The 72,089-nt window shown below is 42.5% G+C and overlaps 1 long non-coding RNA gene and 1 pseudogene across 1 annotated transcript; both read left to right on the top strand.

Moving 5' to 3' along the window:
- Positions 1-27,761: 27,761 nt before the first annotated feature.
- LOC132664827 (large ribosomal subunit protein eL32 pseudogene) lies at positions 27,762-28,184 on the top strand (annotated as a pseudogene).
- Positions 28,185-34,404: 6,220 nt separating this feature from the next.
- Positions 34,405-54,516, top strand: LOC132664826 (uncharacterized). The gene is made up of 4 exons (XR_009603864.2): positions 34,405-34,872; positions 47,353-47,510; positions 50,263-50,411; positions 54,398-54,516. It is a non-coding gene; the product is annotated as an uncharacterized LOC132664826 (long non-coding RNA).
- Positions 54,517-72,089: the final 17,573 nt, after the last annotated feature.

Raw genomic sequence — 72,089 nt, 5'->3', positions numbered from 1 at the left:
CCTGGAGGCAATCGAAACAAATCATTGGAGACATTAAAAATAGAGTTCTCTTTCTTACTGCCAATATTCCCTTTCTTCCTCTCTACTTCAATTTTTTTTTGGTAGTGTTTTCTGAAATGCTTTTTTTTTTTTTTTTTAAGAAGCATATAGAAATTTAGATTTAATTTGTTACAGCTTGCATTTAAAACTCTGGAAAAATGAGAAATAATTGGAAGATAACAGTAGCAGCTGCCTAACCAGTTGTTTCAAAATATGGCAATAAAATATTAAACTTGAGACTTGCTATTTTTGTGCATGGATGTCTGTCATTGGTTATGATAGATTTCTAACCTCCCTACCAAGTTAATATTTTAGGAGGGGCTAGGGGAGGATGCTTATGACAAGTGGTGGACTTAAATATTATTCCTGGAGAAAATTTGTAATAAATGAGGCCCTGACTGTAAACTTTACATATACTAGCAATTATTCTCTTTAAAGGGGGGGGGGGGGAGGGGGGCGGTGCAGGGAGGGAAAACAGCCAAGCACATTGCTTAATTGACCTGGACTTAAAAAAAAAAGCCAGTCTCAGATTTTGGATACTACTATTGGAAAAGAGCCTGCGACTGATTCGGCACATAAATCCTAAGAACTTTGACTTAGAGGGAGAGTGAGCAGTTCTGATGGGAGACGCAGTTTATTTGCATTACAAATGGGAGGTATGGGATGGTTAACGTGTATTAAATGAACATCCAGTGCCATGTAAGGATGGAGTTTCATTATTCCTGTAAATGGAATTAGCCTGCAGCAGCAGCATGGACTATTCAGGTTATTTTAGCGAAAATGGAGTTTCATTTGCCCGTGGAGCAAGGTACAGTGAGTCTCAAATTGGGCATGCCCAGAGCAGTTGTGTGGCCGTTTGGAGGGGACAGGAGATGGTGGCAGTCAGGGAAACGGGGGACTGCAGTGCCTGTGAAGTGTTGCAACCTCTCAGGTGGGGATGGAGGGACTGAAGTGTTTCCCAAATGGGTCCCAAGGAAGACTAGTTTTGTGGGATATTTATAGGTGCTACTTGGGGTGGGGAAGAACCCCAAAAACTTTCCTGACCACATAACCTCGGGAAAAGTTTGCTTTAACAGCATTAGATTGGGTTCCTCAAGATTTGCACAACCTTTAATACCTAAAGCGAAGTATAAAGTTTTAAGCAGCAGTGGCTGCCCTACAGCTACAGCTGGGTAGCATCTGAGTACCTTCACTTAACTATGTCGATGTTTTCATATCTTTAAAATAGAAATTTCTAGGATTTGACCTACAATAAATGGCAATTTTATATGGTTCAGCCTAATTCCATTAGCACACCATGTGTGTATAATAATGTCCACCTTATATGATTGTGGGGAGAATTTAATAAGGTGACGTGTGTAAAACTTTCTGCACTCAAAGTAGCAAGCTGGTGGTTGTGTAGACTATGTGACCCAAACAATGACCAACAAGCCCTTGTCTCTAGCAGTAGCTCCTGGACGGTTATGGGATTCCAGGGAGTGTGGCTAAAGAGCTGGGGTCAGCAAGCTTTTTTCTACAAAGAGCCACATAGTAAATACTTACGGCTTTGTGGACCATAAGGTCTCTAGCAACTATTCCGCTCTGCTGTTCCAGTGGAAAAACAGCCACAGACAGTATGTAAGTAAATGGGTGTGGCTTGTGTTCCACTAAAACTTTATTTATAAGACTCTGGCGAAGGTCTGTATTTGGCCCATGGGCTGTAGTTTTCTGACTTACTTTAGACGAAGGAAAACAGTGAGTTGTAAAGATAAGACTGACTTGGGTATTTGGAGACCTAGGTTTTGTTTCCAGATCTGCTACTGCCTGTGAAGTTGACTTTTTTGAGTCTTACCTGGTTTATCAAGTGGCTTTGTATTTTGTGCTCTGATAGAGTTATAAACTAAGAATAGCATGGAAGGAGATGCCATAAAGGCAGTTTGAAACTTACGCAACCATATAGCATTTTTCTAAGGCTATTATCTGTTCATTTATTCATCTGTTCAATAAGCTCTTTTTTAGTATCCTCTGTGGATCAGTACTTACATGTTTGTGAATAAGACAGATATTGCCCGTGTCCATGTGAAGCATATATTCTTCTCGGGTATTTATTTTTGGAACATTGTTAGGATTTAAGTGCTATAAGAATTGTTGATTATTCACCTTTTACGGAAAACCCTTTGCCCTGAGAAGAATAGAGCAAGGTAAATGAGAAGGTGGGTTCTTCAAATATAATGTTAGTCCGAGAAGAGATTGACTTTTCCCAAGATACTAACTGAATAGGACTTAGGATGAATTCAGGCTTAGTTGGTATTTGAGCTTTAGCTACAGTCTTGTGTATACGAATACTATATTCTGTTTATACAGCAGACTCTGCCTCTAGCCACAGATGTTTCCGGCACCTGGTTAATTTATCCAGGAAAGGCCAATGCTCATTAAGGCTCCCAAGTCCCAGAGCTAAGTTTTATGGGTGGGGAAACTGAGGTACTGAAATTGGTTATGGGATTGGCTCAGATCACAACTAGCTGGATGTAGGACTCTGGCCAACACAACTGGCAGGTCCTAGGAATGAGACCAAGGTCTCCCTCCCTGGGACTCCCTGACTTTCAAGAATGGCTGAGGCTTCTCAGACCCCCATCTCCAATTAGGCTTATGAAATATTAGAGGGGCTCAAGTGGAGACCCTGCCGGGAGAGAACCTGTTTTGACAAAGGAGAGGCTTGAATCAGGAAACCAGATGTGGCTTCAGGGCCAGAGAGCTCTGGCAGCATCCAAGCTGTGAGTCCTAGGCTGCAGTCTGTCAGGGACGTGCAGGACATGTGCAAACTGGGGCTCTCTTCTTCCTTTCGCTAGCTGCTTTCTAATGTCCCCTGAGTGGCCCATATCGAGGTTGCCTCTCGGTGGAGACCTATCCTGGAAGCAAAGTGGATTCCTGCCTAGATGGTTGTGATGTCATCTGCCACTTTCAGTTTTACTGAGCACGTGCAGAGGTGGAGCAAGATGTCTCACTCTTTCACCCAGTCGTGGTGGTGGTCAAGCCTGAGGGCGAACTAGAACCTCCCAAAGTGGCCCTGGGGGTTGGGAGGTTGGGAGTGTTAGGCATCGTTTGAATGAGCTTATTTAATACTAGAGTTTACTTTTATACCTTGGATGTGATAAAAAGAGAATCTGTTGGTTTTGTAGTTTGCCCATCTTGGCATTTGTCTAAGTGAACTACCAAAAGGGAAGCTCGTTCACATTTTCTTGGCCACTTGGGGTAAGCAGTCATTCTAAAAATTGTTGGGAAGACTGGGAGATTTTAATGTTTATTAAGGAAAAAGAAGGAGACAAAAATAGACTCTTTTCTAGTTGCCTGGCTGAGACGACCAGCCCAGAGCTGGGGATTCTGGACACAGTCACAGCAATAATGTGAAGACTGAAAATAATAAAGTGCTGTGTCTTTGAAAGGGGACCGTCCCAGCTTTCATCAGTGACAAGACTGGTTAGTGAGTAGGCTTTGCATTGTGCTTGGAAAGCCAACTGACTTGGGTTGGCCAGACCTGGTGAGAGCTGGAAATGTCAGAGCAGACCTGCTGCTGGGACCTAAGGTCCCTGAAGCTTAACTCCAGCAAGTAAATAAGTCATAGATGTTCCTGGGTGGTGTGAGGTCCAAGAGGCAGGGCCTCACCAGCTCTACATGTCAAGGTCACACTTAGCATCTGGCGCTGTTCAAAGGTTGTTTTGACTTTCTTTGAAAGGTTAGAAGGAGGTGCAAAACTCCTATTTACATACAATAGTTTTAAGCCACCAAGACTTAGGGTTTTTTGTCACCACAGCAAAACTTAAACTGTCCTGACTTACTAAGCTTCAATATCCTCATCTTAGAGTGGAGTAAGATTAACCTCATACAGCTATTGTGAGAATTCAATAAATTAATGCTTATAAATTATATAGCCAATGCCTTACATGTACAAGGTACTCCATAAAAAGTAGCCATGTTGATACTGATGTTGCAGTGTTGAGAACAGTTTTTCCTTCAGCCATTGGCATGGTTACTTAAAATACAAAGGCTCTGAGGAATGGCACATTGATACTGATTCTGTAGGGTATGTTCTCGGAGTTGATTTTCCAGAAGTTGAGTTAGATTTGCTCTGCCTCATCCACACTCTCTTGCATGTCTGCAAGCATATATTCATTTTATGCATATTAATTGAGTACCTCTTACACACCAGGCCTTGTGACAGGCCCAGGAGAAGCAGTGGGGAATAAGTGGGAATTACTGCCCACATCAGCCTGAGTCCTCTGGGTCCTCAGGGAAGCAGATGCCCTTTGGGAGAAAAAGCGGAGGGACCTGGGGCGGAGGGAGGCGGAGAGAACCTTCAGATGGCCCCGCGAAGGAGAGAGAGTAGGGAGGAACATAGGTAGCGAGAGTCTCAGACAGCAGCCCTGTTCTAAGAAAGTTTTGGCCTTTCTTAGATGTGGGAGGAGCCCCACATCTGGCAGGAATGATCTGCATTCAGTGCTTATCCTAGGTTAGTGGCTGGGAATAGCCTATGGGAAGCAAGGACTTAGCACATCACTTTGGTGGGTTAAGGGCACAGGAGCTGGCACCAGTTGTCACTTACACCCAGGCCCCGCCCTGGGCAGCAGGAGACCTGAGTGGCAAATTTTTAGGGCCACCACACTGCCTTCACGGAGTTTACAGTTTGGAGCGGGAGATAGGTATTAAATAATCACGTAAACAATGAATGACTTGCAGTTGTGATTAGAGCCATGGAAGGGAACTACAGGAGGCCACAGGATGGTATCACATAGAGCCTGCCATTATGAAAGGTTGGGAAGCCATCCTGGAGGAAGGGATTTCTTGGGGCTGATGTTAGAAAGACAAGCAGGGTTGGGCCAGGTGAAGAGAGGCTGGAGGCATATTCCAGACAGAATGAGAGGCAGGAGCATTCCAGGGAGAAACAGAGAGATCGTAGAGTTGATGTCTAGCAAATTGTCATAGAAATTCTGGGGGATTGGGACACCTGGGTGGCTCAGTTGGTTAAGCATCCAACTCTTGATCTTGGCTCGGGTCATGATCACACGGTTCGTGAGATCAAGCCCCACTTTGGCCTCTGTGCTTACAGTACAGAGCCCTGCTTGGGATTCTCTGTCTTCCTCTCTATTCTTCCCCTGCTCGTTCTCTCTCTCTCTCTCTCTCTCTCTCTCTTTTTCTATCTAAAATAAACATTAAAAAAATCTGGGGCCTTAAAAAAGGATCATTTATATTCTTTCCTGATGTTCTTTCCTTTGGGATTCAATGGTTGTATTTTTTTCTGGGACGAAGAACTGGCCCCTTCCCCACCATGCATACGTTCTTAAGAAGACCCAACTGAGACTTTTTACATCAAGTTTCAAAGAAGTCAGGGTTTATCTACTTCTTGGAGGATTGGGAATACTGGCTTTATTGATAAAGAATTTATCAGGCCACTGATACCAAGGACATCTCAATGTTGAGGAGAGGTCCCAGTCATCTCCACTGTATTGGAAAATGGTGAAATGCTAAAACAGGTTATAAAATTAGTCCTGTGAGTGCATCTCAAGTGCACAATATGTCACTTGAATGTTTGGAGATGGACAGCAAGAGTCTAAACATGAGGTTGATGGGACACCCCACACTGCCTCCTAGCCATAGGCTCTACTGAAATTTCTGTGTGTGGGTGGCTCTGTGCAGGTCATGGAGATGACAGAGGATGGCTTGTGTGCACCAACACAGATTCATGCAGGTCGATGTTGAGTGAGAGGGGCCAGGAGAGATCTAGATCTCCTGACTTTTCTATGAGCCTTTCCCTGAAATCCATCACTTTTCTTAAACACTAGAAACCTTAACTGACTTCTAAAATAGGCTAGTGTCCTTAAAACCTGTTTCCCTTCACCTGACTGCCCCAGCTGGACCCTCTGACCTGGATAATCAAGGACACCTGTCATAAGAGTGTCTCTGATGATTCCAGGCTTTTCAGGACAGGAGACGTATCTTGAGTGCTGACATTGTTTCCATTTAGCTTCCGTGCCCCTGTTGGAGACTTTGTCTTTTCCACCTCTGCCTTAAATATATTACCACCATGTATAACTCTCAGCACCCTTCTCATGGGAGAATAACATTTTTAATATTACTTAAATCGGCTCTGTGTGATGAAGCGTTCAATTCGGTTTTCTGCCAGTCTGCACCTGAAGAATGATTCTTATTAGATTACAATCTGTCTTAGGCTGTATTAACGTCTAGTGTTTTATCTGCTCTCTCTCATGAGAGGAATACTCCCTCCCACACTCCCTCCATAGCTTGTTTCCAAGTCTGTGCATTTCACTGTGCATCTGCTCTTGCTTTACCCAGGCCTGAGTAGCCGCTGACAGTGATTGGCAGAAAAGGGTTTCCAAGAATATTTTAAAAAGAAAAAAGAATGAAAGGGAAGAGGGAAGAAAGGAAGAAAAGCAAACCAAGTAAGAGAGAGAGGGAGAGAAAGAGAGAGAGAAGTTTGCTGAAGAATGACAAAGAACAAATAGGCCTCCTCTTGCTGTATATGATTGATTGTGCAGACCAAGATGCTGGCCTTTTGAGTTACAGCTACCAGCTGGCACTCGCTGCATCACCCATATGACACCCTTATTTGGAACAGATAAATTCTGTATTTAAAGTGCTGACTGGGGTGTTTCTGGCTTGCATTTTCTCAGCGCCTACTTGGCTTAGAAGAACAAAAGTCCGGGGTTTGTAAGGGGAAGGAGGGTGAGTGTGGGGCCATCGTGGTTTCTGTGGCTCACCCCACCATGTAAATGGTGGTTTAGATAGAGTCTCGATCCAGAGAGGATAGGTGGGCCAGCTCTTACCTCCGTTCACTTTGTTGTCTCTTTTCCCCTTCCTACTACCATTCCTTCTGGAAGACAAGTCTTAGGTAGTGTCTCTGAACCAATAGAGAAACCATATGGAAAATGTAAGCCCCACAGAATAATTCTCTAGGTGGTGCAGGTAGATGCCTTTTATGACATGATCTTTCTGAAATGGAGCCCTCAAAATAACCCTCCCACTGCTGAAGATGTTCTGTCAACTCCCTACTGCCCTCTGGATATGCCCCACTTTGAGCTCTGACTTTGCCCCCCTGCAATTTGGTAGGCAAGGAACTTTGAGAACTGGCCCCTGAGATACCCTTCAACATCTTGTGCTGCTTCCCTCAGGCACACCTTCTGCACCATATGAGGTAGCAAGCAGGGTCCAATCAGGAAAATAGTAACTCTGTGAGTGCTCACAACAGAAGGGATTGAATGCAGGGAATTAGCCAGGTAAAGGGGGGCTGAGAAGACAACAGGTGTTGATGTGGCTGTCAGATTAGCAAACAGAAAGGCATAGGTGTAGAGACAAAGGCCACAAATGGGGCCTTGGTCACCTGGCAGAGGCAGGGATCATGTAGGCCTTCCCTGCAGAAGTCATTGATGAGACAGAGCTGCCTAAGTCAGAGAATGAGAGAGAGAAATATTCTGGATTTTTCTTTCTCCTTCTTTCCTGTTTTGGTTAGCTCAGGCTGCCATAACAATACCACAGACTGGGTAGCTTAAACAACAGACATTTATTTCTCACAGTCCCGGAGGCTGGATGTCCAAGATCACCTGGCCTTTCCCCTGTGCATGGAGAGAGAGAGAGAGAGAGAGAGAGAGAGAGAGAGAGAGAGAGAGAGAGCGAGCGCTCTTGGTGTCTCTTCCTCCTATGAGATCACCAGTTCTTTCAAATTAAGGTCCTGCCCTTTTGATCTCAGTTAACCTTAATTACCTTTTAAAGGCTCTGTCTCCGGATACAGTCACACTGGGGGTTAGGGCTTCAATATCTGAATTTTGATGGGAAACACTTCAGTCCATAACACTTCCTATCCCCTACCAGGACCTCCCATTGGTCAAAGCGGTGGTTGACGTGGGAACCTGGGAAATGCAGCCTCCAGGGGTCAGGGCCTGTGTGATAAAGACAAAGCATAGGGTCAGTGTTGGGTTGAGTTGCATTGGGGGTGTGTGTACGTGAGTGGTGTTCATGTGCTCAAAATTGGGCTTCGAGTAGAAGGGGAGTGGAGAAATGGATGGTGGTTGGGCAACCAAAAGTGTCCAACCTCAGAGTGATACTGAATCTCAGTTTCTGGAACTGTGTTTCTTGCATGTTCATGTTTTCTCTGCCTGGAACCCTCCCCATCCCCTTTTTTGCTTTACAACCACTTTGCCCAGCTGACTTCTCACCAATGCCATTACATCTGTAGGTTATGTTCCTAAATGCCAGGCACTGTTCTAGGCTCTGGTAACATAAAGCCAGTCCAGTGTCCACCTTCATGGAACTTACAATCTGGTTGGGGGGAAGTGAGGGGCGAAAATAAAGAAATGAGCAAATAATAGTACTTCAGATGGGGATATAAGAGTGGAGAAAAATAAATCAAGGTGGGGAAGACTGGGAATGCCAGACAAATTGGTGGTGTACCTGTATTTTATGCTACATTGGCCAAGAAGTCCTGAGAAATAAGTAGTGTCTAAGCAAAGAATTTAAGGACAGGAGTCCTGAGGGTTGCTATATACCTAATAATGCCCCGCCCCCCAGATATGTCTACATCCTAATTTCTGCAATCTGTGACTATTTCCTTACATGATAAAGGGACTTTGCAGGTGTGATTATATTAAAGATTTGCAATGGGCAAATTACTTTGGATTCTCTTAGTGGGCCCAAGGCATCACAAGGATGCTTATAAGAGGGAGATAAAAAGGTCAGAGTCAGTAGTAGGAGATATTATGACCAAAGTAAGACGTTGCAGTGATGTGAGGATGGGCATATAGGTGGCCCTTCTAGGAGTTGGTAAAGCAACAGTGGGAAGCCCATACACAGGTATGGGAAGAATGTTCCAGACAGAGGGGCAGCAGGTACAAGTGTCCTCTGGTAGGAGGTTCCTGGTATGTTGATTCTATCTTATGATCAGCACTTTTTGCCTCTCCACTCTCCCAACACCCAGGCCTTACCTCACTATTAAAATTGCTGGTTGCTTTGTGTTTCTCCCCCTCTGACTATAAACCCCTTGAAAACAGGGACCTAGAGTTTTTCATTGCTTTGTCCCCAGTGCTGGCACAAAGTGAATACTTAAAAAAAAAATGCTTTATTTTAGAAGTTGAAGACTCTTCAGGAAATTCTATCTGTGTGTACAAACGCATGGGACCACATGATGGCCTGTAGAGTGGTTTCTTGGGTATTTATGTACCCACTGTCATCTGGATTGTGGACTGGGCAAAGAAAGATACATGATGGGGTACAAAGACTGACTGTCCTCATGGGTTTGAGAGTACTGAGCCGAGGTAATGACATGGCTTCCCTCGTCATCGATGACGTGGTCACAGGCCTGTTCTTTGTATGAGGGTATTTATTAGTGAGGGTCGCCCATTAACAGTGATGGGGGTCAAGAGATCACTGTTGTGGCTGGGGGACACCTAGGCCTTAAGGTCACCACCTCATTAAAGATTTTGCTGCTTAGTTCCTGTGTAATCCTTTCTGAGCCCAGCTGCCATGGTAACTGGGACGTTATCAAAATCTGCAGGGCTGAGGATGTACTCTCCTGCTGCGCGTCTCTCCCGGGTGGTTTCTGGCTCTCGCCTGCCTCCCAGCTCAAGCACAAGCCTTACCAGCTGGGGAGAGGCGTTTTCATCAGAGCCCTTGGAAGTTGTTCAGGGGGGGGTCATACGCTGATTTTCAGGCCGTCTGCTCACCAGCGTCTTCATTATTTCACACTCCAAATACTTGAAACTGCCGTTGGGTCACCCTCAGCTCCCTGCAATTAACCATTGGCTTTGAAAATCCAGCTGTGCTCAGCATTTCACTGATGATTACAGATGCAGGGAAGGAGGTCGAGGCTCTCAAGTAAGACAGTTGTTGCCGGAGGAGGGAGAAAGGGAAGGTGTCAGAAGGAAGATGAGTGTCTGGGTGTGCGTGCAGGGGTCTGCGAAGTGCTAGGAAAGAGAGAGTCTACCCGAGAGAAAGCATACAGGGGAGAGGAAGATGGGGATGGTCTGTGCACTGGTCATTAGGATATGCCGGGGAGTAAGTGCTCACCAGGATGGGGAGGTGCTGTGAGAACCAGGGCGTGCACACACATGTTTGTGTGTTGGGGTTGCACTTAGAGATGGAGCAAGGTTGAAGGGATGTTTATGGAGTACCAGAGACAGAGCAAGGGCCTCTACCTCTGTTATCTCACTTAGACTTCACCTCAAATATACACGTGGCAGGCTTTATTACTCTCATTTATATGACATGGGCGAATGAAGGCTAAGAAAGGCTACACCGCTTGCCAAAATGGCGCAGGGCAAGGATGGCAAGGTCAGGATTCCAACCCAACTCAACCCGAATGCAGACGTTTGGCCCGCTCTAGGATTTATCAGACATTTAAAAACATCACAAATGTCAGTGATACTGTCCCATGTCAGGCGATGGATCTGCCCACTGGAGTTTCAGAGGCCTGAATAGGCTAGGTCATGCCATAGTGACGAGTGACCCCAGCTTGGTGACCTATGAGCTAGCGTTTTATCTTGCAGTCATGCTGCATGTTCATTGTGGTTGGCATCACTCCATGACCCAGGCTGATGGCACAGCCTCGACCTTGAGAGTTGTGTTGTTTGCAATGTAAGAGAAGCAGAGCATGGTGAACTCTAAGCTGACTTTTCTGCTTGGAAGTGTCACACATCTCTTCTGCTCATGTTTGTCTGGCAAAAATCAATTCCCATGGCCAAGTCTGCTGCCAGTGGGGCAAGGAAATAAATAGTCCTCCAAGAAGAGCATCAGATGCTTTTGAGTATCAGCATGGTTGACCACAGGCAGCTAGCAGGTATCCATGAGGCTTACCACCCCGAGGACAGTTGTGGTCTGGGACATGGCACGTGCATGGCTGGTGCCTTGTGGTCTGTACTGGGGCAGGAGTATGCAGTAGTGAGATTAGGAGCTGTGTCACTGTGGGGTTACCTAGCCTCCATGACCTTGACTCCTCATTGGTAAAATGAAGGCAATAGTATCTTACTCTCACAGTTGTTGAGGATCAAGGGAGATTATAGACATATGGCTGTACATATCTAGCAGTCAGTACATGTTATATCGTTTCCCTTCCTCCTGAGTCAGAGTTATACTTTCCTCGATCTTCAGATCATATATTAAATTTGGATAAAACCTTTGAGAGAAATGATACAATAATGAACCTGAGCTGTGTTCCATTAATTTTTTTTTTAAATAAGCACAATGTGAAAATAAGCTCTTATGTTTCTTCACTGCATCTTCCCTTAGTTATACGTCTGCTTATTTGGAATGCTATCAGCCAGACCAAAATGTTTTCCAACAGAAAAGAATTGAGGATTATGTATTTCTTTTGTGCACAGGGTTATTTCACATGTGTTTTAGAGCAGATAGGGTGGAAGAATATTTAAGCTGTTATTGGGTGTGGTTGAAAACTACTGGCCCCAAGCAGAATAGTTATATATCAAAACTTCATTTGAAAATGAGTTAGATGAGGGTTTCCCAATATGGGTTCCACAAAATGTCAAGACCTGTCTACACATATGGTGTGATATAGTAGAGGGTAAACACGGCCATAATTCTTTACTCCTCCCTGTATCATGTCCTTTGCAATGTGACTTTGCAGCTTCTGCCATCAAGAGATGAAAATGCATTTTTCCCTGCTTTGAACTTGCACCGACCAGCCTTCTGCTTCGCTTTGTGGTCCCTAGAATGCAGAAGAAGTGATACTGTCCCAGTCTTGAGCTTATGTCTCAAGAGGCCTGTCACGCTTCCACGTGCTCTATGGAACCCTGTCCAGTCACTGGCACTAGCTTCCTAGGAGATGAGAGATCACATGGAGGAGAGAAAAGTTGTTCCCACTGAGGCCATCCTAGATCAACCAGCCACCTGCCCACCTGGCAGGTAACCACAGTCCCATGAACAAGCTCAAGTGAGATGGGAACCATCCATGTAGGCCTAGCCCAAATTATTGATGTGCAGAATCACCAACCAAATCAATGGTTATTATTTAAAAATGATGCTTTAGGGGATGTCTGGATGGGTCTGACTCTTGATTTTGGCTCAGGTCATGATCTTGCAGTTGGTTAGATCAAGCCCTGCATCTGGCCCTGTGCTGACAAGGCAGGGCTGCTTGGGATTCTCTCTCTCCCTCTCTCTCCCTGCCCCCATCTCCCTCTTTCTTTCTCTCAAAATAAATAAATATTTGTCTAAAATGTCACTTTGGTGGGGCGCCTGGGTGGCTCAGTCAGTTAAGCGTCCGACTTCAGCTCAGGTCATGATCTCACAGTTCGTGGGTTTAAGCCCTGCATCAGGCTCTGTGCTGAACTCTTGCTCAGAGCCTGGAGCCTGCTTTAGATTCTGTGTCTCTTTCTCTCTCTGCCCCTGCCCACCTTGCACTCTGTCTCTCACTGTCTCTCAAAAATAAGTAAACATTAAAAAAATATTTTTTTTAATGTCACTTCGGGGCACTAGGATGTCTCAGTCGGTTGAACATCTGACTCTTGATTTTGGCTCAGGTCATGGTCCCAGGGTCATGGAATTGAGCCCCTCTTTGGGCTCTGTGCTGAGCACAGAGCTTGCTTAAGATTCTCTTTCTCTCCCTCTGCCCCTCTCCCCTGCTCACTCTCTCTCTCTAAAATAAATAAAATTAAAAAAGAATTCTTAAAAAAATATACTAAAATTAAAATTAAGAAAATAAAATGTCACTTCAGGGATGATTTGATATGCATCAAAAATTAACTGGCATTCAAGGGAAGAAGAGTTCCTTGGAGAAGTAAATGGGAAATATTGGATTAAACAAAGCAAAACCTATTTTGTTTCTATAACCCTTTTCGTGGGTTTTTATGCTACCCTATCGCAAGAAGCTCCAGGATGTTTATGATTATATCTTCCATGGAAAAATCTATCTTCCCACCTTTTTCATGTATTAGGATTTCAGGAAATATTTTTGAGATTGTAGATTTGAACAAATATATTGGGTTCATAGAGTGCTTTTAATCTTTTTTATTGAGTTATCAACATTTAAAAATCAGGAATTAGACACTAATATTTGGAAGTGTAAGCTCTCTGAGGGAAGAGATCATCTGTCATGTACAGTGCTACATCCCTAGTTTCTAAAATCTAGGACATAGTAGTTGCTCAGTAAATACTTAGCAAAATAAAGAGTGAGAGAAAAATGGGGCTGTGAACAAAGGTAAATAAAATCATTGGGGTTTTCTGGGAGGGGCTATATGCCACAGAACAGAATAAGCACCTTGAGTGCAGAACCAAGCTATTTTCAGAACTAGCTTATCAAACTGTTATCTCTGGACCTGAGGTCGGGTCCTGTGCTAGGAAGTAGGTGCTGTGGACTCAGATTGTACCTAGGGCTGGTTGGTAGCTACTGCCATTAAATCATAAATTGCTAACTGGTGCAGATGTGTGTTATTTTTTTCCAACTTTACTGAAGTATAATTGACAAATATAATTGTAAGACATTTAAAGCATACATTGTGGTGATTTGATATACATATATATGGTAAAAGGATTCCCTCCATCTGGTTAATGAACACATCTATCATCTCACATATTTATATATTTTTTTCTAGATGTGTGTTATTTGATCTCCAAAATACTTTTAAACCTTTGGACCTTGTCACAAGTATTTAAACATCAGGAGATGGCCCGTAAGCATGTGGCTTCTCTTGAAACCTCAGAGGATGTGGCACCATCAGACCAGGAGACATTTCTGGCAGTGATGAGCTGGAGGTGAGCAGGAGCTACCTTCTTCGGTCAGGCACACATTTGCTTGCTTGCCACTGTCCTCATCTGTCCTGGTGCACTCTAATGTGTTTTGTTCCTGGCCTCTGCAGGACCACGGCAAGCGTGATCCACCCAGGAGCTGCTAAAGTAGCAGGGTGATGATTTGTCTCCAGAAGGGAAGACTGTGCCTGGGTGGGTTAGCTGTCATCAGATCAGCATGGTCTGTCATACCTCAAAGGGGTCTGACATGTTCTGTTTCCCCAGGAGGCTGGTGGAGCCAGCCCAAGTGTGGGGCAGCGGGAGAGGCTGAGTGAGGCTCAAAACAACTAGCAGACGTGAGATATTTCCCAGAAACCTACTCCGTACCAAGCAAGGAGCTAGGGATATGAAGATGAGTAAGACACACAGAATCCCTCCCTCTAGGACTTCATTCAAGTCTATCTGGAAAGACAGAGCTAATTAGGACAGTTTTTAGAAGCTAAGGTAACTGCACATAATAGCACACATTTCAGTGACACTCACCACTCACCAACTCTGTTCTGAGCTCTCCACAGAGGGTAGCACATTTATTTCTTAAAACAACCCTGTGAGGTAGGCATTGTTACGTTATTGGGTCCAGAGGGCTGTGATGTTCTTTGGCTTAGTCGTCAGTATTTAAACTGAATCAAGCAGATGAGGAAACTGAGCCACAGAGGAGTGAAGTGACTCGCCTATGGCCACACAGCTGGTCAGTCTCAAGGCTGGGACTCAGCCTAGGAGCTTGAGTGCTACAGTGTTTACAGTCAACCATCCATTCAGCCCAGCTCAGCCAAGACTTCTCAAGAGAGGCGGGGGTTGCACTTTGAAGGCGAAGGAGTTTGGCAGATGTACTAGCGACTGGAAGCCTTTGCAGGCAAGGATGTGAAACCGAAAGGAATTGAGGATTGGCGCTATCCAACAGTGGAGTCCGCAGCACCGTAGATAATGTGGTGATCGTTGTAAGTGGCCATTTCTCATGCTGCAGAGCTGATGGTGCGTGGAAAGCATGTGATGGGGGGGTTCAAGGTGGAGGCCTCTTTTCAACTGTCACTTCGGTGAGGACAATTTGAAGCAGAAATAAAGTCACGGGAGACAATGGGAACTTATATATAAATTCCTGACTCGGAGGAGAGCCCCAGGATTCGCTTTCTTTTGCACTGTGGTGGAGAGTCCCAGCATGCCAAGAGGCTCATCCTGGCAGTTCAGTGGAGCTTCTTTCACAGAACCCATGGTTTCTGGATCTATCTGAGATCATCTGTAAGCTCTCAGCACAGTGTCTAATACAGAGTAAACCCTCAGTCATTGCTCCTTCCTCCTTCTCCTCCATTATTTCTCTTCTTCCTCTTCTTTTCCTTTCCCTCCTCCTCCCTTTTTCTTTGTTCCTCCTGCTTCTCTTCTTCCTCCCTCCCACCCTTCTTTTTCTCCTTATTATTATTTATTCTTAGAATTTGGTAGACATGACCCTGTATCAGACCTCTTTGTGGTTTCTTCTCAGCTCTAAAGAGGGCATGTATCAGTCAGGGTCTCAGCAAGAAACAGATGACATAATCATATTGGGTAAATTGAGGAGTCTTTAAGAAAGGAGGTATTTATAAAGGCTTAGGAAAGGCTGGGGATACCACAAGGGCTATAGCAATGTCCAAACCTAGTAGCAGCAGGTGCCAGTAATGCCTCGAGACTCCAAAGGCCAGCAAGAGCGTATCAGTTGATTTTTTGCTGTGATAACGGACAACCTCAATATCTTAGTGGCTTATGGCAACAAATATGCCTTTCTTGTGCTTATTACCTGAGGGCTGTGAGCTGGCTGTGTTTCTGCTTGACTCTCCTGGGCTCAGCTGCGCTCAGTTGCACTCAAGTGGGCTTAGCTACACATTCGCTCTCATTGGAGAACCCAGGCCTATGTTAGTCTCTTACTGAGACATGCTGTTCTCATGATGGAGGGCAGAATAAGAAGGGCAGAACCAAACCAGGCAAGAGTGCACAAAATGCTTCTGCTCTGAAGAGAGGGTCACAGCTGCTTACGTGCCATTGACCAAAGCAAGCCAAATGACCAAGTCCAAAATCAGTGGGGTGGGGGTTATAATCTGCCTTGAGAGAGAAAATGGAAATCTGTGAACAAATGATACAAGAGGGAGGAAGTGGTTACTGGAGCTTGGAGACAGAGTTGTGAGGAGAGGTCTCCCTGGCAGGAGCTGCAACTTTGCGTCCAGAGTACAGCCAGCCATGGAGCACAGAGGAGGGATTTGGGAGGAATAAATGCCTCAGTGCCAAGTCCTCCCTCTCTTCAACATCTGGCCAGTTCTCCCTGTGTCTATCCCCACCTGGAAGCCAAAGGCAAGAGAGCTTTTTCTGTGACTTTATAGGTCAGTTTCCTGGGACAGAGAGCAGGCTGAAAAATGTTACAGAGTGAAACTGGAGAGGGAAATGGAGGACGGTTTGCTTCCTACTCAAGGGCATTATAAGCTGATTCGTAATAGGGATACTAACATCGCAGAAAATGTACCACAAGCATTTCTTAAAAAAAAACAGTGACTCCTCATTCTTAAATAACTTAGAAGGAATTCCAGGCTGACGGTTCACAAAGTTAAAATGGGGGAAAAATTAAGATGGCAATAAATCTTCCTCGAGACCATGTTATAAATCTAGGGGAAAACCCTTTTGGATGACATAAGGCATAACCTTTAACAGCTAATAGTCTAGAAACTGTTTGCAACTGACCATTCTGAGGCCCTAAGTGGTTTCCATTCCAACATTGTCATTTATCTTGTGATATTTACTTTACTGTGGTAAGTTGCAATGTTTTTTTTCCCCCCTCAGAGAGTCTGTGATAAAATAAACTCACAAGAGCAAGATGAATGCCAACTTATTAACAAGCATCACTTAGAAGGGAATAAAGCTAAACTGGCCCAGCAAGAGATGTAAGAGTTTTACATCCCTTAACATCAATCTGGAGGAGATGCTCATCTATGCATTTGTGTGTTACAGCCATGTTGATGTAAGGGCTCCAAATTCTGAAATACTCTTGAGCAGGGTAGTGAATGAGGGCAAAGGATCTGTACAGTGCGCTGCATCTTTCTGTTAACTTTTTTCCCCTCAAATTCTTTCCCACTTCTCCCAGGACATAGTACCATCATGCCCGCCACCCCACCCCTGCCCCCCGCCCCGGTGTCCATATACCCTGGACTCTAGGACCTGGACTCCCCCATCAGTCCTATTTTGTGTGTGTGAGAACAAAACCTAGAGTGTTGAAGCCACTGTTAATTTGGGCTTTCTTCTCACAGGTGGCCATACTAGTCCTAAATGATATAACCTTTTGTTGGTACACTGATGATTTTAACTTATAGCTGGCCTACCCCAAGGTCTTTGTGAGGTCCGTGTGCTAAGTGTTTGGAGAAAGGTCTGACACAAGGTCCTAGGGGCTCAGAAAGGGGCAGATCTTATCTCTTCCTGAGGGGAGTAGAATCTCCTCAAGTTGGGTAGCATACCGATGCTCTAGTTTCAAGGTGAGCTAGTCACTCAGCAATTTGGACTACAAAATGTATGTTGCAGTCAGTTGGCTCTCTAGGAGGGCCCAGCCCAAAGACACCCCCAACACTACTTGCTGAGGGCTTGGCCACCTCCTGGTTCTCTCTTGGTCAAGGGCAGTGTATGGAAATGTGACTCATCTGAGATGAATGTCATCCATCTGAGATATCACCATGCTGGGATGCTAGGAACCCCTGTGGTCATAAATGGCTGGACAGGAGCTATGGAATCCAAGATGTTGAAGTCATCAATTGAGATATCCAGCAAATTCATTTGGCAAATGAGGAAATGACACAACTAGGAAAAGACAGAGCTAGGACAATGATCTGGGTCTCCTACTTTCCAGTTTGGTGCTCTTTCATGAATATGGTATCTGATGTTGCCTGGTATGTTAGTCCAGATTCCCCAAGAAGCTGATGCCAAGACAGGATTAAATGTGTAGGAATTCTCTTAGGAGAGATGCCTGTTAGAGAAAATGGGGAGGGAGCTGGAAAACCTTGGGAGACTTAGCAGACCATGTTGCAAGTCAGACTCCAAGTGAAGGAGAGAGGGAGGGAAGGTTGGGTTAAAATGGGTTAAAATTTTACAAACTTCTGTGCAGCCTTAGGAGAGCCTAGCAAGGCTGTTGGTGAGTCTTTGACAGTCAGCCCCCAGAAATATGTTGGCTTTGATGTCCTTGATGGGAAGCAGCCCATGGGAAGTGTGGCCTGAGCACAGATGCAACAATGGATTTCAGAGCTGTATCCCTTGGTCAGTTATGGTTCCTGTAGTTAGAGGTCTTAGTCTCATCGCTGCCATAGCTGGCATTGCTCCTCTGCCCACACTTTTACACCTGTAATATAATTTATGTTTTTGTGTATCCCATTCAGTGTTTTTATGGACAATGGACAAGTACAGATAGGTATATTATTTTTGTGAGGACTGACATGGCTGAGTCTTCTCTTTCTTATAGACCTGACAGTGGATTCTGAGACATGCAGTTCAATCAGCTGAGCTGCCCTTTGGTGGGGAGAGGTCCAGTCACTCAACCTGATAAATACAGCCCTAAATATAAATGATTGGATCAAAGCAATTGCCCTATCTTTCTTTTCCACATTTGTCTGGAAGCAACTCAACAGGATTGCTGGTGAAGTTCATTGATGTTCTCTAAAAAATTGTATGAGGTGAGACCTTATGCAAATTCCAGCTATAGACATGTAGCCAATTCTTCATCATTGGATTTCCATGTTTCTCTTCTTGTTCCTTTAAGCCAGGGCTGCAAGGCAAATGGAGGACATAAATATGTGTTGTATACTGAGGACTCTGACCCTCACATGTAATCCAGAGAACACAACAGTGCATCTGGAAAGACCTGGAGACTCAAGCTTCTAAGGGGCTGCAAGCATTTATTCTGCTTAGTGACTACTTAGCACTCTCCAAAATCAGAAATCCTGAAGGTTGGGCAGAGTGGTAAGGGTCTTTGGGACTGGTCCGGGTGGAAGCAAAGTGTATAATAGGTGCTATGCACCTAACTCCCTGTTTTCTCTTCTCTGATGCTGGTGCTCATATTGCCAGAGGAAGGCATTCATTTACTTTAAAATTCAATAAACATTTATAGCATACTATTTATATGGGGCCACAGAGATGGATAGAACATGGTTTTCATCCTCAGGTAGCTCACAGTGTGGAGGGTTGAACGACTCCTAGACAGAGATTTAAATCCAGTGTGACAGGGCACTGTGAGTGTGGTGAGAATAAGAGCCAGTGTGAGAAAAAAAAAGTGCTACCAGAAACCAGAGGAAGAACATATAACTTAACCTGGAAGAAGCATTATTTGGGTCCTATGAGAAAAGGTATAGTCTACCAGTGAAGGATGGGGTGGGAATGGAACTCTCAGCCTTGTGAACAAAAGCACTGTATGTGTAATAAATTATAGGCAGTTTGTGTTGCTAGAGCAATAGCTCTCAAAGTATGGTCCCAAGACCACTCAAGAGTTCCTGAGATCTTTTCAAGGGGGTCAGGATGTCTCATTCTCTCATGGTTTTAATGTCTCATGTCTCATTCTCTCATGCTGTATTAAGTGTGATATTACAACAGATTAAATGCAGAAGCAGATATGAAAATGTAGATGTCTGTTTTTTAGTCAGACAGGTAAGAGATTTGTAAATATGTAAAACAATGTCACTCTTATCACTAATGTTTTTGTTTGTTTTGAAAAACATAGTTGTTTTTCATAAAATATATCTTATATATTTAACATGTAATGGCCTCATTACTGTTAGTTTAAATCATTAATAAAATGTTTTAAAATTTTCTTAAAGTTCTAATACATAGATATAAGTAGATAAATATAGTAGATATAATCCTCAACATTTTTTTAAAGACGATAAAGTGGTTACATTACATTGCAAAAGGGAAAGACAGAAAGGAGACCAAGACAGAGGCTAGGGCTAGTGAGAAAGCAGGCAAGTGGCTGGGACAGAGTAGTTGACAACTGGTCAGTGTAGGAGCTTAGATAGACACAGAGGCAGAACGAGAAGCTTGAACTGTATTTTAAGTGCAGGGAAGCCACTGGGATTTTTCACACAAGGGAGTGAGATGATCTGAGTTTTGTTTTAAAATATTACTCTGGCTGCTTTGTGGAGAGTGGATCATGGGAAGGCAAGAATGGGAGCAGGGAGACCCATTCTGCTATTTTATTGTAGTCCAGGGAAAAGATAATGGTGGTCTGGATAGAAGAGTAACCAGAGAGGTGGATATAAATTATCCAACTCCTGGCATTTTGGAGAATGTGCCTATGGGTCTACGTGACAAATTGGATGTGTATATGGAAAGGGCAGGGAGGGGAAGAGAAAGGGAGTGATTGGGGATGTCTCTTGGGTTTTTGGATGGATGATACTTCCTTTTACTGAGATGGAGGAGGGGCAGATTTTGGAAGCAGAGCAGGAAATCATGAGCTTTCTTTTGGAAATGCAGAGGTTGGGGTTGCCTGCAAGAGATACAAGCCAAGATCTCATCAGGTAGGCAGTTCTATATATGACTCCATAGCTCAGAGGGGAGGTCAGGGCTAGACTGTAAATTTGGGAGGTGTGGAGATATTGGGGTCATTTAGAGCCCAGAACTGGATGAGATCACCAATGAAGAGACAGTGTAGACAAAGAGGTGAGGCTATGACAGAGTTGGGTGTGCTGACACTTAGAGTACAGGCAGGCATGTTGAAAACATGCCAGGCCATGTGCTGGTGGTTGGCCATGCATCATTTTATTCGACCACTTAGTCTCAATTTGTTCCATAGTATTTTTGGTCATCTGTATGCTTTGCTTCTCAAATCTGACCAAAATTGGATAATCTAGTCCACAAGACTCAAGCAGTAATAACTATTGGCTGAATTGAACAAAGGATGAATGTCTTACGACTGTGAGTCCTCACATAAGAAAGCTGCTTCCTGGCACTTACTGTGAGAAGAAGGACACAAGAGAGGCAGCTGGAGGAGGGAGGGAGGCATCTGACTAAGAAGAAGTCTCCTCACCCTATCTGATAGAAGTGCTTGGCAATGAACCCAGCTCTATGAAGAAAGGAAAGCCAGGGACATTGTTGCTGCCAGGAATATTAGGGACAGGCTGCCTTGTTCTGAAATTTTGGCCGATCTAGTCACTGATCTTATACCAGTGTAGAGAGAAAAGATCACAACAGCATGGTGGCATCCTTTTGGTACAGCCCTAATTGTCATGTGCTGACATCAGTAAGATGTTAGAGAATGGACATTGACACTCAGTTTCTATCTTTTTTAAGAACATACTTCAATGTAGATGGAGAGCTGCTGGTAACAAATACTGGACTTCCCTTCTTCCCTTTCTTATATAGAAACTTCTAAATATTTATGTTTTATATATTTAGCCATTATAACAGAAAGATACATGTGTCCTATATTTTAGATCAAGGGCTCTCTGAATTCTGTATATTTCCCATTTTAAAAATCCCAACAAATTCTAGACATGTAAGTAGATGACATGGGTTCTAGCCTTTTCTCTCTTGCTATCTGATGATCTTGGGCAAGTCATTTAGCCTTATTGAGTCTCAGTTTCTTTTTTTCTTTTTTTTAAGTTTCTTTATTTTGGAGTGGGGAGGGGCAGAGAGAGATGGAGAGAGAGAATTCCAAGCAGGCTCTGCGCTGTCAGAGCAGAGCCCGATCCAGGACTCAATCTCATGACCATGAGATCATGACCTGAGCTGAAATTAAGAGTCAGATGCTTAACTGACTGAGCCACCCAGGCACTCCGGGTTTCAGTTTCTTAGTCAGAAAAAAAAAAAAAAAAAAGTAGGGGACTGAGGAAGCTTGATATAAAGGTTAGTGAATATTCTAGAAGCAGACACCCTGGGAGTGTTCTGTGAAATTTGTATACACAAATGAATAAATAGGGAATATTTATAAAGGATGCAGAAAACCACCTGGAATATTCAGAGATCAGGCTGTTCTGGATCATCAGACAAAATATTCCATCAGTGATTCGGCTTAGGTTGCAAGCTATATATTGTCTTTATAAACAACAAAGTTAGATGCCCCCAAATCAATTCTTTTAATTGGAATAACAGAGAAATAGCAAATTTTGCAGAAGGGCAGGAGTATGAGTTATTTCTGCAGCCAAATCTTGAATTAGCTAATATTATATTTTCATGTATTCTTTGGGATGCCATATAGTAGGACACATTTGGAACACATATTCAGCAAACATCTACTGAGCACTTACAATGTGCCACTGTGCTAGGCACTAGAGATAAGAAAGCAGATATAAGAAATGGACAATGTCCCTTCCCTCTTAGAGAAAATAGTCTAATGGGAGATACAGACAAGGGAAGATAGTCACAATGCATGTGGGAAGTGCTTTCAGGGAGGAAATACAGAGGAGAGAGCTGAGTACAGATGTGGAGGTGAGCATGTCAAGAAGGTGTCTTAGTCAGTTTGGGCTGCCTAATAAAATACTAGAGCTGGGTGGATTAGACAAAGGGATGTATTTTCTCATAGTTCTGGAAGCAGGAAGTCCCAGATAAAGGTGCTGGCCAACTAGGTTTCTGGTGAGAGCCTTCTATCTGGCTTGTAGAGGGCTGCCTTTTCACTGTGTCCTCACATGGCAGAGAGAGAGGGATCGAGAGAGAGAGAGAGAGAGAGAGAGAGAGAGAGAGAGAGAAGCTCTCTGGTGTCTCTTCTTATACGGGCACTAAACCCAACATGAAGGCCCCATCCTCATGATCTCATCTAAACCTTACTAGCTCCTGAAAGCCCTATCTCAAAATGCCATCACGTTTCAGCTTAGGGCTTCAACATAGACATTTGGGGGGGCATAGAATTCAGTCCATAGCAGAGGCTTCCTGGAAGAAGTGAGGTCTAAACTCATACCTCCTGAAGCAGTTTACTGGGGGAGGGAAGATTGACTTAAGGAGAGACGGAGGCTGGAATCGAGAAATGTTCAAGCTGAGCATCCCAGATTACTTACTATTTTCCCACTTCCTGGGTTTTTAAACAGGATTTTCTCACCACCTGGAGGCTCTCATTCCCCCTGATGACCTTGTACCTGTGTCTCTACACTCTGATCCCAGGCTCTCCCCTCCCCCAAGCAAAGTTCATCTTATTGTCCTGCACACTGTCAAAGCAGACATTGGTGCCTCTCTGGAGAGCTCATTTGTGTCCATCCCATCTCATATTTATATATGTATATATGTTCCTATAAGGAAACGGCTGTAAATATGTGACTGTAAGATGGACCCAGGTAAGCAAAGGCAAGGTCTTCTCTTTTTTTTCGTGCCTCCCCAAAAGTGTCTAGCACTGTACCACCATATACTGATCATTTAGCTTTTACTTAGCAACAAACCATCCCCAAAACTTAGTGGCTTAAAACAACAAACCTTTTATTTATAAATTAACCTTTATTCCCAGAGGAATCTGGGTGGTTCCTCTGGTTTAGGCAAGGGCAGATGATCTTTGCTGGGCTCTTTCAAGTATCTGTGGGCAGCAGGCAGGCAGACTGATGGCTGGTGATCTCAGATGGCATCACTCACATGTTGTAAACCATTTGTAAACAGGGGCACCTTGGTTTTCCTCAGTGTGCCGTCCATGATCTGGCCTCTGATTCCTTGTCAACATTTTGTCCATGAACCCTTTAGGCTAACCATCCTCATTTATCCACTTCTCTCAGAAGGCAGGGACCATGTTGTTTCGCTCAGTGCCATTCGAGTCCTATTGAATGAATGAATGAAGAAACTTTGCGTGCTGCCCAGAATAAGCCACACTTAGTGATGGGGGTAAGATGAAGGATTCTACCGTGCCATTTTGCACCTCTGCAGCCCCACTCCTCCTTCAAAGTTCTGTTCAGATGTCATCTCTTTGGAAGTTTTTCATTATTCCCTAGCCAAATTAATCAGACTGTCTTCTGTGTTTTCACAGCACTTTCGATGGACCTTTATTGCAGCATGAGCCATATGATGCTACTTACTATGTATGTGTCTCTTTTGCGACTAAACTGGGAGGTTCTTGAGGTGATGTGATAGGATGGATCTGCTCATAACATGTCATCGGTGTGTCTGCACTTTGAATCCTCAGTTCAGCCATTTACCATTGTGTGACTGTATAAAATGGGGTCCACTCAATAACATTTGTTCTACAAATATTTGTAGATTTTCTTCTGTCTGCCAGGCACTGAGCTGACATGGGGGATGAAGTAGAATTTCCATTCTAGGGGATGAAAAAACAGGGAAACACACAACCACATTCTTGCATAATTCTTATGTACTTACACATCTGTGATACGTGATGTGAGAGGGAATAACAGGGACCCACTTAATAGGGTAGCCAGAAAGTCTTCTCCAAGCAGGTAGTTTCTAACTAGAGACTAAGGACAAAGGGAGGCCAACCACGTGATCATTGGATGACGTGTTCTAAGCAGCAGGAATGGTAAATATGGAGTCCAAGTGAAGGAAAGACCTGAAGGACAGCTAATATGGCTAAAGGCAGGGAGTGAGAGGGAGCATGGAGGGATGTGTCTGGAGACATGGCTGTTTTGTAAATAGCTGTGCCCTCATTATCTGTGTCAGATATAATAGGTGCTTAGTAAAAACTTGCTGGATGAATGAGTGAATGAATGAATGAATAATTGAAAGATTGGAATGGGCTATGACAGGGTGAGAATTTCCCGTGGTTCTTTTCTTTGTCTTCCTACTTGTGTCCAGCAGACTGTGGCACACAGATCTCTTCTAATGGGCCGGGCAATGTAGAGAACACCATACAAGTGGGTTTTGTTGGCTCTAGTTACTCTACTCCACCCCATTTCACTGTGCTGGGTGCTTCCTCAGGACAGGGTCCCCACGTCATGGGATGCCATCACTGTCACCTCACTAACTGCCAATCTGGGTAGCCTCTCTTGCCCAATAATAGAACCGATGAACTGAAGTCTCTGGGGATCAATTGCCATGTTCCATGAGCAGCAAACCAGTTCCTGTTGTCTGACCGCCACTTAAATAAGGCTGTTCCTAATATCTCTCCACAAGCACCCCTCTCTAAGATACAGAATGGAGACAAATATGACAGAATCACCAGAGCTTCACTCAGAACTACATCTGTTTCCCTATGACTAAGGCTTTGTCACTGATCCAAGCTTCTTTGCTGACCCTCTTCCCAGTTAGGGTGAGAGCTCTCCCAGGAGGCTTCTCAGTCCCTTATGCAAATGTCCTGCTGGCAGCCCAGCCCTCCCCCCTACTCCACCGCCCCTGCTGTAGCTCATTAAGTATGTTTATATACCTGTGAATCCCAGAGGTGGACATAGATTAGCCTCAGGCTGGGGCACCCGGTAGGTCTGAAGCTACCTTCTTTTCTTCTCCCTCCTCAAAAGCCTTACTTTTCTCTTCCCTCTCTGAGGAAAAGTCTGGTAAAGGCATTTGAGATACAGATTATTGATGGAGCATAAAGTTTTACATCTGCCAGAGACGGAGCTGAAATTCGAGAGGATGACTCCTTAAGTGTAGGGAGGGGTTTGAAATCATATAACGGGCATCTCTGCATTGCACCCTCGCTTAAAGCTGTTCTTTCCTGGACTGGTGCTCGGTACTACTGGCAGGGTAGGTGGGGCTGAGGCGAAGAGCAGCTGCTGTGCCAGCGAGCAAAACCCAGCGAGTCACTCGCCAGCTAACAGGAAGTTGGGTTGCTCTGTCAATTTGTCAGTCACAACAAGACTCGGGCTCTGGAGCCAGGCATACTTGGTGCTGAATCCCATTTGATCATTGACCCGGTCTGGGAACATAGGTCACATTGTCTCCCTGTGCCTTACTTTCCTCATCTGTGAAATGGGTAGAATAATAGTTAAGAGCCCTGATGTCAGAATCAGACTCCATCACTTGCTATCTATATGAACTTTGGCAAGTTATTTTAGCTCCCTGTGCCTCAATTTCCTCATCAAATGGTGAAAACTATTAGTATACCTCCCTTGCCAGGTTGTTGTAAGTATTACATTGGTTGATTCACAAGGGGCACTTAGAATAGTGCCTGGCACATAGTAAACACTGCATGGCTATTTGTTATTATCGTGGATATTATTATTGTTAGTGCCTACCGCATAGGTTGTGTAAGAATCAACGAGACAGAGAGCGTGTAGGACCTTGCCTGGCACGGGATGCATTTCAGCTAGTGCTTTTCTTAGGGTAACAACAACACAGTGCTGTGAGCATGCGAGGTGCCTGCACTCAACTCTGTGTGAACTTCTCGAGGTGAAGTTTACAAGTTTAGGAGAGGGAGGGCTCTCAAGCTTGTTTTGCACGTTCACACACTTACTCTAACGACCCAGTTTTCTCCAGCATCTTCTGTGAGGAATGTCAAAAGCTTTCAAGCATGTAGGAGCTGCCCTTAATCACTGATAAGGGGAATAAACGAGAGGAATACAGCCGCGCGATATTAGAGCATGGTGGGTTTATGGTGTCACGTTAGGGGTGTTCTGATTTCTCTGCTCTATAAAACACCCCATATAAACTATAAAATAAAATATTTACATTTTTACATACCTAGAAGTACTGGGTGGGTAGAGTGAAGTGACTTGGTAGATTTCCAAATCCATGAGGCTTGGGGGATTCTGGTTTTGCTTCACCTGATGCAAACTGATACTCCATGGATTCTATGGAAAGCACATTTTTCTGCTTAAGTTATTCTTTTTTGGGGGGCTGGAGACCATAGTGGCTGTGGAAGAGCCTGAATAGAGGCTGCTGTGGCATTTTGAATGAATGGTCACCCAAGTTTTTGATAACTGGAGCAAGGGGATATACATATACACACACACATATATATATATATATATATATATATATATATATATATACACACATATATATATATACACACACACACATATATATGTATATATATACACACACACATACACACACATACACACATATACATATATATATATATAATTAATTTTTGTTTATATGAAAAGGAATTTTAAAGGCATGCAATCTAAAAATTTCTACTTGCAGCTGGTTAGTTTTCTGAGCCACCACAGAGACAGAGCTAACACCCTGCCAAAGTTTAATCATAAACTGATAGCTGTAACTTGCGGCAAGAAGTGTGGGGGGGAACCTGATTTAATAAGCGGACAGATAAGTCAAACACCCACAAATGGTAATTTATGGCTGCAAAGGGCAGTGTTTTAAAATCACCCTAGTGAGTTATATGTTTCTGAAAAAGTAACTATGTATCTGAAAAATTATGTTCTTTGGTAATACTTTAGACAATATTTTTTTGGCCGTGTTGCCTCACTAAGGTTATAAATAACATGGTCCCTTCTACTTTTATTTTCCTAGATTAGCTAGTTGCCACCAGCTCCAGTTTCCTGGCTGTAATAGAATTGCATTCTGTTCAGCTGCAAATGCTTCGTCACTCCTCCTCACTGTCACCTCAAGGCACGGATTTCAGCTGCCCATCGGGAGCTGAGTGCCTTTGGGGATCCTTTCTTCTGATCCAGTTGCCCTGTTGCTCTTCCATAGCTACTCCACAGGCTGCCATCTTGAAAAGAAAGCAAGATATTTCTTGCTCATTCATTCACTCAGTTATCCGTTTTTCCCAGAAGGCCTTGAAGCTGCAAGTACTTGTGGGTGTGTCCAAAGCAGGCTGCCAGCTGGGGCAGCTTGTATTGCCTTCCCAAGCTGTGCATCTAGGGGAAGCAGAATACACGGCCCCAAAGTATGCCCCTTTGGCATGTGGATTCTTTTGAGCTGAAGACAATTCAGGCCCAACAGACTCAGGAAGAGCTGTTTACCTTCCTTCCCCAGTAGTGCCTGGCACATAGTAAGTGCTGCATGACTATTTGCTGTTGTTTTTTATATTATTACTGTTAGTGCCCGCCTCATAGGTCACGTGGGAATGAATGAGATGACAAGCAAGCAAGGGCTTCCTCAGCACTCCTGCGGAGGCAGCAGCTATCCGTCACTGGGCATCATGGCTGACCTCAGACCTCTGGTGAAGCCCGAGATCGTTAGAAACAGGACCAAGAAGTTCATCTGGCACCAGTCAGACCGCTATGTCAAAATTAAGTGCAACTGGTGGAAACCCAGAGGCACTGACAATAGGGTGCAAAGAAGATTCAAGGGCCAGATCTTGATGCCCAACGTTGGTTACGGGAGCAACAAGAAAACAAAGCACATGCTGCCCAGTGGCTTCCGAAAAGTTCCTAGTCCACAAGTTCAAGGAGCTTGAAGTACTGCTGATGTGCAACAGATCTTACTGTGTAGACAGTGCTCACAGTGTCTCCTCCAGGAACCGCAAAGCCGTTGTGGAACGAGCAGCCCAGCTGGCCCTCAGAGTCACCAATCCCAATGCCAGCCTGCGCAGCAAGGAAAACGAATAGACAGCTTATGTGCACATTGTATTTGTGTTAATAAAACCATAAAACTACAAAAAAAAAAAAAAAAGCATGCAAGGAGCTTAACTGTCTTGAAGGAATTTAGATACAGGAACTGCACCAGGAGAGAGCTAATGCCAAAGTAACTTTTTACCATAAAGACTTATCTGCATGGCACCGCAAACATTTGTCTATCAAACATTTGAACTCTTCTCATCTTCCTATGAATTATCTTCCTCCCCTTTGGCAACTCAAACCTCTGCCCCTTTCTCCTGGGCTCAGGATGGCATATAAGTCTCAATTGCCTGACTGTCTTTGGGGCTCCTGCATATATGAAATTTGTTTTTCTCCTATTAATCTGTCTTATGTCAACTTAATACTAGACTAGTCAAGGAAACTAGAAGGGAAAAAGGGAAAAGTTCTCCTCTCCTACAAGCATCTACCTGGAAGAAAGGGCACCTCTGTCTAATATACACAGAGGAACTTCATCAGCTACTGAAGGGCTTGGTTAGGAGCACCAAGAGCCCATGGGAGAGGCTTTGTCTCAGGGAACATCTGTGTCTCACTGCCATTTAGCCATCAAACACCCTGGAAATGGGATTTGGGGCCTGAGGAGTTTTCTGCATTTTCTCACATTAGTTTGGCCAAGCAGGGGTTCTTAAGAACAATGATAGCAGCATCAGTGAGGACAACAGTAAACAGTGGCAGATTGTATTTTCCAAAATTGATTGCAGGCATATCTTCATTCTGCATGTTCTTCTAAAATGTGAGCTTGCTACTCCTGGTCACAAGTGGAGTCCATTTCTATACTCCCTTGAGCCCCATTAGTGCTTTGACCAGTAGAATGTGGTGGAAGTGACCCTGGCATTTCCATAGCCCTTTTCATGTCCTGGTAGCCTCCACTCTCAGAGGCCAGCTGCCATGAACACTGGGAGACTCCTCTGTGACCACCAGGTCGTGAGAAACCCATGTGGGGAGACCAGGGAGGAAGGCATCTCTGTGAAGGAGCCGTCTCAGAGAGGTAGCCCTGGTGAGCCGTCAGATGACCCCAGGCCCAGCTGTCCTTTGGGTGCATCCACACAGAAACCCCCAAACTAGATGGGCCCGAATGTGGCCAGTCAACCCACAGAAATGTGAGGGAGAAGACACTGCTATTTTAAACCACTAAGTTTTGGGGCATCTTGTTGTGTAGCAATGATACCCAAAACACCCTTCCTGCCTTCTGGCGCTTCCTTTGAAAACATAATTCCATTTTTTTTGAACTGAATACTCTTTTGCTTCTTGCAACTTCATTGCCAGGAACTAGAACCATGGAGAAAATGAAGAATATAGGATGTGATAGAAATCTCATTGTAAAGATTCCTGGTCAGCACTGTCCACATTTCTCATGAGCTGGTTTTTGGTTTGTATTTCCTCACTTCTCATTTTGCCTTGTTTCTACCTGTCCTGCTCTTTGACATAAGATACATGAAAAAGGGGGCACTTGAGTTGACTCAGTCATCGGTTAAGCATCTGACTCTGGATTTTGGTTTGGGTCATGATCTTGCAATTTTGTGGCTTAGAGCCCCACATCAGGTTCCACACTGAGAATGTGGAACTTTCTTGGGATTCTCTCTCTCTGTGTCTCTCTCTCTGCCCCTCTTCGGTGCTCTCTCTCTCAAGTAAATAAATAACCTTAAAAAAGAGAGAGAGAGAAAGATACAGGAGAATATATGAACTCCATTCATTCATGTTTTTATTTTAGTCATTGGTCATGGAGGTGACAGTTACTGAGAGCCCAGAACTCCTGGCTATGGCAGGGGGTGGGGGTGGGGGGTGGTGTCAAAGAAAAGAAAGCAGCTTCCTTGTCCCTGTGAGACTTATCACTAGTCAGGGAGACATGCATAGGAACAGTGAATGACACCATACAGTAATGCCACAGGAAATCTATCAATGAAGTACTTCAGAGAAAAGGAATTTCTACCCCCCTCTCTCAAGGCCACAAGCAAGAGAAAACTTGAGGGACTTAACTGGGCTGAGTCGGCAATGCTACACTCTGTGCCTGGGATGCCCTCTCTGAGGAAGGAGCCCTGCTTTGTGGTCATGAAGATGGTCAACGAGTGGCTGGCCACGGTTAGTTCTTTGCAATGGTGAACTGCTGACTGACTTCCACTTTGACCATTTGAAAGTACTCTCTTTCCTACTCCACCCAAACACTTCCAGGCTCAGGCTCCAGTGGCACTGAATGGTCTGACTTACTTGCTTTTCCCTGCCTTGTATTGTTCACTATTTCATATGTACACATTCGACTTCTTTAGGGAAGGTCTTCTTTTTCTCGTTTACTCCTGCTATGGGTAGGGCACTTAGAACTCAGTAAGCATTTCACAGTTGATTGGTTGGAACTGGATTGGCTGGATCACGAAAAACTTAGAAGTAAAATGTTCAGATACTGAAAGCCTTAGAGGTATTAAGTCATTTGCAGAACTCTTAGCACATGTCAAGCATGGAGCTGAGCACTTTCCAGTCCCTGACTTATTACAACTCGGTAAGGTAGGTAACATTATTCTTATGTTGTAGCTGAGGAAACTGAATCTTAGAGAGTAAGTTACCCTGGTCAAGATCATATGGTGAGTGAAGCCTGTGTTTCAGATCCACGGCACTTGAATTCTGAAGTTTATGCCTCTACCATGATGCCCCATTGTCTTACCTTTGGAGTCCAATGTGCCGGTCAAGTGGGGCTGTCCGTCAAATGGAGTGCAGTTTTTATGTGTCTGGTTTCCCAATTTCCCCATACTTTCCAATTCTAAAGCTAACATACTTGGGTTTAAATTTAGCAATCTCTCATTTCCAGCCTCTAACTTAGTTTGGATATCATATCCAAAAAGTTGGATCCAATGTGTATATATCTTGTGGAAGCAAAAAAGTGCAAACCTTGCAGCATCTGTTACTTATAATTGCTCTGCATTAAATTACCATTTTGGATTTAAATTTGAAAAAAAGTACATTTCAATACCAAGACTTTGATGTGGAAATGAACAAGGGTGGGAAGTAACTGATACCCTCCATATTTTTAATAGAGGAGATGTATAAGAAAATCCAAAGTCAAGGGAAGGTTCCCTGGTTCTTGTTCTTAGTCTTTGGAGGAGATTGCGGAATGTCATACTTGTGCTGGTGTTGAGGACCAGAACTTACAACACACATCCTGAAATCTAGACTGGTTAGCCTTGAAATGTTACCACAAGCTCTTCCCAATTCCCGTTCTGTCTACAGTGGTTGTAGGTCCTTCTCTACTACATCCAGCTCAGCTCCTGGTTGGGAGATCCACATGGAAGCCAATAGCATGCACCATCAGCGTCCTGTAATCAGCATGTCTATGCTTATAAATCCAGTGAACGTGGCAGGGGTCAGGGGAACTCATAGAAATCAATAAGAAAAAAACTAGTTGGATAGAAAGGGAATAAAAGATGCAAATAGGATATAATCATTTGCTAGGGCTGCCATAACAAACCACCACAGACCTCGTGGCTTAAACAGCAGAAATTTATTGCTCATAGTTCAGGAGGCTGGGAAGTCCAGGGTCAAGGTGCCTGCAGGGGTGGTTTAATTCTGAGGCCTCTCCTCTTGGCTTGCAGGTGGCTACATGTCTTGCTGTGTGTTCTTTCTACCTCTTCTTTGCATGAGTGCAGGGGGAGAGAGCCATCTTTCTAGTCTCTCTTATAAAGACACTAATCCTGTTGGACCAGGGCTCCACCCTTGTGACCTCATGTAACCTTAATTATTCCTTTAGAGGCCTCAGCTCAAATTCAGCCACACTCAGGATTAATGCTTCAACATATGAATTCTGGGGGGACACAAACATTCAGTCCATAACACAGGGCATTCACAGAAACAGTAATACAAATAATCAGTACACAGGCACTATTATGTTTTTAACAACATTAATGATAATTAATTTGGAGATTATTGTATCCTAAATGTTGTTCTAAGCATTTGGCATCTCTTCACTCATGATATACTTTTAAGACCTCTATGGCGATGTAGGTTCCATTATTACCTTATTTAGCAGAAGAGGAACCTGATGTATAGACAGGCTAGGCAACTTTGCCAGTGTCACACAGCTCAGGAATGGCAGCACCAGAATTCAAGCTCAGGAGCTGGCCTCTGAGTCTCAGCTCTTGACAACTCTCTAAGATGCTCAGGCTGTTCATAGGTACAAACCGGAATGATACACTGATTTTTAGCCATTGGAATGATAAAAATTTGAAAGCTTGATATATTGATACATCTATTGTTGGCAAGAGTTTGGGGAAAATGACATCTGTACACACCTTGGGTGGAAGTGGAAACTTTTGAAAGGCAATTTGACAGTAAGTATTAAAATTAAGTATGTGTGCATTTATACACTGAGCCAGCAAATCAACTTCTGGAAATTTGCTTTATAGATATGCTTACAAAATTATACCAAGAGAGTGCAAGGATATTCACTGCAGCTTTGGTGTGAGTTAGTCAAAAACCTGGAGTCGATGTAAATGTCAACCAATAGGGCAGGGTTTAAAGAAATCGTGATGATTTGATGGAATGTGGATGTGGGAGCACTGATACGGACATATCACAAACATATACCGATATGTTCTATTCGTTTGTTAAGGCTGCCATAACAAGATACTGCACACTGGGGGGTGGAAACAACAGAAATCAATGTCCTCACAGTTCTGGAGCCTGGAAGTCCTAGAGACCTCTCCTTTATTTGCAGATGGCCACCCTTTGGCTGCCTCTTCACATATCCCTGTGCGTGTGTGCCCCTGGTGTCCTTCTCACATCTTAATTCTCTCTTCTGATAAGGACAGCAGTCACATCGGATTAGGGGCAACACTAAGGCCTCTTTTTACCTTAATTACCTCTTTAAAGGCCATTACCTCCAAATATAGTCACATTTTTTTCTCTCTCTCTCTTTTTAAAAAGGTTTTTGTGTGCGTGGTTTTTTTTATGTCTATTTATTATGAGAGAAAGAGAGAAAGACACACACAGTGCGGGCAGGGGAGGGGCAGAGAGAGAGAGAGACAGACAGAGAGACAGAGAGAATCCAAAGGAAGTTCCAGGATCTGAGCTGTCAGCACAGAGCCCGATGTGGGGCTTGAGCCCACGAACTGTGAGATCATGACCTGAATTGGAGTCGGATACTTAACTGACTGAACCACTCTGGTGATTCTCCAAATACAGTCACATTCTGAGGTACTAGGAGTTGGGGCTTCAACATAGGAGTTTTAGGGGACATAATTCACCCATAACATACGTGGAAAAGATAGATAATCTTATAAATAGTATATTGTCTTATGTGTAATTTGGAAAGCTACATAAGGCTGGTATATGCATTGACAATTTTTTCTGTAAAGCTCTGCAAGAAACTCTGAAGCAGACTTACTTTGGGGGTAAAAAACTAGATGAGCTTGGAGTGTGGTTGGGGGTAAACACCTGTTTTACTTTTCTATCTTTCTATGTTTAATATTCTGACCATGTGGAAGCATTGCTTTATTTTATTGTTCAAACCTCAGCAAGGGCTACCTACATAGAGGGATTGATTATGCAACATTTTTGCCTTTAATTTTTGTTGAAGAACTTCATAGATATTATTAAAATTAAAAAATATATACTCTTAAAAAGGAACAAGAAAATTGAGAGGAAAGGGACCGCTTATATATGTGGAGAGATTACTGGTTTATGCTTAACTTTGTTTTCAGTATGTTGTGATATATTGATGGTCTTTGAAAAGAACTTCTATACTGTTTCATAACCCATGGTCCCATCCCATTTTTCTGGTGTTATTTCAATTTATAAAGTTTTCTTGAAGGTTAACCTATATTAGGAAAGCATTGTGTCTTTTCTTCCCTGGAAATGGTCCAACAAGAAAAAAAAAAAAAAGACATTACTATCAACTTTTGACTATCTCAATTCTATTGATCTGCTTTAGGGATTAAGCACAGCAAATTATTAATCACTGCCCACCTTCTGTTACAAGCAGGCTCCTGGGTCACCTTCTCAGATCATCAGTGTGTTCATTAAATGTCAAAGAATTTTAACATTTGTTCAAAAGAAATGTGATCAGGAGGGAAATCTTTTACACAACCGTTCTCCAAAGCAGAATCTCGAAATCTCGCTTGCTTCTGGGTATGGATACGCCACTACTTCCTTCTAATAGCAAAGAGCCTTTGAATTGAAATATTTTAACAGATTTGACCCATGGGGAAAGGCAAAGAGGAAATTACTTTTATTGAGGGCCCACCATGTATTGAATACATATGTTCTCTCATTTGACCTTCATGGCTACCCTGTGAAATGAGTATTATTACTTCCCATTTACTGATGAGGGAATAGAATCAGAAGGTTCAGGAAGAATTTCAAACTCTGGCACCTGGGGTATGGATGGAACCAAGATCCATCACCAGGTCTTTGCATGTGGAAGCATGTGTCCAGCCTCGCCTCTGCCAACAGTTTACAACAAGGGTGCTGCAGGGCCCTCTGGCTTCGGGGATTGGTGAGACGGAGCAGGACAGCAGGTCCAAGGCCTGGGTTTCCCTTGGAAACAGGACAATGGAAGAATCTTCACTCCAGGGGAGTGTCACCAGGGGAGACACTGGTTCGATAGTAAAGCAATGCTGCTGGAGGGGTTTCCACTAATTCCTTCCTTTTACACAGGGGGAAAATGAGGCCCAGAAAGGTTAAGTGAATTTTACTCTTATTTCTTATATTCCCAATTTCTTCTTTCTTGTTGCCTTTTGTAGATTTAAAGAACAAAGTAGCAAATTCTGCAGTGCAGGGAGATGGTTTGCCAGAGGATTCTCTGTGGGCTGTGTGGCCTCATTCCTTTTTATTAGTCCACTGCCTAGATGTACTTGAGCTTTATCCTGTGTTTTCCTTTCAAGGTTTCATTAAGAAAGAAACCTTGGAAATCGTCACTTATTTTATTATATATGTTTTCATGGTAGAAAAATAAAAATACACAAAAATATCTGAGGTGCCTGGGTGGCTTAGCTGGTTGAGCTTCTGACTCTTGATTTCTGCTCAGGTCATGATCCTGGGGTCATGGGATTGAGTCTCGGATTGGGCTGTGTGCTGAGTGTGGAGCCTGCTTAAGATTCTCTCTGTCTGTCTGTCTGTCTTTCTCTTTCTGTCTGTCTCTCTTTCCCTCTCCCTACCTCCCTTTGCCCCTCTCCCCCATTCACATGTGCTCACCTGTTCTCTAAAATAAAATTAAAAAAGAAAAAAGAAAAACATACAAAAATATTTAAAAAATGAAATTCCACATAATTTCTTACTCCACAAATCAAAGTTTGGGGTATAACCTTTCAAATACTTTACCATAATATAAATGAATGTACCCCATGCCTAACTATACGGATATCTGAGGCAAAACAAACAAACAAACAATATTGATCTTTTCTTTATTTAAAATGTTGGTGTTTTGTTCATCATGGATTTTTTTGCATTACTTTGATTTTTCAAACATTACATTGAAATAGTATCTGTGTTAGTTACTGAATTTTTTGGTGTCCCTTAAATTTTGTTCCTGAGATGAATTCTGTTCTATGTCATTGTCTCATGCTTGCCCTGGCCTGGGAATACACACATTACTATTAAAATAAGTTTTATTTTCAGCTTATTTTACAACGTTAAAAAAAACCATACTATAATGAGATTTTATACTTCTATAGCACTTACTATATAATTCTATAGAATCACTATTCTTTGTACTCTATGTGTTAACTCAATTCTTGTAACAGCCCAATGAGGTAGGTACTGTTTATATTATTTCCACTTTGTAGATGGACAAACTGAGGCATGCAGAGTGAAAGTGCCCAAGGTCACATGGTTAGTGAGGGGCAGAGCTGGGATTTGAACTTAATAGCGGGGTTCCTAGAGTGTGTGCTCTAACCTGCAATGAACTCTGTCTCTCCTCGAGCACAATATCCTGTTACGTACATTTTTTTTTTTAACTCTATCATGGGAATCTTTCAATTCAATACGGAAGACTCTACCCATCTTTAGATTCCCAATATAAATGGAAATTTATAGGTAAAAAACCCAAACATCTCTCAAGAGCACCTTGACAACCCCCTCTCCTGTAGCCAGTGGCATTGCCTCCGCCCCTGCCCTTTGCCTGTCAAGACTGTTTCTCTCAAGTGGACTTTTGACCATTTCAACTATAGCTTCTCTTTTGTGCCAATGTTCTTATTTTGAAGATAATTGACTTGAGCCAGCAATCTGGCTGCTGTGTATGCAGAGCAAGCCACCTCTTCACAAGCTTGGGGGAAACATTTGGAGCACAGATTGCAAAGCACCTGAATTTGAAATGTTTATTTCTTGGCTGGCTTTTATTTTCTTCCAACTATCAAAGGAACTCTGGCTGAAGTTGACGCATTAATCACTTGTCTAATTTCATTTCTTAAAACCTAGTTATTTTTAAATGATAAGTAACATGATTTACTGCCCTTTTTGATTTAGAAACCTGTTCAAAATGCAGAGTGGTGTCTGTCTCTTTGTTCACAGAGTCTTGGGATGCTTTTTCTTTTTGGGATAATTAAATGCTTATGATTCTTTCATCTAAAATGCATGTTCATTATTGATATAGTTCATGCACTCTGGACCATTTCATTTAGGTATTGGTTATTTCTAGTAAAATGCAATATGGTTGGCATCCCTAGATAAGTGGGCTAGGAGAAATACCCTGACCCATTGTGATTATTTTGCAATATGGTACCTTTCCATTTGTGGGTAGTTAGCAAATCCTGCTAACAAGGTCACTAATTCAATCCCTAGATGGCTCAGTTCCAAGGCCAAAGTCAGTGCTCTGATTTTGTGATGTGGAACATTGATCACAGTGTGTGTGTGTGTGTGTGTGTGTGTGTGTGTGTGTGTGGCAATGGGGTAAGAACAGTCTGAGTAGTTTATGTGTATCACTGAGGGTGGTTGGTGGGGAGGTAGTGGGTAAGTTAGGTGGTGTTATGGGCTGAATTACATACCCCCAAATTATATGTTGACGTCTTAACCCCTAGACTCCCAGAATGTGACTATATTTTGAGAGGGTCTTTAAAAACTGTCATTGAATTAAAATGAGGAGACCACAACTGGTCTTCTCCTGAGAAGATATCAGAGGACAGCCACACACAGATAGGGACTATGTGAAGACACAGGGAGAGACGACCATCCACAAGCTGGGGGCCTCAGAAGAAACCAACCTTGACTCAGATTTCTAGTTTCCAAAATTGTGAGAAAATGAATTTCTGTGATTTAAGCCAGCCAGTCTATGGTACTTTGTTATGGAGGTCCTAGGAATCTAATTCAGGTGGAAAGTGGATAAAACAGAGTAGACTTTTGAAATGAATTACATACATTTTTGGTAAGCTGGTCAAGTTAAAGATCTCATTAATTTTACTGTCCCTGGTAATTTTTGTACCTGGAAATAGATTTCCTGCTCTTGAATTGTTGTGATTCTCCATGTTATAATGAAATAGCTTTAGTAGCCAAAATGGACTAAGTGTACTAAGTGGTTGGAAATTCCAATGAATCACCTCTGAAGAATGGGCCGTGGAGGACTAAGGAGCACAGCTATCCTGAGGCAACTGTTGAAAGACAGGGTGCCACTTCCCTTTGAATGGAGGGGAAGGAAACCGTTGCTCTCATGTGACCAGCATTGTGCTGTGAGCTTTACATACCTGGTGTCCTTTCATTTTTGCCACAAACTTGACATGTATTATATTATCCCTATTTTACAGACAAGAGCATGGAGGACATGCCAATTATAAGAACTTGTGACTCAAATAGGTCTGCCTACATGCAAACTCCATATTGTTTTTATTACACTGTGATGCCTCTAATTTCTTTCTTTTCTTTTCTTTTCTTTTCTTTTCTTTTCTTTTCTTTTCCTTGCTTTTCTTTTCCTTTCTTTTCTTTGTTTAATTCTTTCTTTCTTTCTTTCTTTCTTTCTTTCTTTCTTTCTTTCTTTCGAAAATATTACTACTTTGGTTCCTATAATGGCTAATTTCTTATGCCAACTTAGCTTGGTTATAACATCTACTTATTTAGTCAAATAAGAAGTTATTTGCCTGGTTGTTTAGCCAGTCTAGAAATTGCTGTGCAAGTGCTTTTTAGATATGATTAACATTTATAATCAATAGACTTTGAGTAAAACAAAGATTACTCTCTAATTGGATGGGCCTCATTCAATTAGTTGAAAGCCTTGGAGCAAAGATTGAGAAGGAAAAGTTCTGTCTCAAGACTGTAGTATCAACTTTTACCTCAATTTCCACCTTGCTTGTCTGCCTTACAGATTTTGGCTTTGTCAGCCCCACAGTTGTGTGAACCAATTCCTTAAATCTCATTCTCTTTGTATATGTCCTATTGGTTTTGTTTCTCAGGAGAACCCTGGCTAATACAGTCTTTAATTAAATTTGAGTCTTCAGCTTGGAAGGTAGGAAGTCTCTCAGTTGTCTCAGAGTAAGTTACTTGCTGTACCAAACAATCTCCAAATCTCAATGGGTTGACACAATAAAAATTTTATTTCCTCCATATCTTGATCCAACAGAGTATTGGGAAGTTGGTCCTTTCCATGGTGATTAGGGAACTGGGCTTCTAGTCAGTTTTTCTGCCAACTTCCAGGGTTTCTGATGTCCATCCCCAATCCTCTGCTCTGGCTGGGAGAGGAGGGAAGTGAGTGGGTTAGAGGTCAGCCTGTGGGGCACACTTTTCTCCTATATTCCACTGTTCATAGCTGCAAGGACACGGGGTGTGTAGTCTTTCTGGAAAAGTCCAGAAAGGAGAGGAGAAGCACATGTATTGGAGAGCACTGACTTTCTCAGTTACAGCCTTATAGCTGTCAACATGATAAGGGGAGTGGTAGGAAAAAAATCAGCAGAATAAATGGATGTTGTTTTTGAATGGAAACACAAAATGTTTCTATATGTTTATTTTTAAAGTTAATTCATGGATCTAAAGTTAATTCATGTTTATTTTTAAAGTTAATTCATTTATCTTTCCAATAAAAATAATTCTAGGATTCTTGCCCTAGAATTTACCAAACTTTTCCCAAAAACTAATCTGGAAAAATAATGGTACATACAACCAGAGACAGCTTTGAGCAAGAAGATCGGGTAAGGTGGGGAATCTGTTTCCATTAGATATTAGACAAGGCTATAAAATAATACCTTGCAACTGAGATACCATTTAATATCAACTGGTAATGGCCAGTGCTGGTGACCTGCTAGAAAAATGAATAAGCTCAGATGGGGTTGGTGGTATTGTTCTTCGGTACAACTCTTTCAGAAAGCAGTGTAAGGAGACCTCTCTCTACATATATGTATCAGGAACCATAAAAACATTCCTACTCCTTGACCCAGAAATATTGACCCTAGGACTTTTTTTCAAGGAAAGAACTCAGCTTAAAAAAAAAAAAAAAGCTATTTGTAAGGATATATTCATTATATTAAGTCTCAATAGGAAAAATAAAATTGGTGCTAAATTTGCAAATACCTAGTAATTATCTTTAATGAGAGTCCTTCTCTTTTTATAAATACCCAATGTCTCACCAGCCACTGGTAGGGTAGGAACTGAAAAATAGAATTTTGCTTTAAATTGGCGAGGAAGAGCTGAGGCAGAACATGGATGTAACTGAATATCTGCTCACCGCTGTGGAATCATATCATCTTTGTAGATCTAACCATGCTTCTTTCTCTCTTCCTACTCTTAAAGCACACTATGGTCATTATTAAGGCAATTTTCCTAACTCTTAAAAAGCTTTAATCCTGCTTGCCTTTGGAGATTCTCTGGGGGAACAGAAAAAAGGAAAGATTAAAGTAAAACCCAGCCTCAATAATGTTTGCCGCTGGCAAACAAAGGTGCCCCAAGACGGAACCCAGGTGAGGATTTGATAAATTTACGCTGTGATTTGTGTATATGCATAAGACTCTGACAGGGAAAGAATAGTCTGGCTTCTTCTTGTAAGTCACGGACATCTTTGTTGGTTTACCCTTTGGCCTAGGATGTTTGCGGTAGAATGCTTGGGCCCTTCTGCTGGGAGGAATAAGGCTCTGGGCCCCATTCTGTCCTCCTCCTCATTTTTTGATTGAGCAGAAGTTAGTGTGTAGAAGGTAGCGGGGGAGGATTCCAAGTGCATTTGGATATCTCTTTGTCTGTAGGATATCTGTGCTAGTAAATCCACTGGGTGCTACTAGCTGAGCGAAAGGAGCAGAAGGTAGGGTGGGACAGCCCACCTGTTGTCTTTGTCTTGCTGATGAATGCAAGCCTTCCCTAGAGGCATCTGTCTTCTTTTCAGCCCTCTCCAGAGCTACTGCTGGAAAACAAACCCCTCAAAGTTCCTAAGCTTCTTTGAGGAGTCAACCCAGCTATCTAATCTATTTTTTTTTAAGGTCTTTGGGTAGAAGACACAAGTGGGAACAGATTTACCAAGAGAAATGGCAATAGAGACAGAAATCATAAGAACAAACAATAATTACAGGATTGCCAAAGACACAGTAACAACTCTTTCCCAACGCCTCCCACTGTCCTGGCCACACTCCCTGATTCCTGGGCCCTGAGGCCCGGGCTCATGACTACTGCGGTCCCTGCAACTAAGTACCGGGCCTGCTCCCTGGTGGTTCCAAGGGCCTAGCCTGAAGTCCTGGGCATGCACCCCCACGGTGGTGGTGGGAACTTTAAATAAACACAGCCCAGGGGAAGAGGGAGGAGAATAAGAAGCCTGTGTTCTCACACAGCACACAACAAGTCTCCTTGTGGCTCTAGCACAGGGAGCTCCCCTTCCAGCTGTCCCAAACATTTTCTCTTCCAAGAAAGCACTTTACAAATGATACCTCGGACAACAGGAACAGTTTTGAGTCACCAACCACATAGCAAGCTAGAGGTTTGGGAAAGTCTCTCAGTGCTGGGTCAAGGCAGGCAGCAACTTAGTGGCTGGAACATGGTGTTCCTGTGGTCTCCAGGTGTGATCCAGATGCTGGCTTTCCTCTTCTTAGGGTAGTGCTAGTGTGGGCAGTGGGTCCTGGCTGCTCAGGCAGCCGGGGATCTGTGTGGATTTCTTAACTTTGCAGGTTAGCTGGACATTCTTTGTTCTCTCTCATCCTCTCTCCCATTTTTAATCTCGCTCTTTCTCTCTCTCTCTCCTTCCACATTATTTTCATTAATTGAGCATTTACTATGCACGGAATTCTGTGCTGGACATTTAGGAGGCTGCAAAGAAGTAAAAGGCATACTTTCACCCTCCAAGTAGCTGAGAGCCTGGTTTTGGAGACTGTAACCTGAGCTGGGAGTAGAGTACTTGGTTCCAGAACTTCTCTGTGATAGATCAGTGGTATTGGTATGACCTTGGGCAAGTCACTGAACATTTTTTTTTTAGTTCAGTTTCCCCATATGTGAAATAAGGGGTCATACGAAGTTATCCCATTATTTTCTAAACTCTGTTGAGTTTTTATAGTGTCAAATAAGTAATTTGTCCACTTCATGGAGGAAAGTGGCATTGCAGAGTTCTTAGAGAAAGCTTTATAGAAGAGACGGGACTTGAGTCCCAAAGGACGCATAGGGCATACTAGCAAGGAGAAAATGACCTGCAAATCCAAGGGACTAGAGCTATTTGGGAAGAAGAAGCCATGAGGAAGTTCTGGGCTAGGATGGATGTGGGAGGAATTGAAAAGAAGGAGCAGATGAGGCAAATGTAAAAAATAGATCTTGGATATAGGGAAATGAGAGAGAAAAACCACTGAGTATCTTCTTGATTTTAAACACAAACGATTTCAAACCGGAAGACAATAAAGTGAGTTTGTCTAATGGGGGAGATGCTGAGTTCCGTTTCAGATATGTTGAATTTGAGATGGGGCTAGGATGTCCATTGGAAATGTCTGGGGTGCAGTTGAAAGTGTGTAACCAACCTTTAGTTAAAGGTCATGAGTGACCTTCAAAGATTGGGGAATTTTTTGGTGACAGGTTTGTGACGAAGTGATGAGCCTGGATGAGAGCTCTGACAAAATATGAGAAAAGAGCCAGCAGAGGGTGAAAGGATGAGATGTGGGGAGTCCCCACCGTTCAAAGAGAAGCCAGCAAAGGAGACAGAGGAACAATCAGAGACAGAAGGAGAGCTAGGGCAGCAAGGAGGGAGACAGTTTCCAGGCAGGTGGGTGTCCAAGACTTGAAGGTCACCTGAGAAAATGCTGCCGGGATGGCAAACAGATGGTCACTGTCGAGCTTTCCTGATTTTGTTATTGGTTCTTCTCTCTTATGGAAATGTCAGATGGGACATTTAGGGAAGTTTGGTGGAATTCGTTTCTCTAAGGATCTTTTTGCTCGTTCATTTATTTTAAGAGAAAACCTGGAGGAAATTGAGTTGGAGTATAAGAAATCCTTATTTTAAAATATTAATGCTAAAATAAATAAATAAATAAATAAATAATAAAAAATATCAGCGCTAGATTTATAATTAATTTAGTGCAGTGACTACTTCATTCCTCAAACATTAATATCTAAGTTGCGACTGAAATGTGTAAAGTATCTTAACATTTTGGGAGAGGGCATGTCACAGTATGATCCTTCTCCCCTGAAAAAATACACAAAATAAAATATTATTCTTCTCTTCAGAAAAATATACAAAATAAAGTATGATCATTCTCAGAAAAATATATAAAAATTAACATACAAATTTAGGTGCAGTTTCCCTAAAACCCCTATGGGGTCATGTACCCAAGTGAAGAACTCTCACATATGGTCCAGCTCCTGATGTTATGTAACCTCTCTGTGCCCATTTTTCTTATTTGTAAAATAAAAACAATCGTTTGTATAATGAAGATTAAATGAGCAAACACACAGGGCTCAGAATAAAACATAACACATGGTGAGCACTCGATGATTATCTCTTATGGTTATGATTCTTATTATATGACATTTCCTCAACTAAATGACTCTTCTCTGGACAAAGCCCTTTTTCCCTAAAGCATTCACTTACTCAAACACTCATTCACATATTCACTCATTCATTCACTCATTCACTCACTCATTTCCTTTCTTTCTCACTTTCTATTAACTTGTCAGAGGGTCTAGAGAATTAAAGAGGACTCAAGCTGCAAACCTCATCATCAAGAAGCTGTCAACCTCATGACCTGTAAACAGACATTTAGTTTCCCCCCAAATTTCAAAGTTGAGGTTTCAAGTAAGAAAAGAGCAAAGAAATAAGTTGGGAGCAAACACAGTGTGTCTACTGATAAAATTCGAGAAGAAGATGAGTTTGATGTGTGCGGAGTGTAAGGTGTTTGGAATCCACTGGTTTGGAGTTGATGAGAGTGGAATTAAATCTTTGTGAGATGGAATGGTAGCATCACCCTCTGCCATTGTTAAAATTTGGGTTTATTTAAAAAAGCAATAATACAAAGAACCAAGGGGACTGTCCGTTAGGTGCTTTGACAGGACTCTGATTTTACTTCTATTGTAGCATCCTGAAGCTTATTGCCATCATTGGCCTACATTAGACAGTGAGCTACCAGAAGGCAGGGAGTCTCTCTCATTCATTTTTGTGCCTAATACTGACTAATTGGTTGCATGATTGTATTTAAAGGGAAAAAGAACTTTTCCCATTTGTTCCCATTTTAACAGAATACATTTACATAGAACTCACTAAGGTAAAATTACCAGTGATTATCTGTTCATTAAGATGTCTACCTGACAAACACCTTGTTAATCTATGATTTGTATTGTTCTGAAAAGTATTAAGATAACTTTAAACATATTGAATAATTCAGAGGTTTCACCCACTCTGAATGACCTTACCAATTAGATTAAATTAGCATGATATTCATATTTACTGTCTTAGAAAAGCCTGTATCTTAGAAAAAGGAAGTGGGAAAAAGCCTAAGAATTCACTTACCTTTGGTGTCTTTAGGGTTAAGAAGGGGCTTCATTAAACATTGTTTTTAATTAAAATTTCTTTGAAATAGTTTTATGTACCACTTGAGTCCCATTATGTATTTTTTACATTAGGGCTGAACAAGCTTCTGAATATAAAATCAAACTGGGATTTGCTCTTGAACACTCTGAAGGGAAAAACAGATGTTTTTTTCATGATTGTCTCTGGGTTTATTAGGAAAATGTACTTTGAGTTAAAACATTTTTTATAAGAACTGAAGACAAGGTGCCCCATTTTACTGGATAAGGTAGAATGTGGGACAAAACCCAAACTTCTTGGTCTGACTTTTAAGGACACCTGGTGTCCAAGCTCAACCTACTTTTCTAGTCTATCTTTCCATGTCTCCCTAACCATACCTGTATTCCACCCAGACACGTCTACTTACATTTCCCCAAACTCATGTGCTTCCCAGCCTCTTACCTCTACCTCTCACAGCTCTGAATTCCCCCTGCAATCCCAGGACTTCACATTCAGAGAAAATTCTATCATCCTCTGGGAAGTATTCTCTCTCTCTCTAGATCCCATGTGGAAATGGTTCTTCCACCCACACTTCTTTTTAAATCAATGGTTATTGAGTGATTACTCCAGGCTAGTCACTGGGCTAAGAATTTTGCAGGCATTACCATAGCAAGCCTATGAGGTAGGTAATGTTATCAGCACCACTTTACAGATAGAGGAATAAGGTTTGAGTGGCTATTTAATTTTCTCAAGATCATTATAACAGGGAGATGGCAGAGTCAAGATGTGAATCCATTTCCATCTGGTTTTAGAATCTGAGTTCTCACCCATCATATTATTCTGCCTCCCCTGACTCTCCCCTAGCACTCTTTTATTTCACAATTTTGTTACTGAAATAGACTTCCTTTTAATTAAAAATATATTTTGGTATTTTTCATGTTTATCCTGCACGTTTCTCTATTTTCTTTTTTTTTAAATGTTTATGTACTTATATTTTGAGAGAGGGGTGGAGGGAGGAGCAAAGAGAGAGGGAGAGAGAGAATCTCAAGCAGGGTCTGTGCTTTCAGAACAGAGCCCAACTAAGTACTCGATCTCACAAACTGTGAGATCATGACTTGAGCTGAAACCAAGAGTAGGACGCTTAACCAACTGAGCCACCCAGGCGCTGCAACTTTTCTATTTTCAACTGGACCATGAAGCCCTTGGAGGGCAAAGATTGTGTCTTCTTAGTATTTCCCTTTGGTTTCTAGCATGGTGTCTTTTGCATAATTAGTAAGTACTTCCTGAAGAATTAAAAGTAAAATAAATTGAGTAGAACAAAATGGACTTCCCAAATCTTGAAAGTTAGAGTTAGCTCACAATTTAGGCTATCTGTCCTCATAGAGGTTATAGACTGAATTTTTGTGTCACATGTTGAAGCCCTAACCCCAAATATGATGGCATTTGGAGATGGGGCCTTTGAGAAATAATTAGGGTTAAATGAGATCATGAGGGTAGGATCCTCATGGTGGGATTAGTGGCCTTATAAGAAGAGGAAGATAGAGGAGAAAGAGATATCACTCTCATTGCCATGTGAGGACACAGTGAGAAGGTGGATGTCTATAAGCCAGGAAGAGATCTCTCACTAGGAACCAATTGGTGGGCACCTTGATCTTGGACTTTTAGCCTCCAGAACTATGAGAAAATGAATGTTATTTAAGCCCCACCCCAGTCTCTGGTGCTTTGTTAAACAGCCTGAGTAGACTAAGGTACAAAGGTATATTAGAAATGAGAGGTCTTTAAAAAATTTATGGGGTGTCAGGATGAAAGGAAAACACCAAAGGGGCACCTAGAGAGAGAGAGAGGTTTGCAGAAGCCTCAATGTATGCCTAGCTCCTATATAGTAGGTGTTTTCTGTGTGAGCAGTCCAACCAAGCATGGTGTTGCATCCAGAAAAAATAACACATTTGATATCTAATGCTGACTAACAATAAAAATCTTTATTTCAGTCTCAAATAATTGGAAAGGGGATCACAGTGCCTTCTCTTTACCCAGGTAGTTCTTTCAGAGACCTGATCAGAGAGTGTCTGCCTTTCTTAACTTCCTGGCTACATGCTCACACTTGGCTTCTGGTTCTTCTTGCTTTCTTCCCTTCTCCCAGTGCAGTCTGTCCTCAGGCGGCACCCAATACCGCTGGCCTTGTGTATAAACACAACTCACTTAGAAGGCAGGAGTGTGTTGGAGGTGGAGGATGTGGTCATAGTTGTAGCAGAGTGAGATTATTCTAGAAATTCTGGTGAAAGCAATTGGGGAAGATTTGGGAAGCAACTTGGCTTTCGGGCACTCTAATGAGTTCAAGAATGCATGAGCACCTTACAGTGGCTGTGAAAAAGAGTATGTGAACCACATAATGGTCTATGTGATATGCTGTGGTGGCAAAGATGAGAAGGCACAGGTGAGTCATTTTGCTGTGACAGTGGTGAAGTTATTACTATTATTATTGCTTTCCTTTTTAAGGAATAGCTTTTAACACTGGCTGGTATTTAAAAAACATTTAAAATTGTCCAACTGTTCTATGTAGTCTTGCTCTTTACCAGTTAAGAGGTATATATGGTTGAGTGTAAAATGGATAGCATGAAATGGTGCTAAGGTGTGGGTTCATAGCCCTGCCCTACCTCTTAGTGTGAAAATACCCAAAGCTATTCAGCACTTACTAGGCACTGTTCCTGGTTTATCTGCACCATCTCCTTTGATTCCTTCAATAAACTTAATGAAGACACAAGCACTATGAAGAACTCTCATTTTACAAAGGAGGAAGTTGAGGCAGAGAGAGGATAAATTATATACTCCAGGTTAAAGAAGATAAATGGCAGGACCAGGAATTGAGCCCACACAGATTGTTTCTAGAATGTGTACTTTTAATCACTCCTGTCTATAGCTTCAGGTGGAGGGAACACAGTCTGTACTCTTCTCTGGCAAAGGTCCAGAGCAGAGGATATGACAGTCACCATGGGTTGACCATATTCTAGGAGCTAGTTTGGAAGCCCCAATTTTTGAGTTGCAATGATTATACATTTGGCACTTCCTTAATTTCCAAATGCATTTATATAGGAGGTAGACTGATCATTTTGACTGAGAGAGCAGTACAAGAGAGGGTAGCAAGGCATATATGAAAAAAGGGATCCTAACATCAATCCTTATGGACCTAGGATGGGTGAGGGAGGGTATATGAAGTTACAAACCACCCCTCAATCTCAGTAGCTCAATGGAATATGTTGTATTTTTCATGTTACATGTGCAATGAAGGCCAGCACGGTGCTCGATAATCACTCGGAACTTCAGAATGACAGAGCTCCTTCTTGATAAGTACTTACAAGATTGCTGTAGTAGGTGAAGACAAAGGGGTGAAGAGTGTCCACCTGAAAGTGACTTGCATCACTTCTGTTAATATTTCATTGGATAAAGTAAGTCATATGGCCAAGCCTCATTTCAAGGTGGGGGAGTATAATCATACAATCTTTCTAGAAGAAGAACCAGGAATAGTTGATGAACAGCACCCAGACTAACCCAGAGCCTGGAGAGGCTCAAGAGTGTAGATCCTGATTCAGTAGTCGCAGAGCATAATGCAGTTTCCAGGCTCAAGGGAGAGGCACAAATGGAATTTCCACGTTCTTTCCCCCTCAACAGTTGCTCATTCCAATTGCTTATTCCAGAAAATACACTGAGATGCCCAGAGAAAACATCATCATTTTTAAGTATTATCATAAAAAAGGTATTTCCTACTCATCTGATTATGTGAACCAAGAGCAATTAATTATGTGGTTGCGTGGTATCATGGGAAACAAACTCTGTCCAGGCTTGGTAAGAACAAGCTTTATGGCTGTTTTCATCTCCAGAATAGTCTACATGCAAGAACTCTTATTCATAATCTACAGTTCATAAAATTTTATCAAGTGCCAACATTAAAACCTAATTTGCTTGTTTCCCTTTAAGTATCATTGTGTGTGTGTCTGTGTGTGTGTCTGTGTGTGTGTTTCTCTCCAAAGTTAAGAATCCTTTTTAGGCTGATAAGAAAGCTTTTATTTTCCAATTTGATTAATGAGTGCTTTTTCTTTGGAATTGAAAACAAAGTTACTTGAGATACTTTCTGAAGCTTCCTCACTTGTCATAAAAGTATGAAGGTAACAGTTTTCAAATTAATTATCTCCCTTTTCTTTCCCTTCCTTTCTCTTCTCCTCCCTATCCTTTCTCGCCTCATCCCCTTGCCTCCTCTTACCTTCTCCTTCTCGCCTTCTCTTTCTCCCTCCCTCCCTTCCTATGTAATTCTCATTTGACGAGCTGCACACCCACCTTCTATCTGATCAATTCCTACCAATCCCTAAGGTCAATGGCTAACATTACTGCTTGGGTGAACCTTCCTTGTCCTTGAATGCCAGTTTTGTCCTTGGAATGAACTTCTATAGTATCAGGTACTTCCTCTCCAGAGCACTTATGAAAATGTATTTCTATGATTATTTGTGGAGTTATTTGTTTCATATCTTTCCCCCAATAAAACTGCAGGCTCCATGAACGCAGGCACCAGGATTCTCATGTTCATCACTGTGGCTGTAACACAACACCTGAGCCATGACAGGTGCTCAACAACGCTTTGGATATCTATTTAGTCAGCAATGCTATTACTTTCCCCCATCCCTATATTTGGGTGGGTGGCTTGATGGCTTTTTTGGGGTTGAGAGGTACAGGCCAACTCAGATGGGAATGAACTGACAGGAGAGAACCCCTGTAAAAATGAGAACAGCAGCAACAAAAATACCTGCTTGACACCAACCTGCTTTCTCTAAGTGTTGATATTTTGTGGATAGTGGTCAAGTGACATTTTAGATCAATGCAAGCTTATTGCTTCAAAACTCTGAAGTTTCAAAGTGCTATTGATGGAATAGTACATGGAGGGAAAAGAGGGAGAAAACTCCCTTTTTTTCTAGCAGTTACGTAAGGTCCTTTTCTGCCTGCCAACATGCCTGCCAACATGCCTGATATGATAGACTGAAAGCACCATTTTCTTGGTAAAACAAACACAGACTTCTCTTTAAAAACACCTTTTGATACTTTATGAGTAGGGCTGGTATATGTAACCGATCAAGACCAACATATGGCTTATTATGACATTTAGCTGATTAAAATAGTCTAGACATAAACTTGAGATTTCAGAAATGTTTAAGTTAAGTAAGAAATACATTTTAATGTACAGTAGATGTGTACTTAGTGCTAGGCCACCTGTATCCCTACAGGAATTACAGAGCAGGAAGTACTTTTGACTCAAGAAGTGTGTCTGAAAATTAAGGTTGTAAATTAACAACAGCTTGTCTATTAGATTATTTCAGCCATAAAGGACTCAGTATGTTTCAAAATGCTCATGATTTTCAATACATTTCTGTGGCTCAATTTAATAAAGAGGGATGCTGGGAATGGCTTTGGCTTGAAGGTCTGCAAAAGCACATTTTTAGAAAATCCCAGAGAATAAATAGTAGCTGCTAGTTAGGCTGTGGTAAAACACACCTGTGGCTAATGGAAAAGGAAAAGTTTGAGCCGCCCCTTGGCACCGGCCTCTGGGCCCACACCAGGGGGAGAGCTGTGGCTTAGTGGTCTGTGCCCAGCCTCTGCCACGGGGCCAGGAGCACCAGGCTTCTCCTCCAGCCTCCAAGACCTTGGGTATAGCCGCCACTCACTCTGGTTTTGTTTTCCTGGTTTGTAACTGGTGAATAATGAGGCCTAATTCACATACGAGGTGCCTGCAAGGCTTAATTAATTGGCTAATGTCTGGGGCCAAACACTTTGAAGTGCAGCCTCTTATGATTAGTTGTAGGGCAATGCTTAAGCTTGGGTTAGGTTGTGATTATGATGAGTTTTTCTGTCATCGTGACCCCCTTCTGGGCATGTAGGAGGTGGGTGAGGTCAGGGGAAGACATGGGGGTATGTTGGTCAGACACGCTTCTTTAGCTCTCTGAGAGAGAGATTGAAGAAGAAATAGGGAAGGAAGAGGAGGAGGAGGAGGAGGAGGAGGAGGGAGGGAGGGAAAAGAAAAGAAGGGAAGAGAAGAGAGTGGACACTTCTGAGGTCTCTGAGGGCATAGTTCCCAGGTGGTCTATGAGTGTCTGGGATTGACTGAGATGACAGCAGGGAAGAGCACAACGTGGTAATTTTGCCTTTCTCCTGCAGCCAAACTGTTGAGCTGGCAAGACGACACGGAGCCCACGGTGACCTGAAGCCCATTTGCCGTATTTGTCTTGCCAAGATTTTAATTCTGTCTGTGTATGTGAACTCTGTTGACCCTTTCCTCTCTGAAGCACTCAGTGGCTTGGACACAGGTATGGCAGCCAAGAGAATGGGGTCCTTCTCCCGGTTTGTGATTTACAGTGTGATTCTAAGTGGGGTACTTTGTTCACCTCCTTGGTTTCCTCATTTGAAGAACGAGGAGTAAATGAGCCAAGATGTAGCAGTTAGCTTTTGCTGCATGACAAACCACCCCAAAGCCTTGTGGCTTAAAACGACAAACATTTATTTAACTCACAGTTCGGTGGGTTGGCATTTGGGACTGAACTCCTCTGGGTGGTTTTGATGGTTGGGACTGGGCTTTGCTGACCTGAGCTGGGCTTGCTCATGTGTCTGCGGTCAGCTGGTAGGGCAGCTGGGGCCAATTGGTTTATGATGGCCACGCCTGGACGATGGGATGACTGGAGCCTTTCTTCACGGGTTCACGCATTCTCCAGCAGGCTAGCCCAGGCTGACTCATGCGGTGGTCAAAGGTTCTAAAAGAGTGGAAACTGCAAGGTCTTTGGAGGCCTAGGGACAGAACTGGCATGATCGAGTCACACACCAGCCCAGATTGGAGGGTGGGGAAATAGACTATTCTCCTTGATGGGAGCAGCTGCAGAGCATTGTGGCCAATGTTTCCTTTAAACTACTACACCAAGGTACTTTTCAGCCCCCAATTAACAATGACCAGAAGTCAGGACTAATAAAACAGCATCTATTTTTTCGAGTTCAGCTTTAAGAATCTGAGGTTACAAGTCCTGGCTGGCTGTTTTGAATTCATTATGTGACTTTAAATAAGTTTTTCAACTTTTTGTTGATTTTAAATTGCTGCACTAGGCTCCTTTTGCTTATATATTACTAGGAAAGCAATCAATGAAGAATTTTAGAGAGAAATTTAGGTATCCACAAGGATTGGTGAATAAAGGGCATTTGGTAACACAAAAATTAACACAAAAATTAATACATGTATTAGTACATACTTAGGTCCTTTAAACTTTTCTTTGCAATACAAATTTTTTCTCACTGTAGAAATTTAGAAAAGGAGTATAAAGAGATGAAAATGGAAGTCATATTTTACTCCATCATCAGAGGTAATAGTGTATAATTATTTATTCTTTGGTATAATTCCATCAAGAATTTTTCCAGTAGGTATGTGGTCTGCTGCAAACATAGGATCATACTGTCATACTGTTGTTATAATCTTCTCTTTCACTTTGATAACTATATGATAGTACTTAGTTTTTGGTGACTGTGTGGTGTTCTAGCGTGCACATGTGCCACAGTTTAGAGAACCCCCCCCCCCCCCCGCACACTGTTAGGCATTTAAATATTATTTTGCTTTTAAAAGTTATTTTAAAAAACATCATATAAACATTTCACTGCTAAACTCTTTGAATATATTTGTGGCATAATAAGGAATATATTTGGTCTTTGTCCCTGGTTTCTGGCATGGGACTCCTAAAACCCTTACACTTTCCTGAGTGACCGGAGTATGTTTCATCATTCATAAGGAGTCCTTCAGGGTGTATCTGAGTGTATGCTAATTAAGTGACATAGGGTGGGGATCCTACATAGCTTTATGATGGGGCTGGTCCTGAGGAAGACAAAGTGATGAGAAGATTGGAATTTTTAGTCCTGCCCATTAACCCCCGGAAAGGGTAAGGTGGGGGGTGGGGCTCCAGATGAAACTCTATAAAACTCTTGAACAATGGTATTTAATGAACATTTGGGTTAGTGAGTGGATTCATGTGCCGGGGGTAGAACACCCTAGTTCCAGAGGAATAGAGACTCCTGTACTCCAGACCCTTTGGGACTTTGCCCCTATGTACCTTTTCATTTGGCTCTTCACCTGTATTCTTTATAATATCTTTTGTAACAAACTGGTAATCTAATAAATAAACTTTTTCCTGAGTTGTGTGAGCTGCTTTGGCAAATTAATCGAATCAGAGGTGTGGGGCATGGGGATCCCTGATTTATAGCCAGTCAGTCAGAAACAGAGGTAAAAACCTGGACTCCTGATTGGCATCTGAAGTGGGGGTGGGGACAGTCTTGTGGGACTAAACCCTTTAAGCTGTGAAATCTGATGCTGACTCCAGGTAGGTAGTGTCAAAATTCAATTTGTAGGTTATCTGGTTAGTATTTGCTGAGACTCGGAGAATTGCTTGGTGCTTCTGGAAAACACTCCACCACTCTTAAATATTTCCATAGAACATATTTGTGGAAGTGGTGTTGCCATGTCAAAGGGTAGGCATAATTTAAAGACTTTTCATTCATTCTAAGAAATTCAAAAAAAGCTCAGCCATTTGCTTGCGCATTACTTACTGATAAGGCCCATGCTCTTGCTCTTCATTCTTTTGAATCCCTTCTGCGATGACTCTATATCTCATTGGAGGTTATACGACTCCCAAGATAAACAAACTGCAGAACTGGAAAGAATCTCAAAGATCATTAAGTCTAATCCCATAGGCAAAGCTCAGATGCTAGCACCTTCTCTCTGTATTCACTTAAAGGTATTGGATTTAAAGAAACACAACACACATAACATTAAGGTGTATCTGAGAAACATCAGTCCCACTTAGAGCTGTTGAGCATGACAGAGTTTCTGTTCTCTCTAGGACAAGGGAAGGAGGGAGAACAGACTTCTAAATGGTCCTGGTTTCCAAAAAGGAGCAAAACAACTCCTTCTACAACTCAGTTGCTCATGCCCCTCAGCACAGCAGGCTGAAACAGTTAGCAAGATGTCTGCTCAGTGCTGGGCTTTTGAGAGAAACTACAAATGTAGAGTTGGGGCATTCTCCTATCAGAAGAGAAATGATGAAAAATAAACACATCTAGAACAAGCATAAGAAACAGATTAATTCCACCAGATTATTTTTGCCATTCTTTACAAATATAGAAGCTAGAACAACTAGCCCTTCTTCTTTTTCTTTTAATGTTTATTTGTGAGATAGAGACACAGATGCAAGTGGAGGAGGGGCAGAGAGAGAGGGAGACACAGATTCCGAAGCAGGCTCCAGGCTCTGAGCTGTCAGCACAGAGCCCGATGCGGGGCTTGAACTTGGGAGCTGTGAGATCATGACCTGAACTGAAGTCGGACGCTTAACCAACTGAGCCACTCAGGTGCCCCACAACTAGCCCTTCTTAATTCCCTCCAGCATTCAGAATTCTAATTCCTATCTTTGGACTGGCATGGAGTTCAAGCTCAGAAAGTGGATTTATAACAACAAAACAAAACACAGAGCCATCTTGCAGTCTTACTTTTTCCTTGCACCCTGCTTCTTCTTCCATAGGGAAGATAGAGTCCAAACTGGTAGTGGTACCTATTCACGCTCCACAAATATATGAGATTGCCCGTTTTCTGCCAAGTCTAAGTGACACGTTCACGCCTGACATTTATTCATTCCCTCCAGTAATCAGATCATTTTGACTGGGCCAAGCTGGTCAGCCCAACTCCTTCTTCCCTTACAATGAGTTCTTTTCTAGAAGACTCTCATTCAACATACCTTCCTGATAGGGCACACTGAAGTAGATCTGAATTGTGCTTGGTGGACATGGCTTTGGCTAAGCCTTCTAATGCTCAGTTTATGAAAAACACAACATTTACCAAATTTCTGGTGATTTGGCTCCACTCTGTTTTCTCAGAAATCCCAGTAGCATTCACTCAAGTGTTCTCTTGGTTTCCTCATGAAATTCATTGGAGCATGGAGACTTCAGTCACTCAGCATAGCAACTTACTTTATTAATGATCTCCCCCCTTTTTTAAATACAGAAGATATAAACATCACCATAACCACAGAGTTTTCATGTTTCTTACTATCCGATGACACCGTCTCTCCCATTCAGCAGGCTTGAGCCTCCGTTGTTCCTGTACCTTCCTTGAATGTGATAAAAAACAAACAAACCTTTTTTGTTTCTTCCTAAACATTTGTTTCTAGGTTTAGTTCATTCTGACTATGTTCTCTGGCAGTGTTATTATAAGATCATTAATCACAACAACAACAATAATAGCAGCACAATAATGGTATTTCTTTGTTCTCAGGGCCCTCATAGCTTGTTTACACAGATCTGTCAAAGTTGGCAGAAAACGTCTTCCAAGACTTCAAGATAGATGATGAAGACATGGGGAGAAAAAGTTAACAATACTGTGGTGAAAAACTCCTTGAAGTAAGGGCAATTTTACTTGTAAAGAATGGCTGGCAAATATCTTGTTTTAAGGGGAGGATGGATTTATTTATTTATTTATTTATTTACAAAGACATTAAATTTTTTTTAATGTTTATTTATTTTTGAGTGAGAGAGAGAAACAGAGTGTGAGCAGGGGAGGGACAGAGACAGAGGGAGACACAGAATCTGAAGTAGGCTCCAGGTTCCGAGCTGTCAGCACAGAGCCTGATGTGGGGTTTGAACTCAGGAGCTGTGAGATCATGACCTGAGCAGAAGTTGGCTTCGGCTAATGCCTAACTGACTGAGCCACCCGGACCCAGGTGCCCCTTAAGGGGGGAATTTGGAGAATGTATATATGCTTTTGAAACCTTCCCATCATGGTCTTGCTCAAACATCCTTTCCTCTGGAGAGTGCTCCCTGATGCTTCACTCTGAATGCTTTTTCTCTTCTCTGACCTCTTAAGGAACATTGTTGTTTTTCTTACATGGTGATGACCCCTTTGTACTGTGTTTCAATATTTTTTTCTTTTCTGAACATGTCTTAGAAACTTTGCTATATTGTCAGTTCTTTGGCTCATCTGTCTTTCTATCTGTAGCTCTAGCACAGGGTCTGGCACACAATAGGTGCTGAATCAATGCTTGTTGAACGAAAGAACAGAACTGGAAAGGAAGGACTACTTGCAAGGACAACATACTCAGAGGGAAGCTCTCCAGAATATACATAGGTGTACACAGGAGACAAACACTGGAACCAAAGAAATGAGAAGGAAGCTATAAGGATCTTAAGTCTTGAAAGTCGCAGGTTTACACATTCTCAGTTGTTTTGCAGTCATTTCAGTTTGATTTAATCTACTGTCATGTGTTAAACATCATTGTGATCTGGCACTGTGTAAAGATGTTGTATTGGTCTCAGCCTATCAATAGCGATGCTATTGGCTGGGAACGACTGGGGGCACTCACTTGGGCCTGTATTACTTGTGACAAGCCCCATTTTGCCAATATTGTGGCTGGAGCAGCCCTTATGGTTCTTATTATATGATTGCAGGACACACCTCAGCAACAACCTTCAGGGAATTTTGCAGAACAAGATTTATTATTCACAGGTTCTGGAGGGTACATGGCATGCCCAAGCGCCACACAAGCATGGTCATGGATAGAGAGAGAACATGTAGACCTGAGGCTCTGCCTTTATTAGCTGTCTGAGTGGGGGTGTCTAGGGTTTAGCAGGTTCATTCTTTATTGGAGAATTGGAAACATAAGAGTAGGAATTAAGGGAGTGGGGAGGGAGAAACCAGGTCAGTCAAGTGGTCAGTTACCTAGGTTTCTCCAGGGCATTCTAAAAGGGGAATTCATGTGTGGAGGTAGCCTGTTCCTTTACCTAGTTGATTTGCTACTAGCTGTGTGGTATAGCTGGCAGTAAGTTTCTTTGAAATGAATATCTTTGAAATGGATGCCTCAGCAATCAAAAAGCTTAAGTCAGGCACTTACACTATACACTAGGGGTATATAAAAATAAGTAAATTCTGCATCTGTGCTCGTAGAACCCACAGTCCAGCAGAGTGGACAAATGTGTAACAAATAATTATAGGACATCATAATTAGCTCTACACAATATATGCAAGACTTAGAAGTAGTATAGAGGGAGGCATGACTGCAATGGGAGTAGCAGAGGGTCTGGAAAGTTCCAGACTCATCTCCTTGAGTTTTCTGGAAGTTTTCCAGGTGGACAAGGGAATATAGGTTGTGTGGTGTGTGGAAAACTTGTTCTGGGCACAGTTAACAGAGTAAAGAAAGGCATAGAATCATAGATCAGCATGGGGTGTTTGGGGAAACAAAAATGGTTGTTGGACCACAGAGTACACGTTGAAGAATATCAAAAGTTGAGGGGCGCCTGGGTGGCTCAGTCGGTTGAACATTGGACTTCAGCTCAGGTCACGATCTCACGGTTTGTGAGTTCGAGCCCCGCGTCAGGCTCTGGGCTGATGGCTCAGAGCCTGGAGCCTGCTTCCGATTCTGTGTCTCCCCCTCTCTCTGCCCTTCCCCCATTCATGCTCTGTCTCTCTCTGTCTCAAAAATAAATAAACATTAAAAAAAAAAAAGAATATCAAAAGTTGAAGGTTGGGAAGAAGGGAGGTATGGAAACAGGAAAGTTGGACCAGGACTTTCCAAATTGTGCTTTTTCTAAAGCAAGAATTTAACTTCTACAAGCTGATCTGATCCGCTGTCTTTCCCCCATATTGTGCTCTAGGGAAATATTCAAAAATCAATTTGTCCATCTTTTTCCAACATAAAAGTTCCCTGAGAATACGAATTTCACCTGTAGCATGTGCTGCCATGTGAATTGTCAACTTGTTTAGGGGTCCTTGTGAAAGGACTGAACTTTATATAAGTTCTATAGGGGCGCCTGGGTGGCTCAGTCGGTTAAGCGGCCGACTTCGGCTCAGGTCATGATTCATGGTCAGTGAGTTCAAGCCCCGCGTTGGGCTCTGTGCTGACAGCTCAGAGCCTGGAGCCTGTTTCAGATTCTGTGTCTCCCTCTCTCTGACCCTCCCCCGTTCATGCTCTGTCTCTCTCTGTCTCAAAAATAAACGTTAAAAAAAAAATTTATATAAGTTCTATAGACAAAATGGCAGCTCAGGCAAAAAACAACTTTGGTATTAAAACGGAATGTATACAATTAGTGGGAATGTAAAATGGGGCCACCACTATGGAAAACAGTATGGAGGTTCCTCAAAAAATTAAAAAAAAATATAACTACCAGGTGATGTAGCAATCCTGGGTATATATCTGAAAGAACTGGAATCAGGATCTCAAAGTGATATCTGCCCTCCCATGTTGACTGTAGCATTAGTCACAATAGCTAAGAGGTGGAAACAACCTAAATGTCCATCAACAGATGAATAGATAAAGAAAATGTGGTAAACTCATATACTGGGGGTATTATTCAGCCTTAAAAAAAAAAGGAAAGCTTGTCTTAACCAGCAACATGGACTAACATGGAGATCATTATACTAAGTGAAATAAGTCAGTCACAGAAGGATAAATATAGCATGGGCCCACTTATATGAAGTATCTGAAATAATCAAACTCATAGAAATAGAGAGTAGGTTGGTGGTTACCAGAAGTTGAGGGGAGAAAGCAATGGGGAGTTGTTCAATGGTGGATTATGCACTGAAAACTTTGTTAAGAGAGTAGATCTCAAGGTGAAGAGTTTTTGTTTGTTTGTTTGTTTTTACCACACATACAAAAAAAGAAAGAACAGAACAGAAAGGGGAAAAAAAAGAAAGAAAATAGAAGGAAAGGAAGGGCATAAACTCTACAGACAGGCAGAACCAGTTTAAATCCTGCCTTTGTCAAATATTAGATATCCAATTTAGTGAAGGTTATTTATTCTGAGTTTTCTTGTTTGAAACTAAGGGGATAAGAGTATCTGGGGATAACAGGTTCTGTTTTGCAGCCCTCAATGGAAGGATGAAACAGCTATGGTGCTAAACTGTATGATATGTTAGGAAATGCCTTGTTCTGTACCAAGGGAGGTAATAATTGCTAACTTTCTGAAGCATTTTTTAAAAAGTACTTGTCTGCTAAGAAGGTACCAGTTCCTATAAGTTTCTGCATTTTTGTAGTTTTAAGGCAAATAGATAATCCAAGACATTTGTGACTGAATTAGATGTCCTAGAGAGAAAAGTAGAAAGTAATCTAAATGGTGGGAAATAGAGTCTGGCAGAGAAAATGTTGCTGAGTTTCCCATCCATCCATCCATCCATCCATCCATCCATCCATCCATCCAGTAGGGAGGTATACACACACATACACACACAGCTGTTTTTCTATTTTTTCTTTGCTGGAAGTTTCTTCTTTATGTTAGATGTGATTTTGAAAGGCTGAGAAAAAGACTTTTGGCAAGAGCGATAGCCGGGGGGCTCTTGCAGGGGTGCAGAGCTGACCCCATGCAGTGGAAGAGAAAGAGCTTCTGACAGCAGTTGTGGTGAGGTTTGTCCTGACTCCCCACTCTCTGGCTTTGAAACCCTGGGCATGTCACTTAAACTCTCTGAGCCTCAGTTTCCTCATATATCTGCAGCTGGGCAATCTACCTACCGGTAGTGTTGTGGAAAGGACTGAGTTAATGTGTAAGTGAGAGAGGTTGGCACAAGGTAGACATTCAACAAATGGTCTGTGTGTTTGGATAAATGTCTATCTGTTTATCTATCCAACTGCTATGAGATTTGGAAAAAAAAAAACCTTAGGTTTAGCCTATTACACAATTATTTGTCACCAAAAAATTCTAAGTGCCATCAGGAGGTTGGTGGCAGTATTTGCTTTTAAGATGATCATCTAATTTATCCAGAATATGCTTATGTTAATTTTACCATTATTCTTGAAAGGAAAGCAAACAAAGCTTAAAATTTCTCATAGTGCTCAAGGGCCCCTGAAAATATATTCCTCAGCCCATGAGGAGTCAGTGATTTGTATATGAGAACACTGAATTAAATTATTTAAAATTCCTCTTTTAGTATTAAAACTGTACCTTTTTCCCTGAAAGGATTGGGGTGCTGGGGAAGACAGAAACAAAGAGAACAAAGTTAGTAGGGAAAGAGCACTGTAAAAATACATATTCACTGTCATATATGTTATCTTGTTTAACTCTTAGGACAATCCTCTGAGGGAGGTGTTATATTTGGATCTTAAAAATGAGGAAACTGGGGTATACGCAGATGAAATGACTTGCCTTAGGCTAAAGCAAAAGAACTCGTATTTTAACATAGGTGTACAATTGATCTGTCTATAATCGCACTGTTGCATCTGGGAAAGAAAATTACATTGTAATCATTCATTCATACGTTCAGGCAGCAAGCATTTGTTGAGAATCTACCACAAAGAGGCACTGAGAGATCTCCAGGCAATACCACGGACTTTATATTCTAACTTCCAGAATGTAAAGTGAATGCAGGCTTTTGGAATTGTGTGGGGTGGTATCCCCACACCAATGTATTTTGCCTTTATGAAATAAAAAGACAGGATTGATTTATGGTGAAAGATGGGCGATGAAGAATCTGTAAAGGCAGGTAACAGCCATTTTATCCAGGTCTGCCAAATGTCGTCTGTAAAAGCACTGTCTCCACGATGCTGCTCTGAACATTGAGGATCCCGTGTGCTTGCCCTCCAGGATCCCCTCTGTAGAGTGCAGCGCCTCCGTAGAGGGGAGTGGCTTCCACCTGCCCTGAGCCCAGCGTGTCTGACTGTGATGGGAGCTGGCGTATTCTTCTTGGACACCGGGTACCTGGCCACGGAAATTGTTCCAGAGAAGACAACCGCAGTCTCTCAACCCCACTTCCTGCCACAGGGATTAGCAGGGGGTGGCCATGTGACCCGAGCCCAACCAGAGTCATTCTCCGGGACTTTTTTCAGCTCAAAACTAAAAGAATAAGGGCCTTTTCTCTATGTGAGCCCGAAGCTGCCAGTGGCCCTGCTTCCTGCCTCCTGAGCAAGCCAGATGGAAGAGACAAAGCCAACAAGCAGAGAGAAGTAGAAACAAGACGTGAAGAAAAGCCTGACGGGTTGAGGCTCTGGGAACCCCGGAGCTGCTCCTGTCCCTGCCTTTCCGAAGCTTCATGTGTGGGGACTACTGGGCATCCTCCAACAACTCCCTTCTCCTGCAAAAGCTGGTTTGAGTTTCAGTTTTGCTACTTTTGCACCCAAAAGAATCTGGACTAGTGTGTATAGCACTTGGAAACTGGGGAGCAGCAAAGCTAGGGTGTTTGGGGAGCTTCCTTACCCTCCTCTTGTAGGTCTGAATCCAGGAGGGCGAGACAGAGGGAGGAGGGTCAAACAGTGGGAGGAGGACAAGACGGAGGCAGGCAAGCCTTGTCTCCAGCTGTCCTTTCCTCTCCTCCTCAGGCACCTGACAAGACCTACACTTGTGAGGTGGGAACTCTGCCCATGCTCTTTGAGGAACCTTGAACAACAGGTTGGGGATAATTGAGGACTCAGGAGGGAAAAATAAAGGAGCAAAGCAGTTCAGCCACTGGGCCTTTCACCTCTGGTCCCTCCTTTGAGGTTTCTCCAATATCAGCCGCTCCCTTATAATCATATACCAGTTTACACAGTTAGCACTTCTTGGGTGCCAGGCACTGCTCCAAGTTCTTTCTGCGCCCACCGAGCCCAGTATTATACTTAACCTCATCTTACAGATGAGGAAACCAGGGCACAGAACGGTTCCGGAGATTTTCCAAGATGGGGTCACGTTAAAAGCCTAGATGTTCGGCTCCAAAGCTCCTGCTAGCAACCTCATTTAGCAAGCCTGGACTTTGAGACCATTTCTATTCTTTCCACCTCCCTGTGCCAGGGCACTTATTGCCAATGTATTTAGTGTGCGGTTGATACCACCAGATCCTTTTATTTTTCTTTTTATTTCTTTCCTGTCCTCAACTTGACCCTGTGAAGCGACTAGCCATGGCTTTTATCTTTAAGTCACTGTAACCCCAGCAAAAAACTGCTCAATGTGGGGTGCCTGGGTGGCTCAGTCGGTTAAGCGTCCAACTTCAGCCCAGATCATGATCCCTCACTTGGTGGGTTGGAGCCCTGCATTGGTCCTGGAGCCTGCTTCAGATTCTGTGTCTCCCTCTCTCTCTGCCCCTTCCCTGCTTTCATTCTGTCACTCTGTCTCCCCCAAGTAAATAAATATTTTAAAAAATGCTCAATGTAGTGGCTGTGAATGATTGTGGTGTCAAATCCTGTTTTCTTAAATATCAGATAGCTCTCAGGGCGCCTGAGTGCCTCAGTCAGTGAAGCGTCCAATTTCGGTTTAGGTCATGATCTTGTGATTTATGAGTTCAAGCCTTGCATCGGGCTCTGTGCTGATAGCTCAGAGCCTGGAGCCTGCTTTGGATTCTATGTCTCCCTCTCTCTCTGTCCCTCCCCCATTTGCTTTCTCTCTCTCTCTCTCTCTCTCTCATACACACACACACACACACACACACACACACACACACACACACACACACATAAATAAATAAACATTAAAAAAATCAGACAGCTCTAGACATGGTTACAGTAATACTTTATACAAGTTTTAGGGAAGGAAGAATGAAGAAGAAATTGGGTTTCCCTCTCCTTTCAGGAGTCTTCTTGAAACTGTAAGAAATTTTCAAAATAGCCCCCTGCTTCCTCCCCAGACCCCCTTCTCTGCTTGTTCAGTGTTTCCCTACAAAGGATGTCCCATTTAAGAAGTAGCATTAGGGGTGCCTGGGTGGCTTAGTCCTTTTAGCGTCTGACTCTTGGTTTCAGGCTCAGGTCATGATCTCACAGTTCATGGGGTCAAGCCCTGTGTTGGTCTCTGTGCTGACAGCGCAGAGTCTGCTTGGGATTCTCTCTCTCCCTCCCTCTCTGCCCTCCCCTGCTGGTGCTCTGTCTCTCAAAATAAATAAATAAACTTAAAAAAAAAAAAGTAAAAATTGCATTGTTGTATGTTCCTCCTTCTCAGGATGCAATTAGTCAGGGCCTGCCAGCTCTGGGGCTTGCTATGGATAATTTCAGTGTAGGGCCTTCTGTTTATTTGCACTTTGGGATCAGAAAATAAGTTAAAAATGTTTGCCCTTAAAAACATGTTAGAGATTTAACCACTGGTTTGAGATGTTATCTGCTGAGTTTGAGCCCCAAACACATTTTATACCTGAGTTAAATCTCTAAAAAGAGAGTGGATAATTGAAGCACTGACCTGAGGTTGTCTCTGATGATAGGCAGACAGGCGAGGCCCTCTGAGCAAGGCAAACTTCCAGAGCACCGAGAAAGCAAGGGGCAGGGGAATAGTGGAAAATTTGAAAAAACATTCCTTCAGGCACATCTGTCCACGCCCTCAGCTGCATGAAGGAGTGGTAAGGAGCAGTTTCCTTTTTTTTTTTTCTTTCCCTTTGAGTCTGTACTCCTTTCAAAATCTTAATCTGAAAATTATACTATTCAAAATAAAATTCAGAAATCTGAATCACCAAATCACCAAAACAGCAACACAGAGCCGTGATTGATGAGGGACCCACAGGCCTATGTTTCGGTTGCAAAATTTAATTCTAGGACTTTATTTTTGTGTTTTTTGTTTTTTTATAACTGTGTTTTTACTTCTTTTTCTTTCTCGTCGCTTTCCCCCCTTCAAAACTAAATTATATCTTAGGCTTTGGAAATAGCTTCAAAGCAAAAGCCTGCGTTTTTAAAAATAACTCCACCTTCTCTGAAGGTGGGGTGTTCGAGTTTATTTCAGGTTTTGGGGCAGGACGCACCTCCAGGCCACAACGAGGGATGATGTCCAACTGCCTTGGCAATTCTATTCCACCCTTTTGTCCTTTCACAGATGTCCACTAGGACCCCAAACTCTACTTTCCGCTCACTGCCAAAGGACCATGTGTTTCTGGTATCGAAAAGGGCGTACTGACTGCCAGCCCGAGCGTGGCGTCCCCTGCCTCCGCCTGCTTTCTTCAGCCTTGGTGTTTTTGCTCTCAACGGACATCTCTATGACAGACACTTGCTTCTCCCCTTGGGGCTGCGTAACAGGTTGGTAGACTCCTGCCTTGCTCCCTGCCCTGAAGTCCGCCCCTCCTCGCTTTCCTGGTGCCCACTGGAATGTATTTTGTGAGCCAGGCCAGCAGAAGCGCCAGCCGGCACCCCAAGCCTGGCAGCCGGCCAGAGGGGCTGAAGCAGACACTAGGTTTCTTGTCAGGCACTTCACACAGAGGGAAGGACAGCAACCACGAACCCCCAAACGAGACTGTCCAAACAAACAAACAAGCCCCAATACAAACGCCAATGAAAGAAACCACGCACACTCTGAAAGACACAAAGCCAAAATTCAAGCATGCTATTTTCTGGGGCTTTCACCAGCCTGATGTGTCCCAGGGAGCCGATGGGGCGGTTGGGTGGTTTTGAGATTCCTGTGGTCTGAACACACACCCTCCTCATCACCAAGATGTGCCTGGAAAAAAGTGGTCACGGTACAGGCCTCTGATTTATTTCCTGATAAAATAACCTTTACTCTCCGAGGCTGAACTTGCCATCCCAGCTTTCAGAGAACCAGTCTTTATTCCCGTCCACCAAAGCCTTCTGCAAATTAGGTCATTCTGTCTGTGGTCCTGGAGTCCCAGCTCCCGCCCACGCGGCCAACACTACAGTGTTTCCCGGGCTCTGCCAAATGTCGACGTGGAGGACGGTCACAGGCAAGTTATAGAATTTCTTTAAGTGGAAGGAATTAGTTGACATTTGGAGCCAATAATAAAACCTTGTTTAGCATTGGAAAATGAGAGATTCTGATATGGCATCTCCTTCCTGCCCAGCTCCCCACCCTTTTTTTTTCCTTCTCAATATTTTACATCTTATTGGAAGCCTGTCCCAAATTATCTTGAAGCCTCAGAAGATGGCCTGAGTTGGCTGGACCTCATGGTGCATTCCTCATATCTCTGTCATGTCAACACTCTCTGTTAAATTAGTGCTACTTACTTTCTCATTTTAGGCACATTCCACATCTCACAGAGGGGCGGAGATGGAAATGCCACTTGGGTCATGAGAACATGAATAATCTCTTGCCTTTGTTGTGTCCATTTCACTGAATGTAAGTAAGGATGTTAAGTGTTGCTCTCGGGCAAGACATACGGAAAGACTCCAGCACGTTGCCAGTGCATAAGAAGCCCTAAAAATGCCAGTTTCTGTCCCCCTTTCCTAATTGCTTAAGCTATTGTCTATCAGTTATGGGGGGAAAAAGTCCTATGTATAATCTCCTATGACCTTCTAGGGAGGGTAGATCTTGGTGCCAGAGGACTCTTTGCTACGTGTTCGTATCTTATGATGTATACCATATTGGTAAAGCCAGATTGCTCTAGAAGGGAGGAAACATATCTTGTGGTAAAGGATCTGGGACCAGAAAAGACATCTATAGTGTGGAATAGCACAGAAACTTAGGAAAGGTGACATGTTGAATGTATGAGCTGTGGGCTTTGGGGTACATGATATAAACTCTTCACCCCTACATCGCTCCCTGCCCCCCTCCCATGAATTCTGCAGTATAATTTATATTATTCACTAATATTCTTAGTGTGAGTGGGTTACTTGGCAGAATATGAAGTCCTGTGTATTTGTGCATCAGGATGAAGACAGGGTCAGCCTCAGCAGAACTGATATTTTCCTATTTGCTGTCTCTTCCCTGGCTGTCTCTACCACCTCGTTCCCTGTTCAACTCCATCTCTCGCCTCCTCTCCCTTTCTCTTTGCTGATTTAGTGGTTCTGGGTCATTAAGCTGTGTGTTCTTTGTGCCACACGCCTTCTAAAGAGAATATAAAGTAGAATCCCACGGAATGTAAACTCATGTATCATGGACAACTGCCATTGTATTTCTTAACTGGAGGGTGAATAACTGAGAAGAAAGAAGCAGCTGGAAAGGAGAAATGCCGTAAGTCAGAGTTTTATTTTGTTTGTTTCTTTTCAACTGCTTTTGGAAGGGAATTGTCTTTTGGAGAAGATGGTCGAGTGATAGGGTGATGTGTTCTACAATGGAGTTATTCATAGGATGAGGTCAAAGCCCAGTAAAGTATTACTACATTGGAGGAGAAGGTACAGACTTCAAACAACTGGTTGCCCCATTATGTGTCCCTGGCTCTATCTTCCACTCACCTGAGTACCCAGATACTCCCCCAGTCCTGCCGTCTCTGAAGACTGAGTGAGGCTGGGGCTCTAATGAGATCTCCCTATGGCTTTGGATGGTACTAGACCAGCTCTGGTACCTGGAAGTGTGGAGAAAGGGAGCCCAGAGGAGGAGGGAGATGAAAGACCACTTTTGTGGCTTGTAATTTGGTCTCAGGCATTGTTAACTAATATCACTGGCCGCACCACTGATAGCCTGTGGGAGCTGTCTTTGGAATGAGTCAAGCCAGCATTGGAAAATCTGGGGTCAAAATCCAAGGTCTTTTTTTAATAGCTGTGTGATCCTGCATCAGGACTTCAACTCTCAGAACCTTAGCTTCATGTCATGTATGTTTTCAATGAACAGTTACCATGGCATATTTCATGTAAAAGCATCTATATTTCATAAATGAGCATAATTTATACCACAGTAATATTGCAAGTTTTAACTATGTTGGTATGAAAGGGACTATATGATAACAAATTACTATTATAACTTTGTCACCAAAAATATCAGTAAATAATTTTCAGAGCTTTATTAAAGCTGGAAATCCATATTTTTTCTATGAAGAAAGACTTATTGGCCAATGTTAGAAAATTGCTACCTCTGAATTTTTTTTAAATAAAACATGTATTAAAGAGCATGGTAATTATTATGTGCCAAAAGTCTGGATACAGTATACTATGAATAAGAGAAATTGCTCAAAATTCATTGGAGTAGCAAAATCTCAACAAAGTCTTTTTTTCTCAGTGTAAACAACTCTAGCATTTGGGCTGAATCTTCGTTCATTTTTCTCTATGGAGACATAGTTAATGAGAGTGCTGGGAACTGAGGCTTCGACCAGGTCTGATGTTAACCCCACGAGGCTAATTTTGTATTTGGTGGGTCATTTCTTTAAGGCCAGAATCTTGGGCATATGTTGGAACCAAAGATACCACTTTTAGAGACAGACTCAATGCTCCCAGAAAACTGGCTTATGGGTGCATTTAGCACTTGTCCATGGAAAGATGGGATGGGTAAGAAGATTGTAGCTGCTTCAGGGCAGACTTCTGGGTCCTGTCTGAGTTCAGAGACAGAAGACATTTTTGGTTTGAACTAGCTGGTTTTTCCCATACTTGTCTACATGTATTCCCTGTCTTTACTCCATACTCTCTGCATAAACGAACTCCTAGCTGCATAGTCCGAGTCCAAACTATCCAACCATAGTGTTCAAGACCCATCATGTCTGTCTCTAATCCACATTTTCTCTTTCCTGCATCTCTCTGATTGACCTCACAATGCACACTTTGATCACAACAAATTATATTTCTTTCCCTTAGAGGAAGCCATTTATATTTTCTTTTTAAAAAATGTTTATTTATTTATTTTGAGAGAGAGAAAGCATGAGCAGGGGAAGGGGCAGAGAGAGAGAGGGGAGAGAGAATCCCAAGCAGGCTCTGTACTGTTAGCGTGGAGTCTGATGGGGGCTTGGTCCTTTGAACCGTGAGATCATGACCTCAGCCAAAATCAAGAGTTGGGTGCTCACCTGACTGAGCCACCTATGTTCTCCATATATATTTTCATCTCCACATCTTTACTTATGCTGTGTTCATTGTTTGGAATGCTCCCCATCCATTTTCACCTTCTCTGCTGATTAATTCTATGCATCATTCTCTCTCTCTCTCTCTCTCCCCACCCCCCACCATCCAAATGATAAAAATCTAAAAAGTCTCCCTTGGACCCCTCCCAGTCAGCTAGTAACCCTCCTTACCCACCTCAGGCATCCCCTATCCCGACTTTTATCACTATACATTAGTTTTACCTATTCTGAACTTCATATGATAGGATTATATAGTGTACACTCATTTGTGTCTGACATTTTTCACTCAACATTATGTCTATGAAATTAATCTATGTTGCTTCATTCATCCATGGTGTTTGTTACTTTTTATTCCTAAGTAGTATTCCATTGTATAAATATACCTCAATTTATTTATATTTTCTACTTTTTATGGACATTTGGATTGTTTCTGAGCTTTGACTCTTAAAAATAAAGCAGCTGTGAAAATCCTTACACATGGATGTGCTTTAGTGGTCATAAACACTTATTTGTGCAGAGGCTACATCCAGGAGAGAGATGCTGGGTCAAGGATCATTGTATATATTTAGCTCTAGTAGATTCTACAACACTTGTTCCCAAGTGGATGTACCAATTTCCACTCCCAGTTGCTCCACATTCTTGCTAATCCTTGGTATGATCAGTCGTCTATTACAGATTAACCATTTGGGGAGTGTGTTGTGGTAGCTTCCTGTGGTCTTAATTAGCTTTTCTTCCCCCTGATGACTGATAAAGTTGAGCACCTTTTCTTACATATGTTGGCTATTTTGACATTCTCTTTGTGAAGTGTCTATTCATGTCTTTTTAGGTCTTAGACTCTGAACTATAGAAGCCAGGTAATATCTACTCATCAGAGTTGCGTCCGTCCTGTTCCAAGTCTAGATTTCTTTAGTGTCCAAATTCCACAGACCATCTCTACATATATTATGATATTTAGATCAGGTTCACTTTTTGTGTCGGGATCTTTATTACTACCATCAGTTAATTCTCAGTCTCTTGGCCTACCATTGCTCAAAGTTGGTGTTTTGAGAACAAGAGCTTTATCAAGTCAATTCTGTTGAAAGGAGACTTCTTTCTTCTAGTTTTCTCTGCTTAATGCTAACGCTACTTATTTCTTTTCCAGCAGTGGCCTCTCCCTTGAGGCCTGTAGTTAATCATCTCTCTTTGTGGTCTCCCTGGTAGCTGATCAAGGATTTTACTCTTTAGCTACTTGACTTTCAATATCATGTAAGCCATTGCCTATAAGTAGTCAGTGTTCAATAATTGTTGACTTACATTCAACTGGGATTTGAGTAGTGTGGGATGTTATCTGTATGGGAGTTTTCTTGATAGGTCTGCCTTCATGAGAGAACTTTAGGGCAAGCCATGGACCTTTGTGACTAGGACTCAAACAGTAGTAGGAGCTGTCTTGATCCAAAATATGCAAAATATTTCCAGCTCCTGACTGGCTTGATAGTTCACCACCATTAGAATATAGTCTTTGAGTGAAGTCGCTGCCTTCAGACATCTCTTATCAGATAATTTCTATGTTATCTAGAAGAATACAAACTCAGTGGCATCCATGCACATTTTAGTAAGGGTTCACTTATTAGCTATCTGGCACCAGAAAGAAGGCCCCTAAAGAAAGGGACAAAGAAGTGAGTCTGGATATGGAGGCAAGGTTTCACACCAGGAGAAATGCTGGAGGGGATAGATGTGTGCAGTCGTCAGCCAGGGGCACCATAATCATGGGACCCTATTAATTCCTTCTTAGAGTCAGGAAACCTGAATGCAAGTCACCAGTTGCTATGTTTTGCTATGCAACTTTAGATAAGTTACTTCATTTCTCTGCAACTTAGTTTTCTTATCTGTAAAATGGAGATATCTCCTCAGTTTACCTCACAGGGTGGTTGTGAGGACCAAATGAAAGGAAGTATGTGAAAGTGCCAGTCTAAAAGACTAATCACACATGTTGTGTGTATTTTAAAAGTACTAATTTTTATTGGAGTGTGGTGCAAAGCAGAGAGGCGTTGGAGACAAATCGCTCACTTTACAATTACACTCTGGGCTGTGGCTCTGAATGCAAAGACTGGCCGATGAACCCTTGTCTATACTGAGCATCTTATATTCTCAAGCAAATAGTAGCAGAAAGGTTCAAATGCATGTGCATAATGGTAAAAATGAACTCATTAGTGAAAGATGATTATTTTTGTTAAAAATAAATATAATGTATGAGGTGGCTTGCTTTTTTTCTAGGATGTTAAACAATAGTTTGGGTGATTATTTTTCTTCCATGAGTTTGATAAAATTCATTTGTTTTGGCATGGGGCAGACCAAGAACAAACTGCATGCGCCTCAGGCTCACGAATTCGATTGGTCTTGGGTTGTTTTACTTTTCCACTTTATTCTTCTTCTACTTGGTTGAGACACGGTCGATCTCTGGAGAACAGGGGCCCTATTGAAACAAGCCAGACCTGCATCACTAGCCTGGTTCATTTTATATCAACCAGACGAAATGTAATTGAGTGAATGAAGGAAGCCTACAAATTTCAACTGAAGATATCTATCTTTTTTTGATTATTTGAAAATGCATCTTGCTTTTGTTAAGAAGAAAGAGCTATGCTGATTTCCCAGGTGCAGGCAGAATCCTACAATGTTTGATCTGGAAGAGACTATACAAATCATCTAGTCCAACCCCCTCACTTTATATTTAGAGAAGCCAAGACATAAGAAGATTTAATAACTTGCTTCAGGTTGTATTGTTAGTGGCAGAACTGTACCTGGAAGTCAGGTTTTCTGCCCTCAGTCAGGGCACTTTCTCCAACCTGCCATCTAAGGGTGTGGTAGCGCAAAACATTTTTATTGAACAATTGCCTCCTTATAGACTCACAGACAAAAGATTATTTACTGGTTTTCATAACAATGGCTTGTACTTAAAACAATTTTTTTTTTAGCATTTATTTATTTTTTGAGAGACAGAGACAGAGTGTGAGCAGGAAAGGGGCAGGGAGAAGGGAGTCACAGATTCTGAAGCAGGGTCCAGGCTCTGAGCTGTCAGCACAGAGCCCGATGTGGGGGGGGGGGGGGGTGTGGGGGGGTGGGGTGGGGGAGGGTGGCTTGCTTGAACTCATGAACCATTAGATCATGACCTGAGCGAAAGTCGGATGTTTAACCCACTCCACTGAGCCACCCAGGTGCCCCAGGGCTTGTACTTTTAAAAAGACAAGAATCTAGGGGCACCTGGGTGGCTCAGTCGGTGAAGTGTCCGACTTTGGATCGGGTCATAGTCTCACAGTTCGTGAGTCTGAGGCCTGCATCAGGCTGTCTGCTGTCAGTGTAGAGCCTGCTTTGAATCCTTTGTCCCCCTCTCTCTCTGCTCCTCCCCCACTCGCTTGTGTGCTCTGGCTCTCAATTTCTCTCTCTGTCTCAAAAATAAATAAACATTAAAAGAAATGACAAGAATCTAGAAAACTTAATTCTTTGAGACTAGTCCCATCCCACACCTTTGGAGAGGAAGGAATGCATCATTTTTTGGCATAGTTCCTGGTCCGTAGTGGGCACTGAGCCATGGCGCACTTGCCCAGTTCTTGGTCTGTGATCACCCAGGCTGATGGTGATGCCTACAACAAACACTTATCTCAGAGTCCCTGGGGTGATGGTTAAGAACGCCGATCCCTGGGTTGTACCCCAGTTCCACTGAGTCACAATTTCAGCAGTTTCGCCTAGAAATATGCATTAGTAACACCTTTTTAAGTGTTGTTTTAGTGTTTTAACATTTGAAATCATTGCCCTGAGATGTTCTTCCTCATAGCTTCCTAATGCTTTAGACCAAAGGATTCCAGACGGACACATGGTCATAAAATATTTCAATTTTTGTTTACATGTTTTAATCTAAAAATTAAAAAGGGAGGTAAGCATTCCTTGCATTTAGTACATGGGTTGACACTGTGGTCTCAGTGCCCAAGTGAGACCGGGAACTCCCCGATGCAGAAAGCTGACAATGCTGGCTTATTTGCTCCCAGCGTATTGTCACAGAATGCATTGGAATGCTAAGTTAATCAAAGTGTTTAATTTTATAAAAGTGTATGTACACAGCAGCATTTATTTAAAAAAGGACGTTTACACACGTGATGATTAATTTTATGTATCAATGTTGGGCTAGGCTATGGTGCTGCATTGTTTGGTCAAACACCAGGTTAGATGTTGCTATGGGGGTAATTTTGTAGATGTGATCAATATTTAAATCAGGAGACTTTGAATAAAGCAGATTGCCCTCCATAATGTGGGTGAGCTTTATCTGATCAGTAGAGGACCTTAAGAATAAAGGCTGATGTTTTCCAAAGAAGGAATTCTCCTCAAGACTGCAGCATAGACACCTGCATGAGTTTTCCAGCCTGATGGCCTAGAGAATTTGGACTCGACACTGCAACATCAACTCTTATCTGAATGTCCAGACTGCTGGCCTGTTCTACGAATTTTGAACTTGCCAACCCTCACAATGACATGAGCCAATTCCCTAAAATAAATCTCTCTTTAAATATACTTTATTGGTTCTGTTTCTCTGGAAAACCTTGACAAATACCACACAGTAGAAATTTATCATTTTGTATTGAGGTGGGGAGTGACCATCTTTTGCACTGCACAGAGTTTCAACAATGATCCTATTCCAAATTTTTTGAGTTCTCAAACTTAAAGCCGCTAATTTTAATTTCTTTTATGAAGTCACAAGTATTTCGGGTTGAGATCAAATAGTCCTCCTTACAATGCTACCTAAAGATATTTTTGAAAATATATCTAATCTGTCTCTTCACATAATGTGATATTTTAAAAATAAGTAAGAACTAGGTTTTTTTCAAAATAAAATCTTTCTATAGAAAAGAATTTTAAAGATGCAATTTTGAAACTATATTGTGAGTGTGTGCTTTTGTCTCCCAAAATGATACATGTTATGTCTACAAAAACTTTTATATCTGTGTATTAAAAAACTCAATCAGAGTTTTCTAACCTGTTCAAATGTCCAGTGGGTTTTTAGAGTTACAGTGGGTTTGTACCCCACTTGTGAAACAAAAATACAGCATTTTCCAATTAGTCTACAAATGAAAATGAGTGGCATAAGGGAAGATAGACACTTAACCAGCTGAATTTCAACCAAAACTTTTGCATAATAATACTTAATAAATAAACATGGCTCCATAAGTAAAGCCAGTGATGTGTTTTTTTCCACGGGGATATGTATATCTGTGGTAGGCATCCATGTCAGTTCTGAATGCCCACAAAATTAAGTACCCAAATACAGAGATCTGGAAAACATGTCCTTGAATTCTGGTACCCCCCT

This window comes from Panthera onca, chromosome F2 (assembly GCF_046562875.1).
Source record: "Panthera onca isolate mPanOnc1 chromosome F2, mPanOnc1 haplotype 2, whole genome shotgun sequence".
NCBI classification, from domain to species: Eukaryota; Metazoa; Chordata; class Mammalia; order Carnivora; family Felidae; genus Panthera; species Panthera onca.
Note: the sequence above shows the minus strand (reverse complement) of the source record. Positions and strands in the feature narration are given on the sequence as shown.